The 72089-nt window shown below is 36.4% G+C and overlaps 2 protein-coding genes across 4 annotated transcripts in view; one reads left to right on the top strand and one right to left on the bottom strand.

Moving 5' to 3' along the window:
- Positions 1-23086: 23086 nt before the first annotated feature.
- On the bottom strand, positions 23087-40857 carry LOC112039356 (probable protein phosphatase 2C 8). 2 transcript variants are annotated; one of them, XM_065777198.1, is made up of 10 exons: positions 40336-40857; positions 39016-39124; positions 37292-37328; positions 37140-37184; positions 32778-32830; positions 31846-32007; positions 30202-30285; positions 29189-29278; positions 29030-29077; positions 23087-23555 (listed from the first exon to the last, which is right to left on the bottom strand). In XM_065777198.1, exons 1-10 carry the CDS (start codon positions 40572-40574, stop codon positions 23481-23483), a joined length of 942 nt encoding a protein of 313 aa, XP_065633270.1. In that variant the 5' UTR covers positions 40575-40857; the 3' UTR covers positions 23087-23480. The 2 variants fall into 2 exon arrangements, with proteins under 2 accessions (XP_065633270.1, XP_023927999.2); XM_024072231.2 differs by having other exon boundaries at positions 23087-23536; positions 40336-40852.
- Positions 40858-65275: 24418 nt separating this feature from the next.
- Positions 65276-72089, top strand: part of LOC111987273 (2-oxoglutarate and iron-dependent oxygenase domain-containing protein CP2) — a 15968-nt gene continuing 9154 nt past the window's right edge. Inside the window, exons 1-6 of one of the 2 annotated variants that reach the window (XM_065777197.1) lie at positions 65276-65807; positions 67078-67125; positions 67550-67726; positions 67846-67996; positions 68104-68190; positions 68568-68692. In XM_065777197.1, coding sequence (XP_065633269.1) covers positions 65481-65807; positions 67078-67125; positions 67550-67726; positions 67846-67996; positions 68104-68190; positions 68568-68692 — 915 coding nt within the window. In that variant the 5' untranslated portion in view covers positions 65276-65480. The remainder of the gene's footprint in view (positions 65808-67077; positions 67126-67549; positions 67727-67845; positions 67997-68103; positions 68191-68567; positions 68693-72089) is intronic. The other variant, XM_024019004.2, reaches the window with a different exon arrangement.

Genomic DNA, 72089 nt, shown 5'->3' with positions numbered 1-72089 from the left:
GGCCTGACATATACAATCTCTTCAGTCTCGATGTCAACAAGAAGTAACGCAATACCTTATGAGGAATCATCTTACCTTGGGCACGTGTATCCTTGTATCTAGGCGCTTCACACATCGGACATTTATCAAGGTTTTCATTTTCCTTCCAAAATAGTGCCCAATCATTTTTGCATGCATCTATATGCTCGTATGATATACCCAAGTCACGTAATATCTTCTATGCTTCATAAGTTGACCTTGGAACCAAGTTACCTTTCAGTAAAACCTTTGTTAGCAATTCTAGCATCATATCAAGTCCTTTATTACTCAAGTTGGTCATTACCTTTACATTCAATATCTCAATAACAAACTTCAAGATACTATAATCAGTGCAACCCGGATACAACTCATGTTTTGCATCTTCCTCAAGTTTGTCAAAATGACACACCTCCTCATCTTCAGCTGCATTTCTTGATTCCCCTTTAATTCGATCACCTACCAAGGCATCGATACCATCCATATGATCACCATCCGACATTTCATTATCATGAATGTTCTTGTTCAATACATGAGGTTCTCCACGATTATACCAATTAATGTAAGATTGCATAATCCCACGATGAAGCAAATGAATACGCATAGTACTAGAAGATTGTCGATCGCAATTCCCATAATGAATACATGGGCACGGAATATTACCACTCAAGTCCATGACTACTTTTGCAAAATTAATAAATGCATTGACCCCTTCAATATATGGATGACTTAATCTGCCATCGGGTGTCTTACCCATTGTCATCCAACTTTTATCCATGTTTGACTACAATTACAAGACGAATGCTACTTTAGTAATATAAGGACAACTCATGCATAATGTATGATAACATCTAAGTCTATAAGCTACTTAGATAAAGTTCTATCCTATTCATGAATGCACAAGTCTATATTAATACTTAAATAAATATACATTGCACATACAAATATACACTCCCAATATGAATTTAAACGACCTTATAATGCTTACAAGTATTGAAATTAAATAAAGGAACACATAATTGCTACTAATCAACAAGTTTCATTCACATTTGTAAGAAATTAAAAACACTCCCAATAAGAATTTAAACCACCTTATAACACCATGCAAGCCACCCGCTTTCTCCAACACAATAACCCACCACAAAACAAATTTCCAACATCACAAGTATAATGCTTACAAGCATTGAAATTAAATAAAGAAACACAATTGCTACTAATCAACAAATTTCATTTACATTTGTAAGAAATTAAAAACACTCCCAATATGAATTTAAATCATCTTATAACACCATGCAAGCCACCCGCTTGATCCAACACAACAACCCACCACAAAATAAATTTCCAACATCACAAGTATAATGCTTACAAGCATTGAAATTGAATAAAGAAACACATTTGCTACTAATCAACAAGTTTCATTCACATTTGCAAGAAATTAAAAACACTCCCAATATGAATTTAAATCACTTTATAACACCATGCAAGCCACCTGCTTGCTCCAACACAACAACCCACTACAAAACAAATTTCTAACATCACAAGTATATATAGAGTTTTATAAGTTTTTAACTAGAATATACTTACTTTGCTCAAGCTAAGTTTACAAATTTCAAAAAAAATCCAAAGTTAACTTGTGTTCCTCACCTTGTTCCTTACAATTTCTTCAGTCACCAAAGAGATAGAGAGCTGGAGATAAAAGAAAGATAACTTTTAGTGAACCAAATAACTAACTAAACCATAAAACAGAGACAAACCAAAAAATAAATAACTAACTAAACCACAAAATTTGAGCTAGACCTCATTGGAAAATCATGCTCCTTCGTCAACAAATGTTTTTAAGTTTTTAACATCAAGTGGAGCAAAGCATTTATCTTCAAATGCAAAAAAAGCAGTGTGATAGAGTTGTACTCCTAATGCATGTAATGTGCAATCAATAAGCGAATTCACTCATGACGGCACATGCCAGGCCAAAAGGATTTCATGACCCATCTTGGTATAAGTTACATATAACAAAAAAGCCTATAAATTCAACTCCATTAACTCTAACTATAGTTATATCTTATATTAAATCTTTCTATTCTAGTCTATTCTCAAATTGAAACATGTCATCATACATCCAAACAAAACAAATAAATAAACAAACAAATTAGACTAGTGAAATAGGTCATAGATCGAAAAGTCATATTAGACCAGTTCCCCTTATCCATCCAAACAAATAAACAAATAAATATTAGTAGGAACTTCTAGCATAATCAACTATAGATCTAGAATCAGCACAAAAAATATTTAAAATTTGATTATCATCATCAAGTTGTATAGAATAAAAATAAGATAGATATTCTAATTGCATCTTTCTAAAGTGATCCATCACAGCATGACCATCTCCTCTCTTTAAAGCCTCTCTCCTCTTGGAATTTACATGATTTTTATAGTCAACATTCAAAAACCCAAGATTTTCATAACCACCAACTTGCGTGCTCAACAAATCTATAGTTTATTTTATTGATACCCCAGATTTTTCTGCATCATCCGCAAAAGCTTGTTGGGCAGGTGTAATTTTCCTATTTGATCTTAACATATGTTTCATTGGAGAAGGAGCAAACTCATGATTATGTTGTTCGTGAAAAGAAGCAAATTCTAACATACCATCCTTTTGAAGTTGACAAGTCATTTGTGCTAAACAACCATTTCGTGAAATTGGGTGATGAAAAGATACCTATTCATGACGTTTGTCAATAGCTCGTTCACCTTCTTTTGAACAACAAAATGTTCTCCTCTTAACATGTCCAGCACTTCCTCGCCTAACATACTGTTTCCTTACACTGAAGCCCATTCTATGAGCATATTGTTTGTAAAATTCATACGCACTATCATCACAATCAAATTTCATTCCAATCATTGGTGCCTTAATTTCCTTATTGTTTTTACTGGGGGTGTTTGGACTGCCATCAATAGGTTTTACTTGAGCTTCTTCGTAAATCCAAAAACCAATAAAAAGCAATAGTGTTAAGAATATTCAATATGAAAAATAATATTCAATTTTTTTAATAAACCCAGCAAAAAAAAACCGTAGTTGCTTATAGTCTTACAAACAGTCACAATCAACAACAACAAAAATGCCACCAACAATAAATATCCATTCAAAACCAACAAAACCATAAGCTCTTAAGCTATAGAACTCAGCTATGTCCATAATCATAAGGACAAATATTCAAACTTCAAATATAATGCAATTTGAGGAAATAATTATCTTTAAAAAAAAAAAACAATGTTATTTAAAAAAAAAAATCAGACCTGAACAAATTGAGAACCATTGCATTTGTCACTGTTAGGAAAAATGCCGAGACACGATGGAGCGGTAGGAGCAGTGGGAGCGTTGGTCCTTGGTGGCGAATTTATGGGAGCGGCATTAACTGAGTGAGAAACTAAATGGGGCGGAATCAACAAAGGGGGAAGTGGGTGAAGAGGAGGAATGGAGATATGGTCCGGTGAGATTGGCAGCTGCTGCATGTGGCCGCCATCCATTCTGCCTCAAAAGCTCTTGCCAGACAGAACCTCAGAACCTCAGGTTGAGATGCGGGTTTGAGGAGTTTGAGGAAAGAGAGAGAGAGAGGGGTTGTCTAGTTTTCTGGTGAGATCGGCGGCTATTGCACGTGGCCATCGTCGATTCTACCTCACAAGATCTTGCCGGTCTGAGTTTGCTCAAAAAACAAAGGTGGAGGAGATGAGAGAGAGGCGTGAGGCCGTGTGTGTTTGAGAAGAAAGTGAGGTTGTATGTTGTGTGGACCATAAACTAGTTTGTGGCTTTGTATTAACTACTGTGTAATTGCGGCTTTTAGTGTGGATTGGTCAGCTGTGTTTTAACTTTTTTTTTTTTTTTTTGGTTTTATCTATAAAGACATAAAGTGGGACCATTAGGATAGTAGGACGTGAGTATTGAACTGTAATTGTGAATTTGTGATAGACTTTGGTAAGTGACTTTTTTGTGAGACCAAAGTCTTTGGTTTGATTGTTTTGGTTTTATTAAAAACTTTTTGTCACTTTGTGTGATGTAGCTAATATTAGTAATATATATGAACTTGTGAATTTTGTCTTTGTCACTTTGTGTGATGTGGCTAATATTAGTAATATATATAAACTTGTGCTTGTCTGTTTGTGATTGTTTTGGTTTTAGATTTTTTTTTTTGGTTGAGAAGTCCCTTTTTTTAGTTGGTGTATAGTTGTTAGTTTTTATTTTCATAAAAAAAAAACAAAAAAAAAAATGTTTTAAGCTTTGGCACCCCCACCCCCATGTTCGAATCTTGGTTTCGTCCCTGGGTATGAAATTGAAAGTTACTAACTTCAGTTCATTCTAATGGAATGGATAGGAATAAAAACATAACTAAATTATAAAATAGTTAAATTATAAAAATAGCTATTACATTACTTTAAACTAATAAATATCATTTTGAACTTTATTTGGTTTGTCTATTGGAATGGAATACTTCGGTTTTAATGTATCGTTTCAAAATTATCGCTATATAAATGTATAAAAAATGACATCTAATTTATCAAATGTATACCATTTCTTTAAAAAAAAATATATATATATATATATATACCATATTATATTATATATATATATATATATATATCAATTAATAGAATATCTTATATATTTTACACTCAAAATATATTTAAATTATAGTGCTGGAGAGGAAAATGAATGATAACTTGGTAAGTTCTTAAGCTTTTAATTTTTTAGAGAAAGAAAAAAACAAATATAAAAAATAGAACATTACTACGTACGAGAGAGAGAGAGAGAGAGAGTAAAATATCTTATATATTTTACACTCAAAATATATTTTAAAATAAAATAATATAATACAATAAATTATAGTGCTAAATAGGAAAATGAATGATGACCTGATAAGTTCTTAAGCTTTTAATTTTTTTAGAGAGAGAATAAAACAAATATAAAAAAAAAATAGAACATTGCTACAAGAGAGAGAGAGAGAGAGAGAGAGAGAGAGAGAGAGAGAAGCAAAGAAAATGCAATAAAAAGAGAGGAAGAAAAGTAAAACTAGTGGTACCTGCATGTGCATGGGCAAGGGAGAAACAAGTAAAAGTAAAAACAAAGTTTTTTTTTTTTTTCTTTTTGAGAATGAAGTGAAAACAAAGTTAAAAAAGTAAATTGGCAGCAAAATATTGTTCTGTCCGAAATTCAAGTTTAGGCCAAAATTGGCTGAAACGGTCTAGAATGGCTAGAATGTACCAAAATCCATTAGAATTGAAGCCAAGGTGGAACAAGGGTGTTTGGTGTGCCGGACCTGCCAGTTTCATGGTTGAAATGGAATATTCTGGCCATTCCGGCAGGAATATAATGGAATTCACAACAATATTACGGTGCTTATTATAGATTATCAAACATATGGTCTAGAATGGCTAGAATGTACCAAAATTCATTAGAATTGAAGCCAAGGTGGAACAAGGGTGTTTGGTGTGCCGGACCTGTTAGTTTCATGACTAAAATGGAATATTCTAGCCGTTCCGACAGGAATATAACGGAATTCACAACAATATTACAGTGCTTATTATAGATTATCAAACACATGGTACAGAATGGCTAGAATGTACCGAAATTCATTAGAATTGAAGCCAAGGTGAAACAAGGGTGTTTGGTGTGCCGGACCTACCAATTTCATGACTAAAATGGAATATTCTGGCCATTCCGGCAGGAATATAACGGAATTCACAACAATATTACGATGCTTATTATAGATTATCAAACATACGGTCTAGAATGGCTAGAATGTACCGAAATTCATTAGAATTGAAGCCAAGGTGGAACAAGGGTGTTTGGTGTGCTAGACCTACCAATTTCATGACTGAAATGGAATATTCTAGCCATTCCAGCAGGAATATAATGGAATTCACAACAATATTACGGTGCTTATTATAGATTATCAAACATACGGCCCATAATGGCTAGAATGTACCAAAATTCATTAGAATTGAAGCCAAGGTGGAACAAGGATGTTTGGGCCAGACCTACCAGTTTCATGACTGAAATGGAATATTCTGGCCGTTCCGGCAGGAATATAAGGAAATTCACAACAATATTACGGTGCTTATTATAGATTATCAAACATACCTTTAGGGTATGTTTGTTACATGTTGGAGCATTATAATATTAAATAATTAAAATGAATAAATGTTACAACATAAATGTAAAGAACTAAAGATATGGGAGTGAATATAGAAGATAAGGAGTTAGTGAAAATGTTTAATCCCAAAGGGAGAAAGACTATTTTATTCTTATCTTTTGAATTGTCTTGCTAATCATTTCTATGATTATTATGATACAACTTATAATTCTACTAAGAAAATTTGAGGAGGCAGGTGCAAAGAAGTATGCTGCTAGTAGATTTTTCCGTTACCAAATGGTGGATGGAAAATCAATGGTGGATCAAGCACAAAACTTCCAAATGATTGTGGCAGAATTGAGATCCGAAGGCATAAAAATTAGAGACAATTTAGTGGTAGCTAGCATAATTGACAAACTATCACAATCTTGGAGGGAGTTCCAAAAGACTTTGCAGCACAAACAAAAGAAGACATCCTTGGAGACTTTGATTACACGCATCAGTGTGGAGGAGGAGGCTAGAGGACAAGATGCACTCATGACACAAGAGAGCAATAGTAATTCCACCACAAAGGTAAATCTTATTTCATCCAATAATAATATGCCCAAAAATCATTTTCCTAGAAATGGTCAATTGAAGCCTAAAAAGAGAGCCTTTAAAAATAATAATAGACCTCAAGGAAGGGGAAACTTGAATAAAAATTACAAGAACCAAGGACTCCCTTCTCAAGCTCAATTTAATAAATCCTATTTGTCTGTGACAAGAGTAGGCATATTGCTCAATTTTGCAAATTTCGGAAACGTGAATCTGTCATGCAGACTAACGTAACCGAAGAGCCTATAGTGGCTATGATTACAGACATCAATATAGTGCAATATGTTAAAAGATGGTGGGTAGATTTTGGTACTAATAGGCACGTCTGCTATGACAAAAATTAGTTCAAGTTGTACACTCCTTTTGAAGAAAAAAAAATTGTTATGCTTGGTGACTCTAGCAAAACCAAGGTTCTTGGGAGTGGTAAGGTTAAATTGAAATTCACTTCTGAACATGTGCTAACATTGAAAGATGTAATTTACAATCCGTCCATGAGGAAGAATTTGATGTCAAGTTTTTTGCTTAACAAGGCTGGCTTCAAGCAAACTATGAAATCTAATAATTATGTAATCACTAAAAAATGATTATTTGTGGGCAAGGGTTATGCTTGATGGAATTTGTAAATTGAATTTTGATAATAACAAAGCATCTACCAGTTCAGTTTATACGCTTTCTTCTATTAATTTTTGGCATGCTTGTTTGTGTCTTATAAATAGTAGATATGTGGGAATCATAAGTAGTTTAGGATTCATTCCAAGACTATCAAAAGATTTTGAAAAATATGAAACTTGTAGTCAAGCTAAAATTACAAAAAAGCCTCATAAAAGTTGGTAAGAAATACCGAATTTCTTGAGTTAATTCACTCCGATTTATGTGAATTTGTGGGAATTTTAACTCGTGGAGGAAATAGATATATTATCACTTTTATTGATGATTTCTCAAAATATACAACTATTTATTTGTTGAAAAATAAAAGTGATGCTTTTGAAAAATTTCAAGATTTTTTAAAAGAAGTTGAAAATCAATTCAGTAAAAAAATAAAAAGAATAAGAAGTGATAAAGGCCATGAGTATGAATCAGGTGCATTTAACTCATTTGTTCAGTCTTTGGGAATTATCCATAAAACTACTGCATCATATTCTCCTACTTCTAATGGTGTGGTTGAAAGAAAAAATAGAACTTTAATTGAGTTAATAAATGCCATGTTAATCGAATTTGGTGCACCTTTACATTTTTGGGATGAAGTTATTTTAACTACATGTCATGTTTTGAATAGGGTGCCACATAAAAAGTCACACACCACACATTTTGAGATGTGGAAAGGACATAAGCCAAATTTGGGATATTTGAAAGTATGGGGTTGTATTGCTTATATAAGGCTTACTGACCCTAAAATGCCTAAATTGGGTATAAGAGCTACTACATGTGCTTTTCTTGGTTATGTGATTAATAGTGCAGCCTATAGATTTTTTTATCTTGAAAACAAAACAATTTTTGAATTTGGTAATGCAATTTTTTATGATGAAAAATTTCCTCTTAAATTGAAAAGTAGTGGGGGTGAAGAAAATATTTTGTCACAACCTAGTTCTTCTACTTCACATTTACAAAATTAAGAAAATTTTGAAATGAAACCTAGAAGGAGTAAAAGAACTAAAGTTGAAAAGGATTTGGTTCTGATTATTATGTTTTTAACATTGAGGAAAATCCCCAAAATTTAAAAGAGGCTTTAACGTCACTTGATTCTATATTTTGGAAAGAGGCTGTAAATGATGAGATGGAATCTCTAATTTCTAATAGAACTTGGAAATTGGTAGATCTTCCACCGGGTTGTAAGACTATACGCTATAAATGGGTCCTTAGAAAAAAGTTGAAACCGGATGGATTAATAGATAAGTTTAAAGCTAGACTTGTTACAAAAGGCTTTAAACAAAAAGCTGATCTTGATTTCTTTGATACATTTTCTCCGGTAACAAGAATTACATCTATTAGATTGTCAATTGCTATTGCTGCAATTTTTTATTTAAAAATTCATCAAATGGATGTAAAAACTGCTTTTCTAAATGGGGACCTAGAGAAAGAGATTTATATGAATCAACCCGAAGGCTTTGTAGAGCCTGGACAAGAAAGCAAGGTATGTAAACTAACTAAATCCCTATATGGCTTAAAACAAGCACTTAAACAGTGGCATGAAAAGTTTGATTCCTGCATGATTGAGAATGGTTATAAATCAAATGAATGTGATAAATATATTTATTCTAAATCATGGAATAATTTACATGTTATTATTAGCCTCTATGTGGATGATATGTTGATTTTTGGCTCAAATATGCATGTTATAAATGAGACAAAAAAATATGCTTAAAAGCCATTTTGATATGAAAGATCTTGGTGAGGCTAATTTTATTTTGAGCATGAAAATTACAAAAAACATGTGATGGAATATTTCTTGATCAATCACATTATGTGAGAAAATATAATTTTCATGATCACAAAAGTGTAGCTACTCCTTTTGATTCTAGTATTCATTTATTTCCTGTGAATAATGATAATGAGATTTTTAATCAAAAGGATTATGCTAGTATCATTGTTAGTTTGCATTATGCTACTTATTGTACTAGACTTGACATTGTATATGTAGTAGAAGTGCTTAGCAAATTTACTAACAAGCCTAGTAAAGATCATTGGCTAGCTATTGAGCGAGTCATGAGATATTTAATTGGTACCAAAAGCTATGACTTATTTTATAAAAAGTACCCTGCTGTGATTGAAGCTTTTAGTGATGCCAATTAGAATATTTTGTCAGGTGATTCTCTTTCTACCACTGGTTATATTTTTACCTTAGGTAGTTGTGCTATTTTTTGGAAATCTAAAAAGCAAACAATAATTGCTAATTCAACAATGGAAGCTGAATTAATAGCATTAGCTTTAACTAGTGAAAAGGCAAATTAGCTTAGAGATTTGTTATATGAAATTCCACTTTGGGAAAATCCAATTCCACCTATATTAATTCATTGTGATAGCACTGCCACAATTGGTAGAGTTAAAAACTATTACTACAACGATAAATCTAGACCTATAAGAAGAAAACACAGTACCATGCGATCTTACTTGAGTAGTGGCATCATAACTGTGGATTATATTAAATCTAATGATAATCTTGCAGATTCATTTACCAAGGCCTTGGCGAAAGATAGAGTCTGGAATACATCGAGAGGGATGGTGATGTAGAACAGACAGCACATGCCTTCCTTGAACAGCAGGGGCGCAGGAAGTCACAACGCAAGATCAAAGGGGGGTGCCAGTAGGGGGCATCGGGGTAACAGTGTCGGAATTGCATGAAATTTGGCAGGTTGAAGAGAAACGACGTTCTGATCCAGATTCATGACACCATGAACGTCGCCAAAATTTAGGCGAATTCCTTCATTAAGGCCCCGATAACAGTGTTTTTGCTATTTATAGTAATATTTGTTTTTCCTTAATAACTTTTAGTTTAAAAGTCAGAATAAGGTCCCGTCTGTTTTGGGACGACCCTTAAGGTCAGTAGTTTATGATTCTGCAGTTAACTCAATTTTGCCATTTTTGGTAAAATTCGGTAATTTTGTCCCATAATCGCTTAATTAGCGCGAATTAGGGTTTTAAACGTTTTTTTCTTAGTATTTATATGTTTTGTAGCCGTCAGAGGCAAATTAGACTATTATCAATAAACACAGACTTTTGTCAAATTTTCTTCTGGTGGATTCCAGTTTTATCTCCTTGTGGATTCAGGGAAACCCCTCTGGATTCGAGGTTTACTACCAGAAACTAACAGTTTAGTTTCTGTTCCATCAAGAGAGCATCGTGTGTGTTTCTCTTCAGGCTTCCGCGACATCAGTTGGTATCAGAGCCTTGACTTACCCTGGTCTGATGGCTAACCGGCGAGACGGTAACCACCACAACAATGACGGCGGTGACGACGTCAACAACCCAGTCCTCACTAGGGCTGAGTTCCTTGATTTTCGTGATGAAAATCAACAATTTCGTGATGAACATCAACAATTTCGTGATTCCACCCAGCAAACTCTGGACCAGATTCAAGAAGCACTTGCCACCTTGCTTAACCGAAACCCTAATCGCGATAACGGAGAGCGACGTGATAACCGAGCGCGTGGTCCTCCCTATCGTGGTCCAAACCGGAACAGGCAGCAGGACTACTACGAAGAAAATAGTGAAGACGAGGAGTATGCAGAGAGAGTCCTTGGAAATCATCGTGGTCCCGCAAGGGATAATGGCCGAGATTATCAGGAGCAGAGGGACTATCGAATGAAAGTAGAATTACCATCCTTTAATGGTAATGTCTCCATTGAAGAGTATCTGGATTGGGTCAGTGAAGTGGAAAAGTTTTTCGATTATATGGGTACAGCAGATGAATAACAGGTGTGTTTGGTGGCCTACAAATTGAAGGGAGGAGCNTGATAAGATCATACGTTCAGAATGAGTTATACACCTGTGGACGACGCATGGACAAGGGGGGCAACTGATGGTGCCAGAAAACATCAAGTCCAAACACTCGTCCGTATGGTCGTCCACCTCAATGCTCAGCTGTGCTTAATACCCTCGTCCCTCCGTTACCACCAATGCCCGTTTAAGCTCGTCCAGTGTAGGACGAGCGGGCTGCATATCTCGTCCTTCAGTAATGACGGACGAGATGGATAATAGAGAGCTAGACCTCGTCCATCATTAATGACGGACGAGGTCAATTCACAGACGGACTAAGCACCCTTTCAGCCAAAAGCTGCATCGCTTAAGTCTCAACACAGTTTCTGAAGAGGTAACCCTTGTGGCAGTTATGGAAGTTATACACTGAATCCTCCAAACTCTACAACGATTGGTAAAGGTAACTGATTTCTACTGCTATATAAAGGCCTGTCTCTGCAAAGGTAAGGGATCTTCTTCTTGGCTATGATAGCGTCCTCTGCATTCATGAAGTTCTGGGCCGAATGAACTAGCTCGGCCATAGTTTGAGGTGCTTGCTCATACAACTTATGTATAAATAGATCAGAATGAACGCCATTATAAAATGCTGCCAGGAGAAGTTTGTCATCCACCTCGTCCACCGCCAAGGCATCCCTGTTGAAACGCGTGATGAAAGACCGCAAACTCTCATTCTCCCCTTGTTCTATGGTCAGCAAACTGGACGAAGAACGTTTGTGCCTTTGCCCTCCAATGAAATTGTTAACAAACAATTTGCTCAGCTCCTCAAAGGACGCCACTGTATTAGGAGGTATTTTGCTAAACCACACCCGCGCTGGTCCTTTCAAAGTAGTAGGAAAAGCTCTGCACATTATTTCGTCTGGAACTCCTTGGAGATGCATAGTAGTTTTAAAGGTGGCAATATGGTCAAAAGGATCTCTTGTCCCATCATAAGAATCTAAAGGAGGCATCTTGAACTTGAGCGGTAAGGATGGGCATTGACGGACGCCACGAAGGGGAATCAGTTCTGTGGACCAAGTCTTCCACAGGGTTGGTTTTCCTCATGTTTTCCCTCATTTCGTCCATTACCCTTCTCAGTTGATCCATTTCTTTTTCCAAGTCGTCATGAACAAAAGCAATGCTTGAATCATGGATTTATACAATACTATGTACATTCCACAAATATTGTTCACAATACATTATTTACAGACGAGACATGTTCCATGAAACTAATGCCTGCCTTGAAGAAAAAACAAACACAAACCAAACCATAGACTAAACCATAAATTGTCTTTAATCATAACAACAAGACAAAATAAATAAACAGCCTTTTATGTAGAATAGTTTGTAGTATTTAGACGCGTTCGAAGTCATGTTCATCTTCGCTTGCGTTTTATTGATAGTACTTCCTCAGGTGCTCCACATTCCAAGGATGCTCTAACTTCCTCCCATCCAGTGCTTCCAAGTAGTAGGTCCCCTGTCTTTTGCAGTTGACGACTCTGTAGGGGCCTTCCCAATTTGGTCCCAACTTTCCATGAGCCGGGTTCTTTGTTGCCAAGGAGACTCTTTTCAGAACGAGATCTCCAACGTTGAAACGCCTAGGCTTCACCATTGCATCATACTGTCTAGCCATGAGGTTCTTGTACCTTGCCACCCTTTGTTCAGCATCCATCCTTATCTCGTCTATGAGATCAAGATTCAAACGGAGTTGTTCCTCGTTGTCTTTGTCTTGATACGCTGCCACTCTATGATTAGCCATGTGAACTTCTGCTGGTATAACTGCTTCTGTTCCGTAGGCTAATTTGAAAGGAGTCTCCCCTGTAGGAGTTCTTGCTGTCGTCCTGTACGCCCACAAAACACCTGGTAACTCATCTGGCCATGCCCCCTTAGCCCCCTCAAGCCGAGTCTTGATTAACTTTAGCAAGGATCGGTTGGCAACCTCTGCTTGGCCATTAGCTTGTGGGTGGGCTGGTGAGGAATAGTGGTTTCGAATTCCGAAATGCAGACAAAAATCTCTAAAAAGTGAGTTATCAAATTGTCGTCCATTGTCTGATATCAGCACCCTGGGCACTCCAAACCTGCATATAATATTCTTCCACACAAAGTTTTTGACATTCTGTTGTGTAATGTTAGCCAAGGATTCTGCCTCTACCCACTTGGTAAAATAGTCAATACCAACCACGAGGAACTTCATTTGTCTCACGCCTAGTGGGAATGGTCCCAGAATATCCAATCCCCATTGTGCAAATGGCCAGGGGGCCGTCATTGGAGTTAAATATTCTGATGGTTGTCTAGGGACATTGCTGAATCTTTGGCATTGGTCGCAAACTTTGACGTAGGCCTTAGCATCAGCTTGCATGCTAGGCCAGTAATATCCTGCACGGACGATCTGGTCGTCCACCTCAATGCTCAGCTGTGCTTAATACCTCGTCCCTCCGTTACCACCAATGCCCGTTTAAGCTCGTCCAGTGTAGGACGAGCGGGCTGCATATCTCGTCCTTCAGTAATGACGGACGAGATGGATAATAGAGAGCTAGACCTCGTCCATCATTAATGACGGACGAGGTCAATTCACAGACGGACTAAGCACCCTTTCAGCCAAAAGCTGCATCGCTTAAGTCTCAACACAGTTTCTGAAGAGGTAACCCTTGTGGCAGTTATGGAAGTTATACACTGAATCCTCCAAACTCTACAACGATTGGTAAAGGTAACTGATTTCTACTGCTATATAAAGGCCTGTCTCTGCAAAGGTAAGGGGATCTTCTTCTTTTCTATTCTTTCTCCGGAAAGAACTTGAGAAACATAAAAACACAGTTTTCCTATCCTCCAGTTTTCTAACTTTACCATCGGAGAATCAAAGGCCGGCCACAACCGGTCTTCTCTGCTGACTTTCTTTGTTTTCTCAGGACTCATCTTACTAGATCAAGAACATCCGAAGACATTCCAGCCCACTGACTCCTTAGAATTCCTTTAAATCTATCAGAATTTCTGGAAGTATCAGTTGAAAACATCAGTATTATTGGCCACAACTCAAGAGGGATGTTGGAAATCATGTGAGGAAGTGTCCAATCTGCCAAACTGCTAAAGGTCAATCTCAGAATACTGGTTTATACATGCCTTTGCCAGTTCCACAAGCCCCATGGGAGGATCTGTCTATGGACTTTATACTGGGTCTTCCTCGAACCCAGCGAGGTATGGATTCTGTTTTTGTTGTGGTTGACAGGTACTCGAAGATGTCCCATTTCATAGCATGCAAAAAAACTTCAAATGCTACTCGAGTGGCCAATCTTGTCTTTAAAGAAGTTGTGCGTTTGCATGGAGTGCCAAAGTCCATCACCTCTGACCGGGATACCAAGTTCATTAGTCACTTCTGGCGGACTTTGTGGAAGCGTTTTGACACTTCCTTGAATTACAGCAGCACCAGTCATCCACAGACTGATGGCCAGACAGAAGTGGTTAATCGCACTTTGGGGAATCTGATCCGGTGTATCTCAGGCGAGAAGCCCAAGCAGTGGGATCTTGCATTGTCCCAAGCAGAGTTTGCATATAATAGCTCAGTCAGTAGAAGCACTGGTAAGTCTCCATTTGCCATCGTCTACTGCGTGCCCCCAAAACACGCTTTGGACTTGGTACCTTTACCTAAGCTTCCAGGAGTGAGTCAAGCAGCAGAAAATATGGCTAATCGTATTCAAGCCATGCAAGAGGAGGTGAGGCAGAAACTTGAAGCTACAAATGCCAAGTACAAGGAAGCTGCTGATAAGAAGAGGCGCGAGAAGATCTTCAATGTTGGGGATTTAGTGCTGGTCTATCTCAAAAAGGAGAGATTTCCTGTTGGTACTTACAACAAATTGAAGGACAAGAAGTATGGACCATTTCAGATTACTAAGAAGATCAACAACAATGCTTATGTGGTTGCTCTTCCTCCAGACATGAGCATTTCTTCTACCTTCAATGTTGCAGACTTGTATGATTATCATCCTCCTGATGAACCAGATAGTGGGAACTCGGGGTCGAGTTCTTTTCAAGTGGGGGGGACTGATGTAGAACAGACAGCACATGCCTTCCTTGAACAGCAGGGGCGCAGGAAGTCACAACGCAAGATCAAAGGGGGGTGCCAGTAGGGGGCATCGGGGTAACAGTGTCGGAATTGCATGAAATTTGGCAGGTTGAAGGGAAACGACGTTCTGATCCAGATTCATGACACCATGAACGTCGCCAAAATTTAGGCGAATTCCTTCATTAAGGCCCCGATAACAGTGTTTTTGCTATTTATAGTAATATTTGTTTTTCCTTAATAACTTTTAGTTTAAAAGTCAGAATAAGGTCCCGTCTGTTTTGGGACGACCCTTAAGGTCAGTAGTTTATGATTCTGCAGTTAACTCAATTTTGCCATTTTTGGTAAAATTCGGTAATTTTGTCCCATAATCGCTTAATTAGCGCGAATTAGGGTTTTAAACGTTTTTTCTTAGTATTTATATGTTTTGTAGCCGTCAGAGGCAAATTAGACTATTATCAATAAACACAGACTTTTGTCAAATTTTCTTCTGGTGGATTCCAGTTTTATCTCCTTGTGGATTCAGGGAAACCCCTCATGGATTCGAGGTTTACTACCAGAAACTAACAGTTTAGTTTCTGTTCCATCAAGAGAGCATCGTGTGTGTTTCTCTTCAGGCTTCCGCGACATCAGATGAGACTAAAATTCATAGAATCATGAGCCATGTATGAGGATATCCAACCCAAGGACCAGAGATCTTGAGAATTGGTTCAATAGGAAAAACGAATCATACGATGGTCGTAAGAAATGCACTATTTATTTTTTTTAATTATTTATTTTGTAAATAATTTTTTAATTGTTCATCCCTATGATGTCAATGCATTTATCCTGTAATGTGGAGAGGTTGAGTAAAAAATTCTTAGTGAAATTTGTAGCTCTTATGAGTGGCGTGTCAGAATTACAGGAGCACCCTTGACAAAATTTCACCTATGTGAGTGTAGGGGTAGGGCCGCTCCCTATGAGATTTGGACTTAATCTCAAATACACTCACGAAACTGGGATCAGCACACGGCCGTAAAGTTCTAGCTATAAAAGTTCATGTCAACACCCAGGTTGTTATGTGTAAGCAACGACGCTTAATTTCCCTATAGCAGCCCTAGTTCAAGTCAGAGACCACTACGACTCTGGAGTTGAGATCGCTGTTTTACTAAGTGAAGGTTCAATGCAGAGCAGACCTTCATGATGCATAGTGACCCGTCTTTGCCTGGTAATCTCTCTTTAACTAAAAAATTTAATATTAAAATGAGTGGGGATTGTTGGAGCATTTTAATATTAAATAATTAAAATGAATAAATGTTATAATATAAATGTAAAGATATGGGAGTGAATATAGAAAATGAGGAGTTAGTGAAAATGTTTAATCCCACATTGAAAAGGAGAGAGACTGTTTTATTCTTTTTAATTGAGGTGATTAATAGGCTGACATGGATAATCTTAGATATTAGGTTAGATACGTGTGCAAGGGGGAGGTGAAGAGTGGAGGTATCAACAATTAATTTTGTAACACCCACTACATCATAATAATGGACCTAATTAATCAGATCAATTTGGGTAGTAATTTCGTGAAACCCATCAAGCTTATAAATAGACTCATTCAGACCCAATCCAAGTTACTGTAAAATACACAAAAAAAAAATTTTAAAATAGAGAAGTTCTTAGCAAGGAAGGGTGTTCTTTCTGGTGGAGCTTTAGGCTTAAATACTTTGTACAGAAGTTGTTCTAGCCATACGACACTTGTTGGGTTGTTATATCATGGGGGAGACAAGTTAAAGACGGTCTGCATCGGTTACAAAGTTTAGCCAACCAAGGGCTTGAATCTCCTTAAAGAGAGCAAGTGTTGCGCCTCAGTCCAAATAGTGTTGTGTAATTTCTCTCTTTAAATTAATAAAATTCAGAAGTATTATTCAGTTTCTCTTTATGTTATTTCCATTATCATTGTGTTTGCACCAACATTACATTGAATGAGAATTGCAACAAAAATAGAAATCTCTATTACAGGGAATAAAATGTATCATAATTGAATAACTAAATATATTCATAAGTTTCTCTCAAAAAAAAAAAAAAACATATTCATAAGTTTAGTTGTGATTTTTAGTATTAGAATAAAACTTAAGATCTATATTCGGAAATATTTTACTCATACAATTATATTTCCTAAGAACTAATATATATTAAATTTGAAAGAGAGATGAGTTATATTTTGATGATTTTTATTTTCATAATTGTTATGTGCATATGGGGTTCGTTATTTATTTGGAAATATATTAATTTTAGAAATTATTACACTTAGAAAAGAATAATTATTGCAATTCTTTTAAAAAGAAATAGTTATTTCTCATTTTAAAGAATATCTATTCATAAGAAATGACTATTCCCTATAATAAACACATAACCAAACTACCAAATAGCTAAACCTTAAAAATAACTATTATATTACAGTGTTTATTACAATCTACCAAAGTGTTGTAAAATGTGATAAAAATTTTGGTTTATCCACACCCAAAAAAAAAAAAAAATCTTCTTCTCCCACTAGTAGATTACAGTAACTTGTGTTTGAGTTATATTTTTAGATATTGTCATATTCTATTCAAAACACCCTTTTTTTTTATATACTTGAGTCTGTGTTTTTTTTTTTTTTTTTTGAGAAACACTTTTTTTTTTTAGTAAACAGTAATGTTTATTAGAACACACACGAAAATAGTAATAATAGTGTTTTAAACCGGATTTATAATACATTACATAACTAGAGTATAACTACAAAAGGGTCTAACCTTTGTAGTTGTAGACTTGAGTCTTAGTTTGGGTGTCTATAATTGTATTTAAGTGGTATCAATAAAAGACACAAAAAAACTGCTCAAGAACTACTAAATTTGCCACCTCAATACCAGGCTTGACTACAAGTTGACCGATCAAGTTTTATTAAATCTTGAAACCCACCTCAATACCTCCCAATCTATCAAGATTCAGAATTTTAGAATTTGGCAAAAAAAAAAATGTTTTATTTTAAATGATTGTAATCTTCGTTTGTTTCCACTTAACATTTTCAAGAAAATAAATTATTTTATAAAAGTTTTTTTTTTTTTTTCGAAAACTAGCTCACTTTTTAGTGTTTGATAGGAACATAGAAAATGAGTTAAAAAATATTTTTTTGTGTTTGGTATGCGTAAAAAAATATTAACATCTTTTGTATAATTTGAAACATCTATAATATGTATATCGTGAAAATCAACTAATATAATAAATTTAAATTTAAAAACCAAGTATAAATTTGGTTTTGAAACTAAAATTTTAGAAAGAAAAAAAAAATACAAGGCTTTTCATTTTAATGATGTAATCATTTGTAATAGTTTTTTTTTTTTTTTTTGTTATATATAAATCATATCATATCATATACTATATAATAAAAGTTGGGTTTAAAAGTCGTTGTTGAGCCAAGTGGTTTTACTAAATTACAGCAATTTTTTCTAAACTATGGTTGTCCCAAGTGGCTACACTTATTAGTTCTTATCAATTTCTTTAGATAAAATGACAATAACTCAATAAATGTTATAACAAAACATTCAACATACATCTATGTTTTAGTTAATAGAGATAACAATTTATTTGTTCTTATCAATTTCTTTAAACAGAACATGCAACATGCATCTAAGTTTCAACTTATAGAGACAACAACTTATTCTCTCTCTTTTTGTAAGAATAGACAACAAATTAATTGTTCTTATCAATATCTTTAGATAAAGTAACAATAAGTGTTTTAATAAAAGTATGCAACATGCATTTTAGATAAAACAACAATAAGTGTTTTAACAAAATATACAACATGCAACTAAATTTCAATTGATAAAGACAACAGCTTATTTATTCTTATCAATTTCTTTAAATAAAGTAACAATAAGTATTTTAACAAAACATGCAACATACATCTAAGTTTCAGTTGATAAAGACAACAACTTATTTATTCTTATCAATTTCTTTTAGATATAGTATCAATAAGTGTTTTAAGGATCTTTCTTTAAAATCTCTCTTACTACCACTTTTTTTTTTTTCGAGTTGCAACTTTCACATATATAGTAATTTGTATTGGAAGGATATATATGTTGTACAGATTCATAGGAGTTGATAAAGTTATATGATACTCTCTCTCTCTCTCAATTTTTTTTCCTAAAAAACAACTACTCTCATTAATTATTAAATTTTTTAAAATTAATCATTAGGACATATTTCCTCAAATTAAGAGATAATATTAAAAATAGTTTAATTTACGTAAAAAATTATCATTTAAATTCTATTGAAACTAAAAGTTTATTATGAATTTTTTTAACTTCCTTCCCTAAAAAAATAATAAATTAACAAATTTAAAACTGAACTTCGGAATCCCCCACACAACACCCAACGATTTTTTCCCCTTCAAGTTGCATCTTACGTTTTTATAGGGAGATGGTTTTCATGGGGCCCAAATAATACTAGGCCATGGGCAAAAATAAGCCCAATACAAGTTAGCCCGTTTTAAGGATGAGCCTCCCTAAAAGAACCTCAGACCAAGAATCAGACAATGCATCACTTTGGATCTGGGGTTTTTTAATAAAATAACTACAAAACCCAAACAATATTATTAGTTAGGCAACGTTTCAAACATATTGCATTTCTAACAATTCGACTTCAGAGGAGTCGATTTTACTGTTCATATGGCCTATTTTTTGGGCCACGTAGATAAAGAAATCGAGTCTTTTATAGTCATTTTTAATATATAGAAATCGACTTCAGAGGAGTCGGTTTCAGTTCAAAGAAAACGACTCCAGTGGAGTCGTTTTCTTCGTACTGAAAACGACTTCACTGAAGTCGATTTCAGTCTGTAGAATCCCAACAATCGGACCTTCAAATCTTCAAAGAATCAGACCTTCAAAGAATCAAACACGACGAACCCAAGCGTGTTGGTCAGAATCGGCGCCTGGATTCGTCGCGCCTCGCCGTCGGTGTTGCTGGGTTCGTCGCGCCTTGCCGTCGGTGTCAGGTTCGTCGCGCCTGGGTTCGTCGACGCCTGGGTTCGTCGCGCCTGGGTTCGTCGGCGCATGGGTTAGTCGCGCCTGGGTTCGTCGGCGCCTGGGTTCGTCGGCGCATGGGTTAGTCGGCGCGGCGCCTGCTTGCTTGTTTCGTTTGCTTCTTCTGTGTTGACAACTGGTGGTTCGTTTGACAACTGAAGCGTAGCTGGGTTTGTAGGCAAATCGTAGCTGGGTTTGTAGGCAACTCGTCGGCGCCTGTGATAACTGAAGCGTAGCTGGGTTTGTAGGCAAATCGACTTCAGAGAAGTCGATTTCATTGCAAAGAAAACGACTCCAGTGGAGTCGTTTTCTTTGCAATGAAACCGACTTCTCTGAAGTCGATTTCTATGTATAAAATGTGAGTATAAAAGACTCGATTTCTCTATCTACGTGGCCCAAAAAATAGGCCATATGAACAGTAAAATCGACTCTTCTGAAATCGAATTGTTAAAAATGCAATATGTTTGAAACGTTGTCTAACTAATAATATTGTTTGGATTTTGTAGTTATTTTATTAAAAAACCCTTGGATCTGAGGATAAACTCACCAAGGACTCCATCTAAAGACAAGATCCATGCCAAGCTGACATGGACAAAATATCTACCGAGCTTACGAGGAAGGATCCTAGAATGAATGGGATTGTCCGAGGAAGCTTGCTAAAGCTTCCTAATGAATCTACAATCTCCTCCGCATTAATAAGGCTCAACTGCCTGGCATAGTCGCATTTATTACTAAATGACTGGCCTAAACAGGTGCAAAGAGTCCCAAAAGTCTCCATTTATCATGAAAGTAAGAAAGAGCTTGATGGGACAAAAAAATCTCTAGCTGTATAAGGATAGCACATCCTTGAGCTAGAAGTAGGGCGAATATAAGAGAAAGAAGAAAAAGGGGGGTGGGGGGGAAGACAGAAAAACGGATACAGACTTAGAGAGAGAATTGTAGAGAGAAAAAGAGAGTTCCTAGAACACTTGAGAAAGTTTGTTCATGAGAATGAGTTATGTAATATTGTTTTTAACGCTTGACACTTGAATAATATACCTTTTTATGTAGTTTTTACGTAGACACTTGTTCCTATTCAAATTTCCTACCATAGATTATTATTAGGCCATAATACAGATTAGTTAGTGACCCAAACTAGGAATTTCTCCCAATTTTGGCACGCACAGTTTTATTAATTATTTTTAAAAAATTATTTTATTAAATGTTAGGATATATTTCCTCAAATCAAGAGATAAGATTTATTTATAATTTAATTTAGCTAATAGGCATCTTAGTTTCAAAAATTTAAATCGTACTCCAACTAAAAATCTATTGTCAAATTTTCAAAACTTATATGTAGGGGTGTTCGTAGTGCGGTACGGTGTGGTTTTGGGCCATTTTTAGCACTGCACTTTGCAGTGCGATTTAGCCAAAACCATAATTGTATCGCACCTTAGTTTTGTCGTCACATGTGCGATGCTATGCAGTTTAGAGTTTAGCCAAAACCATAACCGTAGCGCATCTCATTTTTGCAGTCACATGTGCAATGTAGTATATAAAATGTAGTTTAAACGATTTAAATTCAGTATAATTTTCAAATTTTAGGCTTTTCCTACCCAGCCCAAAACTAATTTTTCCCTTTATTTTTCACCAAGTTTTAAACTATTGAGCTAATTTTTCTTTATTTTGGGCTGGCTTTCTTAGTCAACACTTGCTAGAGTTATCAAACCTTTTTTTTTTTTTTTGAAAACTAAGGTTATTAAACCATTAATAATATATTTAACATTAAAATTAAATAAATATATTAATATATAGAAAGGGTGCAGGGCGGTACAGTTTGTGCAGTTTTCTCATTATAAAACTGCAAACCACACTGCACAATATGGTGCGGTGCACTATTACTTGCAGTGCAATGCAATTATGCTATTTTGTAGGTAGTTTTGGTGCGATTTGTGCAGTTTGGTGAACACCTCTACTTATATGTATTTAGCAATGATTTTTCCATAGAATCCTTCTTGGACCCCATGTTTTTGTTTCAAGCTGCAACTTACGCATATGCATTTGTATATATAATAGTTTTAATTTTAATTAAATAAATTCATCTTACTTCATTATTCCGAAATGCACATAATTATGAAAATTACCAAGTGAGCCATTAGTACTCATTTTTTAAACTTAATAAACTTATAGCAGTCACTTGAAACTTTATGGACAAAAAGTGCTCATTATTTATACTTTAAAAAACCAATAACACTCAACTAAAACTTCAAAGACTAAAAGTGTTCAACTAGTAAGCTTTAGGAACCAATAATATATTTCAATATGTTAAATTTATATTTTAATTAATAATTATATCATTTCAATTTGACCGTGAGCAAACCCTGATCAAACTTCAAAACCTTGAATCTCTTTCTATTTCATTTCTTTCAAAAGTTCAGTTTTTAAAACTATGCATAAAACCGACCATCAATACAAAATGAAAAGGAAGTAAATAAACTCAAAAAATTTCTTATGAACGTTATCCCCTTTGGAAAAATTATTGGTTATTCCTAGAGCCAACAATACGGTACTCCTTTTCCTCTTACATGAATGGTGAAACTCACCATAAACGTAATTTATGAGAGCCTATTATTATGTTGTGGGTGAAGTACCACATTGTACTTGTGAAGTATTGAATATTACTTCTCACCTTACAATCCCATAAATAAGCAATCGCTTTCCTAGGAAAATAAAGAATTATATTATTTCTCTCCCCTGGAAAGAGAAGGTTGTGCCTGTGATGACTTGGAAATTGAGAATTATGCCATGCGTTATCCACTTATCCAGCAAAATTTTGCACATAGGAAGAAAGGCATATTAGATACCAACATTCAGGATACCATGTTTAGAGCAACAAATTCTTAGAAGACATTGCAATTGTTATACAACCACAAACCCATTTAAACTGATACACACCCAATGCATATTTCAACTTGTGAATAGTCAGGTGTTGGCTTCACAACAGCGTCCAGAGTCTAATTCTACCAACTTGGCATGCAAAACTGAGCAACTCATCAAAATATTTGACAATATGACAATACATGAGAAAACTACGGAGCTTAACAACTTAACAAAACCTCAATGTGATCCAATAGTGAAATACTTCTAGAACGAAGTTGGTGCCCTTGCAATTACTTGTGCCTGAAAGCGATGACAATTGCAGTGCAGTTGTCTTTACAGCGCCGCTCACGAACAGCTTCCTTCACAAGACGACGGCTCACAGTGGTGACAGGTAAACCCTCCTATTAAACACGTGTAAGCCTTAACATAAAGAACATGTAGAAGTAAAGGTTACCAAAGTGAATTATAAATATGAAACAACCTACAGAAGGCAGTCCTGGTAACACTTTTTCAATCCCTCCACCAAAGAAAAGATATAAATAATATGGCTCCTAGTTTCATTATACTGATAGTGAAATAAACTTATGGTGAGCCAGATCCTTTGTGGGACAAACAATGCAAACACTAAACCACTTTCTAACAAAATGTAGTCCACTAGAATCATCGAAAACTGTGTACTATCATTTTTTTTTTTTTTGATAAGTTAGAATATTATATATACGAAAGGCTACTCCATGCATGAAAAACATAGAACAGACCTAGAAAATACAAGAAGAAGAAAACTAAAAAAACAAAAAAAGAAAACCAAACAACAGAATAATTACAAAAGAGAAAGAGAGCTAAGAAAAGAGGGGAGAGAATCACTAGTCGTGAGTCCCCATGCCCGAGACCAATCAAAGAGTCCCACTAAAAAAGGCAATCATCTGAACACCGAAACTATCCAAATCCTCAAAAGTCCTCCGATTCCGTTCCTTCCAAATACACCATAGAATGCACAACAGAACTAAGTTCCAAATCTGAGATGAATGCTTCCCTAACCAATTCCACCAGCCAAAAAGCAAATCTAGGATCGATCTAGGCATAACCCAAGACAAACCAAAAGTTATTAAGATAAAGCTCCACAACCGATAAGTCATCTCACAATGAAAAAGTAAGTGGTCTACCGTCTCTACACAATGCCGGCACATAATGCACCAATCTACATAATCCAATCCTCTCAATCTTCTCAAGTTATCACCCGTTAGGATCTTATTCCAAGCTGCACACCAAACAAAAAAAGAAACTCGCCTAGGGGCTTTGACTTTCCATATTCCTTTCCAAGGAAAGACAATTGAGAGAGAATCTCGCAATTTGTTATAATACGACCGGATGTCAAACTCCCCGTTAGGTTTCAACTTCCATCTCATCCGGTCTCTAACATCCATTGGAGGAGAATTAGCTCCCAATATACGAAGAAAATGCAGCCCTTCATCCATCTCTCAATCATTAAATTCTCGAATAAAACGAACATCTCAAAATCTTCTATCATCCGCCCCCTGCCTTGACAAAGAAGCTTCTACAGATGCCTCCTTATTAATGGCAATACCATACAACCTTGGGAAAGCCACTTGGAAAGGTTGATCCCCATACCACCCATCCTGCCAAAATGACAATTCTTGCTAAAATCCTCCCATCCCATGCGAATACCTCTCCACAAACCACACCCATGAACTCCCCTACCTAGCTTTGAGGTCCATCCCCCCCATTCTTCCCCATATTTAGACGCTACCACCCTCCTCCATAACCGACCCTCTTCCTTCCCAAACTGCCACAACCATTTCCCCAATAAAGCCCTATTGAAAGTAGTAATTTTCCTTATCCCCAACCCACCAGTAGCTATAGGCACACATACTTTATCCCATCCTACCAAATGAATCTTGCTATCACCCCATAAAAAGTCCCTTTGCAACTTTTCAATCTTATTAGCCACATAAGTAGGAATGGTGAAAAGAGATAGAAAATAGGTAGGAAGACTAGATAACGTACTCTTGAGTAGCATCAATCGACCCCCTTTAGACAAATACAACCTCTTCCACCCGGCTAATTTCCGCTCAATTTTTTTTAAAATAGGATTCCAAATTTAAGAGAAGTTATGTGAAGCCCCCAACGGCATGCCGAGGTAAGACATAGGCAAAGTTCCAACTCTACAGCCCAAAATTTCCGCCAGGGCATGCACATCACCAACCTCCCCTATAGGAACCATTTCACTCTTGTGTACATTTACCTTCAAACCTGTTACCGCCTGAAAACTAAGTAATAACAACCGAATATGAAGAATTTGCTCCACATCTGCATCACAAAATAGGATAGTATCGTCTGCAAACAAAAGATGTGAAACACATTCCCCACCACCCCTCCTACCCTCAACTTTAAAACCGTGGATCAAGCCAGCTCCCTCCACTCTTCTCAACATCCTACTAAACACCTCCATCAAAATCAAAAACAGCATAGGAGATAGCGGATCCCCTTGTCTTAAACCCCTTGAACTACCAAAAAAATCAGCTGGAGACCCGTTAATCAAAATAGAAAACTGAACTGTGGAAATACAAGTGCGGATCCACTTACACCACTTCACTCTAAAGCCCATTCTATTCAACAAATACAGCAAAGCCTCCTAATTCACATGATCGTAAACTTTCTCAATATCAAGTTTACAAATGACTCCAGGAACCCTACTCTTCCCTCGGTTATCCACACACTCATTCGCAATAAGAACCGAGTCAAGGATTTGTCTCCTACCCACAAAGCTATTCTGAGTCTCAAAGATCAATTGATCTAAAACTACTCTTAAACGATTTGCCAAAACCTTTGCCAAGATTTTATACACACTCCCTACCAAGCTAATAGGTCGGAAATCTCTAATATTAGAGGCGTCATTCTTTTTAGGAATCAAAGCAATGAAGGTAGCATTGAGAGACTTTTCAAACTTACAATGTTGAAAAAACTCATCAAAGACCACTAACACGTCTTTCTCAACTACTCTCCAACAAAGTTGATAAAACGCCATAGTAAACCCATCCGGACTTGGAGCTTTGTCCCCCTCCAAATCACTTACAACTTGAAGTATCTCCTCTCTCTCAAACTTCCTTTCAAGCCAAACGCTCTCCATATCCCCAATACGATCAAACTCCAAACCCTCCACAAAAAGCCTCCACCCCTCAGACTCCTTGTACAAATTTTTATAAAATTGGACTACCTGATTAGTAACCTCAGATTCCTCCTCAAAAACCACCCCATCTACCTCCAAGGTTCTCAGATGGAGAAGCATGCAAGAAACCACAAAAGACCAAGGTTGTCAAAATCGGGATCCTACGTAGGATCGTGAGAGGTAGGTAGGATCGTGGATCGTAAGATCGGATCGTGGATCGTAAGATCGAATCGTGGATCGTAAGATCCTACCTATTTTCATATTTTAAGCAAAAAACCTATTGATAGTGACTTAGTTGCACACACTACATCGTTCTTATGTCATTCTAATGAAATAAAATATATTTAACTTTTGACATAATGTATCTAAATAGTTCAGTACATGTTTAATTAGCAACTAAGTACCAAAATATTATCTACACATATGGAAAATGTTTTCCAAATTCTATGTTCCAAATCCAAAATAAGTTAGGCTAGTTAGTATATAAAAACTAGCTAACTACAAAGTTACAATATGTAATCCAAAAGAGATTTCTCAATCTAAGGTAAACTAGCAAATTACAAATATAAAATCCAAAAGAGAATTCTCATTTTAAGGTTCTTCTAATCTAATCACTGTCACTATCATATCCCATTTCATCATCTAAATATTTTAGCTTTTGTTTTTAAAAACGTTAAACTTAAGTACTATAGGTTTTTTTGAGATTTTATGTTGACATAAGGGTAAATTTGGGACTTCAATTCATTATTAGGCTTCTGATAACCCGTTAGACTTATGGGTTTAGGTAGATTATCTTACCCAAATGAATCCCACTTAAAATCTATATATATATATATATATCAAGCCAAATGGTAGGATCAGTAGGATCCCATACGATCCTACGATCCTATGCAATCCTACACGATCCTATATACGATCCTACAATTTTTGCGATTTTCCTACGATTTTAAACTTTTTGGTGAGATGGGATCGTAAAATCGCAATTTTACGATCCGGATCGCGATTTTGACAACCATGCAAAAGACATAAAAGGCATCCCAAAACAAACTCTGACACCCAAGTATTAATTTGGCACATGTTGGATGATACCAAGGCTATTTGGGAAGTTGGGAAGTTGAATAAGCTTTCTAGTAGATTATGAGTTTCATTTTTATTATATTTTTAGGCATTAAACAGCTCCATTCACAATTCATATACATTTATTTTTAAGTGTAAAGGGTAATTTTGAGGTTTATGGGGATGGATTTTTCTAATAGTTTATATTATATGATATATATATATATATATATATGTATGTATATATACATTGGAAAGAATTTTGGTTATATTTAAGTTTAGTTATTTAGCATGGACTCGCTAGTAAATGCCCAAGGAGTCCAATTCTTATTAGGGATCAAGACGTCCAAGTTTTATAAGGAATAGGTATTAGTCATCCAATTATATGGATAAAATGTTCTAGAAGAAGAATAAGTTTTCTTAATTTTCAGAATATAAAAATTTCTGTTTGAGGTTTGTGATCCTAGATGTGATGCTTAGAAAGCTATATTTTTTTGTTTATTGCTCATAGGTTTTCAGTAACTTGAAATCTATTAAGTACACATTTAATTGTCACCTTTAAAACCCTAAAATCTAAAACTTAAAACTCTAAACCACTCATCCATCAAATAGCCCCAAATAACCTTCAAACAGCCCAGTTACTATTCACATCCCTGGAACAGCAACCCAATTACCCAAACCTTGGTTTTTCCCTTCATTTTCACCATTAAAGACTATATTCTTTACTATTTTCCAATCTATTTTCCCACCAAACCCAAATCCTAATTCCCATTCCAAACTGTCCAGGAATTCCAGATCTGATTCAAAATCTATTCCCTTGACATCATCATAGTTTTAAAGATGAAGGGGTGGTCCACCAGTCAAAACCATATTATGCAATTTTGAGAAGGAGAAGCCTATGATGAAATTCACTATGGAGTTCCCACAAGATAAACTCGCATATATGCCTCAATTACTAATGCAGATTGAATTTACCCCATCTTCCCCTATAACATGGCAGTTGAAGAATAATTGTGTAACAAGAAGACAATGATGAGTGATTTGGCTGAAATTTGTATTTTATTTTATTTTTTTTACAAAAAGAGAGAAGATATCAAAAATATGGTGTTTCTAAAGCTTATCTAAAATTGGTGACGCTTTTAAAAATAAGAGTTAAACTCACACTTCCAACATCTGCAATTGCAAGTTCAATTCCTGATTTCAAGATAAAAAGACAACAGTGAATTTGAAATTGTGAGTTCATCCCATGAGTCACGACTGCAGCATTCAGCCTAAAATTGTGAATTCAATGTACAATTTCAAGTAAAATCATAAGTTGAACTCGCGATTTCAGATCTTAAATATCATGAGTTCAACTCACGTTTTTAGATGTGCAAAAGCTTTCAAATAATTTTCAGAAACAAACTATTTTCAATCTTTTTCATTGAATACAACTTTCAGCCAAATGACTCAGACAATGACTGACCATTTTTTTATTTGTTGGTAAAAAAGTTCAATAGACTAAATGAAGAAAGTAAATAGGAACTAACAAGCCATTAATTAAAACATGTCAACTCAATAATGGGAAACCAATTACACAACAAACTATTTCTAAGTCAAACGCCCCTCTGCCAATGACTTGTCAGAAAGAAAGTGAAAGATGTGATCTTACCTTCAATAATTTATGAACAAAATCAACAGCATCACTTGGTCCAAATACCTAAAACAATTGATAACATTATTTCTGTAATAACAATAGAATTCAAAGAAGATCCAGTTATTAATAGTGAAGGCATGTGTGCTGATGAAGAACTATAAAGGAAACACATACCCCCCAGAGGCCATCACAACCAAGAATGATGAAGTGCTCTCTATTTGTGAGGTCAAAAGAATGAATTTCTGGGGTTGCAACAACGCCCACCTGCAATTCACATAGTTTTCAGGACAACAATTAACTGTACATTTTTAAGTGCATTCCTATGGAGTTTAGCGGAGAGAGATGGACTCAAATTTGCAAGAACTTATGTAATGCATGTTTCCTAGGCCCAAGGAAGAGAAATGGTAGGGAGTTGAAAGATTGGGCCAGAGAAAGAAGTATTTCAACTTATGAAGAACCTAAAGGAAAAAATTCCGTTCAAATCCATGACCAAGGTGTCTGGACAGGCATTTATTGCTCTTCCATATTGTGACCCCCACCACTCCCCCCCCAACCACCCCCCCTCCCCCCCCAACAAAAAAAAAAATAGATAAATAAATGTGTGTGTGTGTATTGTCATCCATTTGATATATGTAAACAACAATCTACGTGCAGTAGATTATTTTAATAAGAATATTTTGATTCGCGGTGAAACTAAATTGAGGTGCACTTCAACATTTCTTCAGGCTTCAAAAAGTGTTGCCACTTCATCTTCAAATGTCCTTCGGTTTCTCTCTCGCCAAATGGTCCACATGATACAAAGAGGAGTTGCTTGCCACTTCTTTCCAAGGCAAGTTCTCATTCAACCTAGGTTCAGGGAATAACATCGCAAACCTACCTTTCCGAAAGAATGTATTCATGCTATCTTTTTACACCAATCTTTTGATACCAAGTAATGCTTCACTATATATAACCATGTGTAATCAGTTATATACCCTAAACATGGCGCAAATCATGACTATCAAGAGCAAAGGGAAGGGGGGAGGCAATGCCTATGTGCATCATTCATTGGAAAATTTTCAAAAAGAAACAATTGAGGAAGAAAAGACAAACCCTACATCTTAACAAGAGGAAGAAGTGTCAGGGCTTAAACCTTTTGCGGGACACGAAACTACAAAATAAATTGTCCAAAAAGAGAGATTAAAGACCTTTTTGAACTGGCGATCTCCAAAGGCCCGAGAAACTTCAAGGCGCCCTTGCAATCGTCCATTTGAACTTACTGTACCACCTGCCTGGAGTAGCAAAGCATAATTGTTATTGCAAGGAAAGAAGATAGGGGTTCAAAGTAGATTCATACATAAACAAATATATAAATATTTATCAAGTTCATAATGCAATGACCAGAACCAGCCATCTCTAGAAATACCATACTATCATCTGGACTGTTGAACTAGAAGATCTCCCTTTTGTCCACCAATATGAGTATATGACTAGAGCCACAAATATTTTCACAACTACCCTGGTGGCAAGCCGTGAATAGTAGATGATAAAGTGATATCAATGATGGACCTAGATGAGAACCAATAAAAACTGCGAACAACTAATGTGAAAATTGTTGTGTCTGTAACATTACTCTTTGGCTGTATTTGAGATGTGCTTATTTTCTTCAGCTTATTTGAGTTTTTAACTTCTTTTTGATACTATTCATGGGTCCCATTGTACTATTCAGTTAACTTTTAACTTTTTTTTCTACACTTTCAACCATAAGTATTCAGTTTTAGCTAAATAAGATGTTCCCAAAGGGACCCTTTGTTGTCAACTTTTGTTGGTCCTTTAGTATTTCATATTCCCCATATGACAGAAGAAAAGGAATAGTATATCATACACTGCCATAAGAAAGTCAAAAAATTTGTATGCCAATTTTTTCTTTTTTCTTTTTATAAGTGTATATGCCAATTTGTTTACTAACCAATAAATATAAAAGAATAAGTATGTGATCGACATGCAACAAATATTAGAGTGGCAATTAAGCAAGAATATCATATCCTTCCTTCATAATTAATTTTTATTAAATCCAGCTGCTTGGCTTGGGTTAAGCTTTTCATCCTTCACTAGTCATAGTATAACTGTAGTGGATCCATTCATAATAGCTGAAAAGCTTCTCCACTAGCCAAGCCAAGAAAACCTATAACTAATAAGAATAGTTCATTGATTGGTAAGTTACACACCCCCCACCCTCCAGCCATTCCTAGTTTCTAGGCCTGGCCAGGAACCGGACCCATCACCCATTCCTAGTTTCTAGCTCTGACCAGGAACCAGACCCATATGGTACTTTGATTTTTAATTCAAATGCTGAAAATATGATACTATGATAGTATATCTCATGTGAATGTTGGGGAAAAATGTCATGCTCATGCAACCAAAGTAGCAAAGAGTAAAGCATCCCTAACTCTATTATTACCTTCAATATTAGAGATAGGCATAAATTTGGAAAAGAATAGGAAAGAGGACATGGGGGAGGGGAGGACTGAAACTGAAAGTGTTGGATTTCGGAAAGCATTAAAACTACGTGTACAAACAGATATAAAAGCATTTTGCATCTAATTCATTGCAACTTTATTGCTAATGTTCTGCTGCTTGCTTCCAATTAGCCTATGCTGTGATGCCTTTTCCCCCCTTTATTGGCAATTATACACTCACCTTGAGGCCCTTGAACCCATTGCACACCCTCCAGCTCACTCTTATGAGAGGAGGAGATACCATTTGAGCTAAATCTCATTGCCACCGTGATCCTAGTTTTTGGTAACAATAGTATATACATGTGCACATATATGTGCATGTGCAGTCCTGACCTTCTGAATGCGAGCACGCTCCTGTGGATAGATGGCTTTGTGTTCCCTAGTCAAAACAATGGCCTTCAGCTGACTTTCTCCATCTGACTGATTCTGCAATCCATCAACAGTAGATGATCGTGCGACCACCGCTTTTGCATCCCCAACATTAGCAACAAAAACCTAGAAAATATCCAGTAGAATCAATTAGAAGTTCATGGCATACACAAGGAAAACAATACAAATAATAATCAAAAGCAAAATTAGCACAAATTACAGTGGGGATAAAGTATGTCATGGGCAGTGTTGACCACTTCCCTCTTTTTTTTGATAGATATTGTTCACCACTTCCCTCTTGGAAAACCCTCTGGTAAAATATGAAAGTGAATCCATTTGCAAGAAGCTGTGGGCATTTATATCCAAATCATCCTCTGCGCAAAAAACTGGCTAGGTTTGTAGGACCTCTATGAAATCAGCATAAATTTTTTGCATTACATGTGCCTTGATACACATATTTACAAATTTTTTTATCGTCTTCATTTAGGAGATCTTTATGATAGAGATTGGACCTTGATGCAATGGTAAGTGCCCTCTGAAGCAATGTGACACAGATTTGAGGCCAAAAATCAGCCTTTCAAAATTGGGTGTAAGACCAAAGTAGTGAATTTTAGAACTATAACAAACAGTATGGCCGAAAAATTACATACTGGTCACCAACCGATACAGGTAAATCCCCTAAAATGTACCAGTTTTAATTCTAGCCTGTTTTGGCCTGTACCCGCATTTTCTGTCTGTTTCAACCATTTCGGCTGGTAAATTTAATTTACCAATTCTCAAAGGACTTATCTTACAAAAATAAAGACAACTTGCTAAGCACCTTCTGAATGAAGTTTTGATATTTAAATAATTAAATTATAGGAACATGGTAAAAAAGATAACAATTGCACACTTACTGTTTCTCCTAATACCCAAACACACACAGCAGTTGCACCATCCTGCCATCCCCCTGATAAAAATGTTCAACATGCAAGAAATAAAAATAAATTATTAAGTAAATCAAGTTTAAGAAAATTTTGAGCCCTTATCGCTGTGTTTGTTTTAACTTTCAACAGAAAACATTGTCTGAAAAAGCAAAGTCAAAAGAAAATTGGGAGCTTGATCAACGGAAAAGTGAGTGTTTTCAGAGGAAAATGTTTTCCATTTTTTATCAATAAGGAAATACACACGTTTCAAAGGTTTATTTTAAAAATAAAAAATAAAAATTTTCACCACAACCCCCAACTATCTTGACCTCCCCCACCCCCCCAAATCTTGCACCCTCTCTCTCACCAGCAACTCCTCCCCCTCAGGATCTCGTCATCCCTTGCCAGCAACATCTTCTTCCCAATCTCTCTCATTCCCTCAACATTGGGTCTCATCATCGGCTTCCTCAACCCTCTCTCTCTCTCTCTCTCTCTCTCCTACACAGACAGGTTTTTCTTTTGGGATCAATTCATAATAAAGTGACTAAATTTTACACTACCTGTCAACCAATTGCAATCCTCCTTGTTTTGGCTCTGATCTAATTTTTGTTCATAGATATGTGAATATTTTTATTCTGTTTGTTGAATTCAGTTAAGTATGGGTTTTTTTTTTCCAGTTTGTAAACAGGCAGGGGCAAGAGGGTTTTAGTCAGATGATGGACTGTAGAACTATGTAAAATTGGTTGTTGTGGAGGGAGCTGGTTGTTGCTCAGTGATAGGTAGCATCATTTTTAAAATGTACCACTTGAAATGAAATTTTGAGACAGTTATAATTATTGTTTCATATATGTGATACATCCATGAAAGCCTTTGGCTTGTTTGTGATAATGTTGCTGCGTGGTTAATGATTCCCCTTTGAAGTTTTTTAGTAGCTTGATGGTTTTAAGGCAGGGGATCCTCTAACTCCGTCACTATTCATTCTAGTAATGGATATATTAAGTTCTATGCTGGTAAGGACGATTGAGGGTGGGATGGTGAATGGGGGCTCCCCAAAAGAGATATCTCCCCATTTTCTATTTGCGGATGATAATATATTATTTTGTGAGGCCTCTATGGAAATGTGTTACATATCCGCCTTGTTCTTATGTGCTTGGCAGCAGTGACAAATATTAGAGAGAACCTAAGTAAGAGTAATTTAATTCTGGCAGGAGCAATGGAAAATATCACATATTTGGCAGAATTGCTTTGTTGCAAGGTGGGGTCCTTCCCTATGGTGGATGCCTCAGAAGTCTTCGTGCAAATCCACCGCAGTTTGGAAAGTTGTGTTGGAAAGATTAGAGTAACAGTTGGCTGGATGGAAGATGTATCTAATCAGGGGTTGTGAGGTAAGTGGTAATGGAGATTTGGAGCGAAACAAAGATAATTTTGGTGTGAGGTCATTAAGACAAAATATGAGGTGTGGGTTGAATAGTCTACAGTTGTAGTGCAAGGACCTCATGGGATCTTCTTTGACGGATATGTACCCAGATTTATATTTGATTGCGGCAAAAAAGGATGCTTTAGTGCAATCCTTGAACTCCCATAGAAGGGACACAAGAAGTTTGTGTTGGAATCTCAGATTCCTAAGGGGCCTTCATGATTGGGAAGTGGAAGGGGTGAACAAATTAATGGATTTGATTTATTCCAGGCACCCCTATAGAAGAAATTGAGGATGCCTAATATGGAATTCAGATGGGAAAGTGCTGTTTAGTGTAAAATCCTATTGAGTTTTCGATATGTGTGCCACATCTTTGTTCACTTGGAAAGGTGTTTTGGGTAGCAAGGTACCACCGCTACCACGTAAGGTGGCTCATTTTGTTTGGGCAGCAGCTTTGAAAGCTAACCTTGGAATCCACCTTACGCTTCTTGAAAGTATGTTGTCCGGTTCACCCACTTGTCTTTGTTCACTATTCCTTCTACTGTGGCTAACTGGAATGAGAGAATTCAACACAATTTCTTGTGGGGAGAGATGGTTGGTATGGTTAAATTTTATTTAGTGAGTTGGATAAGGTATGTTGTCTCATAAGTTATGGAGAATTAGGGGGTTCAAAAGGTTCCCACTGTTAATCAGGCGTTGTGAGCAGTGTTGTTGAAAGCGCACTTAAGCTCAAAACTCGAAGCCCCAAGGCTCCAGTGCTTTTTGCCTCAAAAGCTAGGCTCATTCAAAGAAGCGCACTTTAGGCACGCTTTTTCAAAAAGCTCAAGTGTGCTTTTTGGAGCTTTTTTATATTTTTCAAAAAAATAAACCAAAACTGAATTAAAACTATAAGATCTTGACATTATTGATATAAACCATTGATTTTGCATATTTTTATTGTAACTTACTTACCAAAAAAAAAATTTATTTTGAGTATAACTTGTCCTAAAACCCAACCCTCAACCTCCCAATTCTTCTCTATTTTTATTTTTTCTCCTTGAAACAGTAACCCACCTAGCTCCTTGGTACCAATTACCATGTCACAATGTCCTCATTTCTTAGCTCATTCATGAAAAACAAAAAAAAACAAACAAACAAACGTATGATATAATATATGTGGTAATTGTTTAGCTACTTTAGTGGTTGATGTTGAACATAGCAAACTAATTCTTATAGAGTTAAATTCATTAAGTGATTAAATTATTAACTAATATTACTAATTAGTCATAGGGCATTATGGATATAGGAGATTTAAGAAAGGATATTACATGGAAGTACTCATATCTAGCTTATCCAAAAAAATAAAATGACTTGACTTGTAATTTTTGTGTTAAAATTGCAAAAGCAAGGCATATCTAAATGTTATATGAATTAAATAAATATTTTTATTTCAATTTATATGATAATTTGATCATTTGATTGTTGCATTTCTCATTAATAATAATTTTTAAATTTTTTAAATTATTTTTTAAAAATGTGCACTTCACTTCATACAAGTGCGTGCTTGTGCTTTGCGCTTTGCACCTAGGCTCCAAGAGGCCTTTAAGCTTAAGTGCACCCCTCACTTTTACCAACACTGCCTTGGATATCCTCATTAAAAGGAAATAGGTGATTGTCAATGGATGTATCATGAGCAAGTGCAGTGGTGAATCATAAAGCACCTGCTTCTTCATTGCCCTATGACCCAAGAATGGTGATCCTTTGCACTTATAGCTTTTGGTGTGGTGTGGGTGATGCCAAGGCAGGTGATGGATTTGATGCTTTCATAGAAGGGAGTGTTTTGGCATCGTCTTCATAATCGGGTAATGTGGCAGGATACTCATTGCATCATGTGGACCATTTGGAGAGAGTGAAATTGGAAGACTTAAGAAGGTGAAGAGCAGTCGGCACAGGATATCAAGAACAATTTTGTGAGAACTCTATGAATATTGTACTACAATTGGGGGAATTTCTTGTTTCTCTATAGTTGAACTTTTGGATCATATGGATGTTCATTTGTAATTCTTTAGCAAGATCACCATACTGAGCTCTCCTTATTTTGAATAAAATACCTTATCTATCAAAAAATATAACGTTGTTGCATGGTTTCTTGTTAGACTGGATATTGTCCCTTATATTAGCTGGGATTTTTTTAATGGTTGCAAATTATTTTTAGTTTATTTTGTATTTGTTCAAAATTATATTTACGTTATAAATTAAAATTTTGATTCATACAACTATCTGGAATTACTTGAAATATTACTAATTTTACATGCCTGTCAAACACAAGAAAATATTTTTCCAACTCATGTTCAAGGTCATAACCAAACACATAAAAAAGAGTCACTTTTCCAAAACTCTAGTCACTTATCATTGAAGCAAATAGTGCGTAAGTTATCTAAGAGACTAGAAATGATATATGACTTAAAAGAAATGCAGCCTTTAATACCATCCATAGTAGTGGGCAGGGCAATCAAGACAAAAGAAAAGAATCCCATAGTGTTGAAGGCATTATTTAACCAAATGGATTTAGCTAATATGAAATGAAAAGATAAAAGAGTGTAGCTATTGAAACTTTTAGACACAACTCCAGGCAAAAATGCTATAAAGGTTGTCCAACATTAATTTACACCAGATTCTATACTTCATAGCCACTTGAATTTAAAGGGTACTAGCTAGGCCCCTTGCCTTTTGAAAATACTACTGTTTCTATGTATCATTCAGAGACTGAAATGCAATATAGATATAGCAAGCTAAATCTAATCGTGCAAAATTCTCACTTCAACTTCTTTCTCAAAACCCTTTCAATTTAAGGACAAATTGATTCAAAAGAATTAAAATGGTATAATGTACAGATTTATTTCATGCATCCAAAGAAAGAAAATTTAAGTGCTTAACTTTAAAGCAAATATCTGTACCTACAGCACTTTCTTGAAGAAGATATTCATCAGTTTTCCGAAAACCTAAATCAGGGGAAAATCCAATTAAAACCCCTAATAACAGACAAGGAATTTCAAAGATTTTACTGAGAGATTGTTGATCAAAAAGAGATGAGCAAATGATTTCATACCATCAAGTATAGCTCTTTTTGCTGCTTTTACATCCAACTGCAATACCACAGAATGCAGAGATATGAATCAAAGAGTAAAGAGTACAAAAAATTCAAATGCAAATACAGTTAGGTAAGGTAAATCAAACATCTAGGAATATTATTAGGATGCAAATAGAGAAGATAATTACATAGCATATCTTTTCTTATCTTCCTATTTCCTTTCTTTCTTTCTTTATATATATATATATATATTAATTAAATACACAAGAATCAGGGGTGTGCATGGGTCAAGTTGGATCAGGTTAAGGAGTTTTTTCAACCTAACCCACTATGATGGGTTAAAAAAAAAAAGCCACCCAACCCAACCTATCACAGGGGTCCAACCCAATCCACATGGATTGGGTTGGGTCAGGTTGGACCTATGGATTGGACAATTTTTTTTAAATTACTATTATTATTATTAAATTGAGCATTAGAACAACACCACCACAAATAAATGCAAATTCATAACCAAATAATCATGATTTTTGAGCATAACTCTAAACAAAAACAAACTAAATGAGGAGAACTTAGGCCCTGTTTGGATTGGGGGGGAAAGAGGGGGAATGGAGGAGAGTAGAGTAAAGTTGGCTAAAAATAAGCTAATTTTGGGTCAAATATACTCTACTCTATTCTACTCCCCCTTCCTCCCCTCAATCCAAACAGACCATTATGGTTTGGGTTTTATTTAGGAAAATGGGCAAAAAAACAGTAAATAATAAAATTGTATAATATATTTTTAAAATTTTAAATATATATTAAATATAGGTGAGTCGGGTCGAGTTAGACAGATTTGTGAATCTTATGACCTGAACCCAACTCGACCCATTGTTGAAAAAAATTTATAACCCAATCCAACCCACCAACCCTTAAAAAACGACCCAACCCAGCAATTGGGTTGGATCAAGTCGATTTTGGTAGGTTCGTTACACACTCCTCGATAAAATAGCCATGAAAAAGTGATAAAATCATAAGCAATTGCAGGATATTATTGCCATATAGGCATATACTTCAAAATTCCTTTTTTTTGTGTAACAAGTTACTTCAAAAATTCTTGTTGGCAAAATATTCAGAAATCCAACAAAATAAGTAAAGTCCTGAAATGTCTCCATATAATAAACTTTTTAGTTTATAAAAATAAATAATCATATTTAAGCTCATGTATAAGTGAAAGAAAGCACTTTTTTTGGATAAGTAAATAAAATTCAATAAAAAAATGGAAAAGAAAAGAATGATGCGCAAGTATACGGGCTGCATACAAGAGGCAACACAGACAAAATGAACAAAAAAAATGACAGCTAATCAGCTAATGAGAACTGAGAACACATGGAATCCAGAAAATCAAGAAACCCAGCAGCAGAAAACAAGGAGGTTGGTGAAGTCCACTCGTACAAAGTCTTCAAGAAGACAATTTTCAACTAAACCACACTGAGCTCATCTCCCTCAAAACACTTATAAAAGACTCAAAGTAAATTAAAGACGGTGAGGGCAAAGTGCAGACAAAGATTTCATAATAAATCCTGAACATAAAATATGAAAAACCAAATTTTCAGCATCACCATAGTAGTAGTAGTAGTAGTAGTAGTATCCGCTTGAGATACGTGAATGAATGCCAACAAAATCAATCAACTGTAATATATATCAACTATTCTCTAATTGCCTCACTAAACAAAAATCTATGAAATCAGACCAAGCTAACACACCAACTCACGTGGTAAGCCAGCCGAAAGAACATTTGCATGTAAATGCCTTTGAGCATACTCTGCAGCTAATCGACCTCCATGTCCATCATAGATTGCAAAATGTGCACACCTGTCCCCCAAAAAATAGAAAACCCATATATCAAACTAACAAACTTCTTTTGAAACTTCATATAAACAATTTATTTCTCTGTAATTTTTTTGGCAATTCAATAGTTTGGGGTGGGGAAATTTGAACCCTAGTCATTTCCATTGGAAACACTAGGAGTTGCCAATTGAGCAACAAAGCTCTTAACTTTTTGAAACTTCATACAAAAATATAATAACAACAGCAACAGGGCCTTAGACCCAAATTATTTGGGGTTGGCTATGGATCCTGAACATCAACATATAAGTCAAGGCCAGCAACATGTATTCTTTTCCTACATTCTATTTTATCTAAAGTCATACTCTCTGTAACTTCCTTAATTGACATGTCCTTTTTGACTACCTCTACTACTGCTATTTTTTGTTTTCCTTTACCCTTTTTGGTTCTCTCAACTCATTAGCATCTCTTGACCATCGAGTTTTACCACACCTCTGTTTCTAATTTTACTAAACTAACATTTTACGTACTCTAGTTTAGTCCTGCTTAATTGAAAGCCTTTATATTATAGAGCGTCTTCCCAAATTTCTAACTTAATATTAACTCCACTTCTAGTTAAATCCACCAACACTATATTATCTGCAAAAAGCATCATCTGCAGAGAGCATACAGCAAGGGACTTCCTCTTGTATTGCTTTAATGAGCTCATGCATCACTAGTACAAAGAGAGATATGGACTTCGTGCTGATCCTTGATGCAAACCTATAGTGATACGAAAGTCACTTTTGATGCCTTCCACGTGTTCTGACACTAGTCACAGATCCTTAATATACTCTAGAGGAACGTTTTCCTTTTTCAAAACCCACCACATTACCTCTATAGGGACCTATCATGCGCTTTCTCTAGATCTTTACAGGCCTCTCTATATGGTGCATTTTTCCTTAATCAAACAAATGATCACGAAGGCCTCAGAACAATCTTCACTAGTCGTCGCATAAACCATAAATCCATATACAACTAATAGCTCAAAGAAGACCATAAGCAAATTACTGAGACTAAAATTGAATCATGAGCAAAAGTAGCTCGGTGACAACGCAACTCAAAAGTACTTACACACAGTCAAAAATTAAACTTTGAAGTGATTTTAATCAACAACAACTATATATTTATTAAGCTCCAAATTCAAACTACAGACACAAATCAGAAACCGAACACAGCGAATGTAAGAAGGGATGGACCTCAAGTTCGAAGGAGAATCGGCGGCGGCGTCCAGAAGCACAACCGAAGTATCCTCCATGGTGTGCCTCGAGCCCTTGTCCTCCGCCGCATCAGCTTCGATCTCGAAAAATCGCTCTGTTTTCAACTTTTTCACAACGCCGCCGCCATCGGTCTGGTCCTCGGAAGAATTGCTTCCGCGCTTGTGGTTAGGGTTAGAGTTAGCGCTAGGCTCAGCCTTGGGACTCTCGGTCTCACTCATTGCGTTTGGTTACAGAGAAAATTGAATTTTTTTTTTTTTTTGGTTTTGTGTAATTTGAAGGTTTAGACTTTAAAGAGAAGAAGAAGAAGATAGTCTCCAGGAGTGAGAGAAGGGAGCGCGGGAACACTGAGCAGCGTTAATTGTATGAAGAAATGAGTGTCTGAAGAATGAACATAATCTTGTAATCTGAAATCAGATATTTCTTCCCATCCCTGTTTTTCTTTTTTCTCTAGGATAATTATGCTTTGCCCGCTCTGGATTGCCCCTAATTCTATGCGGACGCCGGTGGTTTAAATTTTGACATTTTGTTCGCCTGTGTGATTTTGTGTATTTCATAACTCATCTCAATATTTTTCATTACTCTAACACCAAATAAGTAAAAAATACATTCCAAAATGGATCAAAACTCACTCTCACTCCCAAAACTCACTCACTCCCACTCGCTTGAGACAATTGAGGTAGATCCGAGCCGAGGAAGAAAGACACAATTGCTCCTCTGTTCAGCTGTGGCAAATCCTACAATCGGCTTCGATTCGTGCATGCTCCTGGTTTTGATTGTGCATGCTTCTAGGTTTTGATTGTGGGTATTGAACCTAGGTTACTATAATATATATAGCAGAATTTTTTAATGTAATGGCCATTTCGCAAAATTTTTTCTCAGCGGCCAAACAAGAACCAAAGGAAAATAGATTATGAAACCCCTATTCCTAGATAAACAAATCTGAATCTAATAGAACAAGCACGATTAATCATATCTTTCAAAAAATAGTTTTCTAAATCTGTACTCGGTGCAATTTGAGTTAGTTGGTTGAGACATAGAAAACAATTTTGCATTTTGTTTTTTTAGGAACAACAAACAGGCCCTAAACTAAAATCTAAGCGCTAATTTGAAACTTGCCGAGATTGACTACCACGCGGAAGCCCGGCAAGGGGAGATGGCTGATCTCCATCGTCTCAAAGGCTCTTCCGATGGGTTCTTGTGCTCTACTTCGAAGAGTTTCAGTAAGACAGTAACCCCTCCATTTTTTTGAGTGAGTTTTGGGAGTGAGAATGAGTTTTGATTCGTTTTGGGATGTGTTTTTTACTTATTTGGTGTTAGAGTAACGGAAAACATTGAGGTAGGTTACAGAGCACTCACGGTCAGAATCACAGGTGGGCAAAGTGTCAAAATTTAAACCATGGGTGAGCACATAGAATTAAAGACAAACCACAGGTGGGCAAAGTGTAATTATCCTTTTTTTCTTTTTATGCTAAATTCCAAATTAAACTCTTACTTTTGCCTAAATTTTAATTAAGTAATCTAACTTCGCTTTCATTCGATTTAGGTTTGATTCAAGAAATTAAATGGAACGGGAAGAAATTATCATAAAAAAATAAAAAATAAAAAATTGAATGGAATGGAACATATTTAAAAGAAATGAATGGAAAAAAAATTGAATTAAGTAATTTTGTTTTGATGTTTTAAAATAAAGAAATAGAAAATAATGGAATGATATTCTTTTTTATAGAATTTCAACCTATGGTGTTCACTTATGATGATTGTGCTTTTTCTCATCAAACCAAGATACTATTTAGTTTTTTGTGTAAGCCAGGATTGAACTTAAATTTCTTATTCAACTATCGAAAACTTTACTAGTTTAGCTAAATGGAACTTACAAAATTAATAGAATGTAAGTAACATTGTTTGGAAGTAAACATTAAAAGGAATAGAATGAAATTATTTTATAGTCATATTTTTATTACTATACCCCTCATTATTATAGAACATAAAAAAACTGGTTCTAGTTTATACTCCATGTGAACAATATTGTGTTCATCCAAAAAAAAAAAAAATGTGAACAATATTGTTGCTTGTTATTTTTTATTTTAGAGAAAGGATCGTGTAGAATATTATTAATGCAGAATAGCTATATCAACTTGAAGTATATGGGAAACTTGTGGTGAAACATTCTCCATCCACTCAACAATACAGTCCAAAAAATTGATTGTCAATCTAGCTAAACTGTGAGCAACTTTATTGTAATCTCTTCTAGTGTGAAAGTAATAATAGTAAACTACATGGGAAACTTATTGCTTGTTATTTGCTTTCAAAATTTTAAGAAACAATGTGGGTTCCACCTAGCTTAACTGGTAAATTTTCCGATAGTTGAATAAAAGATCTGGAGTTCAATCCCCGCCTACACCAAAAACTGATTAGTGTCTTGGTTTGATGATAGAGAGTTATCATCAGGAGCGGACGTCACACTGCAACAGTATAAAGCCACTACTTTGGACTTGTTATTTGCAAAAGGCACTAGATAATAGCTGTAGGGACAAGGGCCCAAAATTGTATATTGTTTGTTCTAGGAGGTTGACTGGTTCGAGGACCAATAAATAGTAGTGAGAATGTCAAGTTCAGAATCTCATGAGTAAGATGTAAACGAAGAGAATGGAAAAGGTAGTTCGAGGAGGCTCACCTCCTCGAATGAGTAAAGTACAGATCAAATATATGTCCTATCATTCAAGGTGACTTTCCAGATGTTCTACTAACAGGGACGTGTATTGTGAACACACAAGAGGGATGGAAGCTCAAAAATATCTAAGGAAAAACTACTGTCACTGCATTAAATGTTTTGCAGCTAACTTTCTGGCCGCATTTATGTGGAGAAGACCCCTGAACAGTGCTGTCTTGGCTATCCTAACTCACAAAGAGCTAGAGAGGGTGTCCGATGAGACAAGCACTCGAGTAGTGGCTTAGATGATCAACAAATGGAGGGCCAAGATCATTAAGAGGGAGATATATAATGTAAGAGACCCCTGGAGGGAAGAGGATCGAAAAAATCAAGAAAGAACATTGTAGCAATCAGGAACCAAATTTGTAATCAAACTTAAGAGAAGTATATAAGAATCAGTCTCCCCGAACTCTACCGAGGACGTTTTTATTCAGTTTAAACTTGTCTGGTTTCAATCTTTTGTCATCAAGACCTGTTTTACTTGTTATCTGACTAACTAAAGTCCAATTTTCCAAACCCACTCTCTACAAATTCATTGTTTTGGACTTTTTGGGTCTAGGTCCATCCACATTTTGGGCTAAGGAATTCAAATTTGGTCCTTACAATTAGCGTCGTCTGTGGGAATTACTAGTGTTATAGTGAATCCAACTTTCAACAATGGTAGGTTTAAGTCCACACTAGGCAAAATCTATGGGGTCTCAATGCCAAGATCACTTCTGTGATCTTGAACGGAGAAGGAACCAGGAGAGAAATGTACATACTATCCATACCAGTAAGAGCCAATCTCAGGGTAAAAGCCACTTCTCTCATGAGGAGAATGCCAGAGCCATGCAGAAGGAGATTGATCACTTGAAAAGAAGCTTGCGCCATGAACAGCGAAAGTGAGCTCCATCCAATTCTGACTTTTCTTCTGATGGTGAAGAGGATGATAGCTATAGGCGTAGATTAAGGACTCCTCCTAGCGAGTCTTTCTCAGATGATGAGGACTATCATCATGAGCGCAAAAACAGAAATTCGCCCTCACTAGGCCTGGGAAACGACGCCATGAGTAAAGCACTCAACCAAATTTCCAGGTCACCTTTCACGCGCTGGATTAAGGGAAGGAGACTCCTTTGGCAGTTTACACAACCCACATTCACCATGTACAATGGTAGAACAGACCCTGTGGAGCATGTTAGCCACTTCAATAAAAAGATGGTCGTACACTCCAAGAACGAGGCCTTGATGTGCAAGATATTCCCATCCAATTTGGGGCCTGTGGCGATGAGATGGTTTGATGGTCTGAGGACAGATTCCATTGATTCCTTCAAGGAACTCACTCAAGCATTTGGATCTTACTTTATTACATGTAACAGGGTTCCTCGGTCTTTAGCTTCCTTGTTGTCTTTGTCCATGAGAGAAAGAGAAACCATGAAAACATATTTGGACAGATATTGGGAGATGTTCAACGAAATAGATGATGATTTTGACGATGTAGCTACCAACACTTTCAAGCTCAGCCTACTTGTCAAGCAAGGCTTAAGGAAGTCTTTGACTGGCAAACCTATTGCCAGTATACACTAGCTCATGGATCGGATTGACAAGTATAAGAGGGTTGAAGAGGACCAGCAACAAGACAAGGGAAAGGGCAAGGTTATCCTTCAAGAGATGAGAGATTTCAAGTCGGACCGCTACAATAACAACAAACCCCAAAAGGATTTTGCTGGGCAGTCTGAGCCTATAGCTCCTCAAGTGGTTAACACTATGTTTAGAGAAACGATGCATCAAGTTTTAGAGAAGATAAAAAATGAACCATGCTTCAAATGACCGAATAAGATGAGTGAAGACCCTTTGAGGTGCAACCAAAACCTTCATTGCTAGTACCACCAAAAGCGGGAACATATCACCAAGAACTGCAGAACACTGTGGAACCATCTAGAGCAACTGGTCAAAGAGGGGAGGTTGCAATAATTTCTATACCAACCCAATGGACAATGGAACCAGTCAAGGTCAGGGGCTTAGGGGAGTGCTCCTTCAAGGCCTCCGATAGGCACAATCAATGTCATCTTTACTGCACTCGAGAGAACCGGTTCTTACCCTTCCATGGTGATGTATGTAGCTAGGCAATCAGCTAAAGACTCTACCTCTGAGCCAAAGAAAGCTAGAGTGGAGGTCCGACCATCGCTGAGTTTCTCGAACGAAGACAATATTGGAACCATCCAACCATATGATGACGCTTTGGTGGTTACCATCAGAATATGGGGGTATGATGTAAAGAGAGTAATGGTAGACTAGGGCAGTTGTGTAGAGATCATGTACCCTGATTTGTAAAGAGAGTTGAACTTAGAGCCTGAAGATTTGACAGCCTATGATTCACCTTTAGTAAATTTTGATGGGAAAGTTGTCATCCCAAAGGGTCAGATTAGGTTGCCTATACAGGTAGGATCAGAGGTAGTTGAAATAGATTTCATTCTGGTGGATGTGTACTCCCCCTGCACGGCCATTGTGGCCAGACCCTAGCTTTACACCCTAAGGGCTGTTTCTTCAACATTGCATTAGAAGGTGAAGTGTCCGTCGAGGAATTGGATTGAGGAGTTGATTGGGAGCCAATCCATAGCTAGGCAATGCCTCGTGTCTGCAATTTTACATCAGCTTGTAGCTGAGTCCTCGGCCTCTGCTGAGGGAGGATTATAGCAATCAAAGTCCCCGGTATTACCTGTAAAAGGGCCAGCCGAGGAGGTTAAATGTGAAGATTTAGAGAGGTTCGTTGTAGGTGATGATTTGGATAAATTTTTTTAAGTTAGAGCCCAGCTATCATCTCAGGAGAAGGAAGAGTTAGTGGAATTTCTCAGGAGGAACATTGATGTATTCGCCTGGAATGCTTACAAAGCTCTGGGAGTGGATCCGAGCTTCATTTGCCATCATTTGAATGTCAATCCATCTGTCATCCTTAGGAAGTAACCACATTAGCGATCATCTAAAGATCATTCTGACGCTGTCAAGGATGAGGTAATGAAGTTTAAGCAGGTTGGAGCTATTAAGGAAGTGTTCTACCTTGAATGGTTGGTCAACACTGTGGTTATGAAGAAGAAAAATAGAAAGTGGCGAGTATGTGTAAGCTTCACAGATCTGAATAAAGCATGCCCAAAGGACCCTTTCTCCATGCCTCAGATCGACCAGCTAGTGGATGCCACGATAGGTTATCCTTAGATGAGCTTTTTGGACCTTTTTCAAGGCTACCACCAGATACCTTTGGCTTTAGACAATCAAGAGAGGACAGCTTTTGTTACTCCTATCGAGAATTACCATTATAAGATGATGCCCTTTGGTTTAAAGAACATAGGGGCTACCTACTAGAGGATGATGACTAGGATGTTTAAGCCACAGTTAAGGAAAAGCATTGAAATCTATATAGATAACATGGTGGTCAAGAGTAAGTTGGAATTCAAACACGTTAATGACCTTGGGAATATCTTCAAAATCTTGAAAAGACACAAGCTGCGACTTAATGCTGTCAAGTGTTATTTTGGTGTTGGATCAAGGAAGTTCTTAGGCTACATGGTCACACACCGCAGAATTGAAGTTAACCTTGGCCAGATCAAGGCAATCAATAATTTATAGCCACCTCAAAATCACAAAAGAGTTCCAAAAGCTAACAGGGATGACTGCTGCCTTAAACCGATTCATCTCTCAGTCAACAGACCAGTGCAGGCCTCTCTTTCTGTTGTTGAATAAGTGGAAGGAATTTGAGTGGATCAAAGAGTTTGTCTTGGCCTTCCAGCAGTTGAAAGAATATCTTTCTCGGCCACCCATCATATCCAAACTTGAGGTGGATGAGGTTTTGTTTGCCTACATTGCAGTGGCCTCCTACACGGTGAGCTTAGTTCTGATACGGGTTGATGGTGGCATACAGATGCCAGTTTATTATGTGAGCAAGTCATTGCACGAGGCAAAAGTTCGTTATCTACCATTGGAGAATGCCATTTTGGTAGTAGTACTACCCGTAGACTCCCCTACTACTTCCAGTCCCATACTGTTGATGTTTTAACCCAATTCTCGCTTTGATCATTACTTCGGAGTGCTGACTTCACTGGGAGGATTGCCAAATGGGGTACAATTCTAGGAGCTTTTAACATAAAGTATATGCCTTGCACCTTTGTCAAGGGTCAAATCCTCACAGATTTGGTGGCCAAGTTCGCTGAATTCCTAGAAGGAGATGAGGAAAAGAGGCAGAGTATGGATGGAAAATCGGTTGGCACAATCTCCTTGCAAGAGTCTTCATTCTGTAAGGTATACGTTGATGGTGCAGTGAACTAAAGGGGATCTGGAGTGGAGCTTGTCTTGGTATCACTTGAAATAATCACCATTGAGAAATCGTTAATGTTGGGCTTCTCAGCCACAAATAACGAAGTTGAATATAAGGTTCTACTGATGGGAATGACCATGGTTCAAAGAAGAGGCGGAAATGCAGTAGAAATGTTGGCCAAGTGAAAGGAAAGTTAGAAGCAAGAGATGAAAAAATGTAAGGGTACTTGAGTCAAGTTAGGCATTTGCAATCAGGGTTTGAATCTTTCAATCTATCACATATCCCTAGAAGTGGGAACACACATGCTGATTCCTTAGCCACACTTGCAACCTCCTCAGTGCAGAGCTTGCCTCGGGTCATCCTTATAGAGGACTTGTACCGGCCCATAGAGGTAAAGAGAGAGGCAGTCCATGTTCACTAAGTTAGAATAAGGCCTAGCTGGATGGACCCCATCGTACTATTCTTGAAGGAGGATATCCTGCCCAAGGAGAAATTAGAAACTGACAAAGTACGAAGGAAGGCTCATTGGTTCTAGCTGTCCGATGACCAAAAGTTATATAAACGCTTATTTTCTGGGCTATACTTGCTATGCATACACCCCGAGGCAACGGAATTACTCCTTGAGGAGTTACATGAGAGAATTTGTGGAAGCCACACCGGAGGCAGATCTTTGTTGCATAGAGCCCAAAATTGTATATTGGGCCTTTGAGAGGCAGTCCATGTTCACTAAGTTAGAATAAGGCCTAGCTGGATGGACCCCATCGTACTATTCTTGAAGGAGGATATCCTGCCCAAGGAGAAATTAGAAACTGACAAAGTACGAAGGAAGGCTCATTGGTTCTAGCTGTCCGATGACCAAAAGTTATATAAACGCTTATTTTCTGGGCTATACTTGCTATGCATACACCCCGAGGCAACGGAATTACTCCTTGAGGAGTTACATGAGAGAATTTGTGGAAGCCACACCGGAGGCAGATCTTTGTTGCATAGAGCCCAAAATTGTATATTGGGCCTTAGGTTTTGTCCGAGGAGGTTGACTGGTCCGAGGACCGATAAACAGTAATGAGAATATCAAGTTTAGAATCCCATGAGTAAGATACAAATGGAGAGAATGGGAAAGGTAGTCCGAGAAGGCTCACCTCTTCGGATGAGCAAAGCACAAATCAAATACATGTTTTATCATTCAAGGTAACCTTCCAAAATGTTCAACTGACAGTGACGTGTATTGTGAATGCACAAGAGGGATGGAAGCTTAGAAATATCTAAGAAAAAGTTACTATCACTGCATTAAATGTTCTGCAATTAACTTTTTGGTCACATTTATGTAGAGAAGACCCCTAAACAATGCTGTCTTGGCTATCCCAACTCACAGAGAGTTAGAGAGGGTGTCTGATGAGACAAATACTCGAGTAGTAGTTTGAATGATCAACAAATGGAGGGTCAAGATTATTTAGAGGGATATATATAATGTAAGAGACCCCTAGAGGGAAGAAGATAGAAAAAATCAAGAAAGAACATTGTAGCAATCATGAATCAAATTGTAATCAAACTTAAGAGTAGTATATAAGAATCAGTCTCTTCGGACTTTGTCGATGACCTTTTTATTCAATTAAAACTTGTATGGCTTCAATCTTTTGTCATCAAGACCTGTTATTCTTGTTATCTGACTAACTAAAGCCCAGTTTTCCAAACTCACTCTATACAAATTCATTATTTTGGGCTTTTGGGGCCTAAGTTCATCCACCTTTTGGACTAAGGAATTCAAATCTGGTCCTTACAATAGCATTTGAAGGTCATATATTTTATTGTCTGTTGGAATTTTTTTTTTTAAACGTTAATCATTAACAGGAGTCCCATCATAATACTTTGGAGTGATGCAATTTTGGGGCACACAGATTGTTGTAAAGCAATTCATGTTTCACATATTTATCGTTAACAAAATAAACATTTGTCTAAAAAGGCAAACAAATATTTTTTAAAGGTCCATGCATGGCATAAAAAAAGCTCTAATAAATCTTGCCAAAACAAACAAAATAACAAAATAAAACAAATCTAAAGATGGCTAAGAAATCCCACACTTATTAATTCTTAGACCTAGACATCAGTGTCAATAGGACACCTTTGTGCTCAAGATTGGGGCAACCAAAGAACATTTTCTTATACATTGGATTTTCTATTAAAAATATTTAGGCCTCAGTCTTTGAAATTGGATTCAAGTCCAATACGCCCAAAGCTATGTGAACTTTTGCTCTATATGACTTTGCAAAGCACTTTGCCATAAAGTCAATCGCCTATCAATTGTCATTAATACACTATCAAATGATTAGGAACTTACATTCCCAAGTATATCATCTTCTACCACTCTTCTTTTCTTGCTTTTAGAAGGCAATGCATCTTGTGATGACACTTAAGAACGTATAACATTATTTTCTAATGACCTCATTTGATCACCTTCGACTTCAAAGTTCTTCAAAGAAACTTGATTTTGGGATACCATAATATCAACCTCATCAATAGTGATCGATGCAACATACCTAGTACTTTATCTTTAGCCCAAAGTTGTGCCATTTTAGAATAGTTGGGCATAGGTGTTGTCATCCACTTCTTGGCCACAGGTTTAGACTATTACAAACTAAGAAAAATGGTAATGCAACAAATATATAATTATGTAATACAAAATTAAACTAACAAAAAATTGTAATTTACCACTACGAGTGTCTCCTAAACTTTTGGTTTAGCTGTCCATATATGTGAAGAATCATTCCATCCAAAGCCACTCAAATCTATCTTTAAATATGTCATGGCATTCATGAAAATTCTTTTTTAGTGTCTTTTGTCAATTTTTCACCTTATCCTTGTTAATCTCTATGTGAAATTTGCCAATCAACTCTTTCACTATGTTATCATATGCCTCAGGGATAAAAGTTAGAATATTGATACATAATTAATGGAATGCTTATAATATCCCCTTATCCACCTTGCCGATAAAAGTATCTTATCACATTGGTAGAAATGATCTTTCCCTTGTGTTCAGCTATAGTGAGAGCCCCTAAATCTAGAGCCACTTAGCGTTCCAACCCAATTCCACATTAGCTCTACAACCTATGATCAGTTGATGTAAAAAAAAGCATCCACTAAAGCATCATTCATAACACTAGTCTGTTGTACTTCTTTGCTTGGATCTCCACCATTCTTCTTTGATATCTTGCTTGTGCTATAATTGATAGGACAAAAAACACATAAAATAATGTGTAGATATTACTCTCTATCTATATTAAATTGGAAAGAGAATTTTGTACAACATTTATGTCTAAGTGATTGAAACATAACATAATCTTAAACAACATGACAACAATAAACCCAAAAGTTATCACATTTAGACATAGCTATGCCACATGGCTAATGCTATAGAATCTCTTATAATATCTTGCCAAGCATCATCATCATCTTTTCTTAGAGTATGGATCACATTTTCATGAAGGGAATGTAACAACCTCTTCATCAACTTCAACAACAAGACTTTCATCAAGATCGACACCCATTAAATAATTTTGATGTGTGCAATGTGATAAAATGGTTTCGTTCTATGTGCCAACACAATAAGTAGGTTTTGTAATACTTGCCAACACAATATGTGGTTATGCAAATGTTTAGTGCCATGATTTGATCCCTATACTAACAATTTCAAACAATAATTGCACTCAGTTTTGTCTTTTCCATCAACTTTCCTTCTCTTAAAATGATTCCAAAAAATTGATTTGCACTTCCCATCTTCTTCAATTATCTCATTATTAGACTAGACATCTCTTGGCCTATCCAACAGAGGTAATAATGGGTTTTTTTTTTCCTGATATTAATTTAGCAACTTAGTAATGGACAAACTATGTATCTCAAACAAAGATAATATAAAATAATGGAAAAGAAAAAAAAAATCACATGAATAAAATGAACTAATGAGTTTTAAACTTTCAAGCCGAATATTTGAGGCAATGAATGTTCAAAGCAATATCACACTCAAATTTTAGTTGAAATGAAATCTATCTTACTGGGTACTTAGACCACCTAACACACAACAATAAAATTTTATATCTTTTTTTCTTTGCTATTGTCAACATGATATATTCATATGAACATTAAGTCTATTTCAAAAGACAATAATAACCGCACAGCCACATAGAATTATAAATGGAAAGCACATAATTCTGTTCATGAAAAAATCTATGATGACAAGTACATTGATTTTGAATGGAATCAATAATTTAATAGTATACAAATTTGTTTCTAATAAAAACAAAAGAAAATGTTAAAAAATCAAAGGTTAGTAATGTATAAGAGTTCAAGATTGGTACCTTATTTCCAACCTTACTAGAGAGAAAAGAGAGGTAAAGAGTCATGTTGGGTAGAAAAAAATAAACTAATATTGATTTGTTTGTTTAAATAGTAAGGTTTTGGGATATGAAAAATTTACAATTATAACCCTTATCAATGTAGGGCAGTGTGGGTTGGATCTAAAAAGTCTAAACCTATCCCCATCCAGCCCCGTGTTGTGTGGCTAAAATCTCACTCCACCACCTTTGCGGGGTGGGAAAAACTTGTACGGTGGTACAGGGTTAAGCGGAGAGGGGCGAGTTAAGTAGGGTAGGGCAAAATTGTCATTCATGACAAAACACTTAATTTTCATAAATATGGACTTTTTCTCCATAAATACAAAATTAAATACATGCATTTATTTCATTTCATATTTAAACTCCTTATCACATGGCATACACAGGCTCATAAAGTTTGATGTGGAAACAATTATTGACTTGCCATGTGGTGTTGGTTATGAGTACATTGTGGAAATCATCACATGTTAAAGCTTGAAAAATAGAAAATTTAAATGTGCAAATAAATAAATTCATTTATTTAGCATTATTAATGGATGTATGAACTAAGCAATCTGGTTAGTGCATATAAACACCAATATTCTGCAAAAGTAAAAACAACATAAAATACAAAACACACAAGATGACAACTCAGGGAAAACTAATGGAATAACTTGTCCTAAAGTAAATATCACTAACGGAAAATTTTTCCAAATGAAGCAAATCCACTATAGCAAGAGAAGTTTTACAATGGTTTAAATATCACTACACTAGAATGTCTAGACTCTTCAACTATAAAGATTGCCTTCATGGATGATGCATATGTGATCGCGATCGGAAACACCACCGACCTCAAGAACCTGTTGAAGGTTTTATTCACAAAAACAAATATGTGGTTGGAGTTATGACTTCAGCTTGTTCACCAACTAATGTTCATATCTACGTGAAACTTTTCTAGAATGGTGAATTTGAGATAATCTTGGTTACATAACCATAGCCACACAAACATAGTGTTTTATTCCTCCCTCTAAAAATTCTTTATAGGGGATACCTTATAATATCCCTTTTATAATGCAACAAACAGGGCCCATATAAGGATTGAAATGGACAAGTTATAGGCTTTTTTACGTTGCTGATTTTTGTCAATGTATGCAATCTTAATAGATCAAGAGGGAGTCAGGTAGGAGTCGAAGGGGGTCAAAAGGAGTTGAGATTGGAGTCAGTGTTCGATAGATCAAGATTGAATCAAGCCTGGATTTAAGGAGACAAAAAGTGTACCATTCAAGGCTAGATTGATTAAGAAGAATTGAGACTGGAGTTGAGCCTATAGGAACTCTACTTTTCTTAAGCTATTCTTGAGCAGTTTTTTATGTCTTCATTGACCATCAATTACCATTTTAAGACACAATAAAATACATAATTTGACTCAAAAAATTCTTAGGTACTCCTATAGCATGGAGAAATGATGCTCCCCCCTCTCACATTCATGGTGTTTGACTTGCCATGTGGTGTTGGTTATGAGTACATTGTGGAAATCATCACATGTTAAAGCTTGAAAAATAGAAAATTTAAATGTGCAAATAAATAAATTCATTTATTTAGCATTATTAATGGATGTATGAACTAAGCAATCTGGTTAGTGCATATAAACACCAATATTCTGCAAAAGTAAAAACAACATAAAATACAAAACACACAAGATGACAACTCAGGGAAAACTAATGGAATAACTTGTCCTAAAGTAAATATCACTAACGGAAAATTTTTCCCAATGAAGCAAATCCACTATAGCAAGAGAAGTTTTACAATGGTTTAAATATCACTACACTAGAATGTCTAGACTCTTCAACTATAAAGATTGCCTTCATGGATGATGCATATGTGATCGCGATCGGAAACACCACCGACTTCAAGAACCTGTTGAAGGTTTTATTCACAAAAACAAATATGTGGTTGGAGTTATGACTTCAGCTTGTTCACCAACTAATGTTCATATCTACGTGAAACTTTTCTAGAATGGTGAATTTGAGATAATCTTGGTTACATAACCATAGCCACACAAACATAGTGTTTTATTCCTCCCTCTAAAAATTCTTTATAGGGGATACCTTATAATATCCCTTTTATAATGCAACAAACAGGGCCCATATAAGGATTGAAATGGACAAGTTATAGGCTTTTTTACGTTGCTGATTTTTGTCAATGTATGCAATCTTAATAGATCAAGAGGGAGTCAGGTAGGAGTCGAAGGGGGTCAAAAGGAGTTGAGATTGGAGTCAATGTTCGATAGATCAAGATTGAATCAAGCCTGGATTTAAGGAGACAAAAAGTGTACCATTCAAGGCTGGATTGATTGAGAAGAATTGAGACTGGAGTTGAGCCTATAGGAACTCTACTTTTCTTAAGCTATTCTTGAGCAGTTTTTTATGTCTTCATTGACCATCAATTACCATTTTAAGACACAATAAAATACATAATTTGACTCAAAAAATTCTTAGGTACTCCTATAGCATGGAGAAATGATGCTCCCCCCTCTCACATTCATGGTGAACCCCATTATAAATTTAATGAGTGTACCCCACCATGAATGTGAGAGGAGAGAACACCATTCTCTGTGCTCCAAGAGTACCTAAGAAATACTTACAAATTGATACTGTGGGTACTTGACTCCACACAAAGGATTTTGTTCGCTTTGGAGAGCCAGACCCTTACGAATTTGTCCTCTTCGACCGAATATGGGCGTTCACCCCTTGAGGCAACTTAGTCCCACATCGGAAGGAGAACCCTCCCACTAGTGCTTTATATGCTTCTGGAGCTTGCACTAGAAATTGAAATTTCTCAGAAGAAAACAGTTCAAAGGAAAAACCTCAAAGGTCTGTTTTGTATGCAGACGGCCAGGCCACTTTGCAATACCTTGGAGGATTTCCCAGAGGGTTCTCCAAGGAGGTCAACTTCTGGATCTCCTGCTTCATATCTTTCTTTGAGTTTTTGCTGGGAAATTTGACTATTATGTTCTGGTGAACCACATATCCTACTAGAAAAGTATAAAAGCTCACAAGTGCTAAGCAAATACAACAGTTCCTCGGAATTGTGTCCATCACAAGGAAAGGGACCGGCTCTCCTGTAATCCTTGCAACAAACTTAGCAATGATCTGAGACACAGTGGCGTTTGGTGCTTGGAGTTCTGCTATGAAATTCTGGAGGCTATAGGAAGCCCCTTTCTCCCGTGGAAAGTTAATGCCAGCCTGTCTCAGATCATTGCTAACCTATTTGCAGTAGATTTGCAAAGGGAAAGATCAAAGGCAGAACTAGTTGTATCAGATCTTGGTCTAGAGGAAGTGTTCATGACTAACACAGAACCAAAGGTAGAAGAAGAAGATGATGTTCTTCGACCCAAACAGCCCCCTCCGTTTTATTGTATGTTGTTCTGAGTCTTAATCCTTATATCCATACTATCTTTTATACTTTTCTAGTAGGATATGTGGTTCACCAGTTTCTATAACGCCTCTGTTCCATAATCTTCTTACACTCCCTGTTGTTTATTCCGTGTCTCTTCCGTTTTGTCTACATAGTTGGTATCAGAGCCATACAACCAGTTTCTCACTCCTTTGATTAGTATACTTTGATTATTGTCCTGATTAGTATGCTCTGTGAATTACAGTTGCCATAACACGTGGATCCTCTGTATCATTCACATCAGAACACTGGATTTGATAATCAAGTAGAACACAAAGGGGTTTGTTCTTAGAAGTCTCAAAGAATTTTATTTTCCATAGTAACCTTGTGGACGCTTAAGCCTGAGTTGGTGTCTAGTCCTGTTAGGCCTTGGAAAATAGTTCTTTCTCAAAGAAACTCTCATGGCAAAAGCATCTTCTGATATCACTGATACAACTAGTTCTGCCTTTGATCTTTCCCTTCGCAAATCTACTGCAAATAGGTTAGACTATCTGTACGAAATTTCTCATGTTCCTGAAGATAGCAAAATCCCTATTACTGATTTCCCTATTGTAAATCCTTATACTGTATTTGATAAACCTCAAACCTCTTTTAGACAATCTATAAAAAAGTTGCTAGGCCCTTCTCGTCCTTCTACTATAAAAGAATATGTCCAAGCCTCTAAGTTTGATCAGTTTAATATCCCAGCAAGTGAAACAGAAAATTTCATCACCCTTGCTCTCCCCAGAGAATTTGTGATTCCATGGCAAAAACAAGGATACACTCATCTTCATTTTGGTGCAGTAAGGCTAGCATTAACTTTCCACGGGAGAAAGGGGCTTCCTATAGCCTCCAGAATTTCACTTCTTGATTCTAGATTTCTAGAATACCAGAATGCAATCATTGGAACTGTTCAAACCACTCTCAATGCAGGAACAGTTTTTGTCACCCTTTTTCCCAACTTCAACATGTCTCTTAAGGATCCTCATCTTTGTGATGCTTTTAAAGTACAAGTTCAGATTACAGGAGCTTCTCAGGTACAAGATACATTTGCAGCCACACTTCATTATCAGTTGGCATACAGACTCCAGAATCATGCTTTTGATATGGCCGTTCCAGATCTAGCTCAGTCCAATGATGCCTTACTGATTCAAGTTGATCCAGGGATGACACCAATGTGTACATTTGTTCCTAGACAACTAAACAGGGAACAAATGACTTCTATTTTTCCAGAATCATGGATTACAAGATATGAGATGCTTCATCAAGCAACCAAGCCAATCCAGTCAAATGAGCCTTTCTTTATTAGAAAAGCAAACGGTGAAGTGGAGACAAGATTCATAACGGACTCCCCAGCAAAGAAAGATGTGACTGTCTTCCCGACTCAAATGGCAATGCTCCAGCCAGTTTCATATGTTGGTGAAAATGGTCTTAAAATAAAGGCATTTGGCAAAGATGGAGAGCCTTGTTATGAGAGAAAATCACCCTCTGGCCACATATGGTGGGATGTTTGCCATTGTACTGACTGCCAAGAAGATGAAGACCTTGAAGAAGATAATTCAAGAAAAAAGAAGAAAACTTCCCAGCAAAAACTCAAAGAAAGATATGAAGCAGGAGATCCAGAAGTTGACCTCCTTGGAGAACCCTCTGGGAAATTTGACTATTATGTTCTGTATTCAACAAAGAAACAACCTCTTCCTTCTCCTTCTCCATGTAAAGAAAAGCATAACCAAAACCAGAAACCTCCATTGATCCCATATTACCAAAAGATCCTTCCCCAGATACCAAAATATCAACCTCTCCCTATGGCTCAAAATTATACACAAAAATCTTTACCATGTTGCATGTTTGATCAGGCTTCACCGTCCTATTCACAGAATTTCCCTCCATTAGAAAGCTTTGATCATCCTCATGCCAATACCAAACATGTGTGAAAAATTAAAAACCCTGTTGGAGTTAATCCAGATGGAACCAAGAAGCAGGTTTCCTTAGCCGAAGCTGCTTTAAATTGGCAGATAGAAAATGCTGTGGCCCAAAACCAAGTTCTTTCAAAAATTCTGGATAATCAACAAAAGATGGCTGAGGTCGTCACCCACACCTTTTCATCCTCAAACTCCCTTATTGAGGACCTGAAAAAGAAAATCCAAGCAATTGATCAAGAATTGGCAACCATCACAACTACAGTCAGAGATCTGTCTGTCTCTTTTCCTCTCATTGGACAGAAAGAAAAAGAAAAAAGGCAGTTGTTGCTGCAACTTCAATCCATGGACGGATCACAGAAAGAAACACCTCAGACTCCTCCTATACATGTCTATATGCCCCTTCAGCCTTGCCAATCGTTATATAAAGACCTGACCGTACCATTGACCTCTCCTTTTTCCCCAATCTCTCCTTACCAAAATCTTCAACCATTAGCCATAACACATCCAGACTATAATCCTTTCAAGCCAAGCGGAATTTTCCCTACCATAACCTACAATATTCCACCTCAATCTGAACCTCAAAACAAACCATAAACTGTACCAGGTCTGACCAAGAAAGACAAAGAACCTTTGTATCAACCTCCTGATCCAACTGTTGGTGCTTCTTCAAAACTTCCAGATATGAACATGTTAGCAATAGACCCTGATCCCCCAAACCCAATTTCATCATTCCTCAGAACCTTCACCCTTGCTGATTCAAAAGAACCCTTTCTGCTCCCTGTAATTGAGGATTCTGAATTAGACCTATCAGATCTTGGTCTAGAGGAAGTGTTCATGACTAACACAAAACCAAAGGTAGAAGAAGAAGATGATGTTCTTTGACCCAAACAGCCCCCTCCTTCACCACCAATATTTCCCCCACCACCTATTATCCCAGATTACCAAACCAGATTGACTTATTCACCAACCACTGACTCCAAACATCTGTTCACCCTTGATAATATTCCCCCTTCTAAATGGCATGAAGAATTTTTCAACATGTACTCTTGGTGTATAGCAGAACTCCAAGCACTAAACGCCACTATGTCTCAGATCATTGCTAAGTTTGTTGCAAGGATTACAGGAAGATTAAGAGAATGGTGGATTAATCTAGGAGAGTACAGACAAAGACAGGCTGCTCAATGCAATACCTTGGAGGATTTTTTCACAATAATCCATAATGAGTTTCTTGGATCAGTGACTCACTACACTGATGTAGCAAGAGAAGAATTTCTATTGATGAAATGTTGTTCATTTGAAAGAAAAGATTTGGAGAAACATTTTGACAGAATGTCAAGAAGATACTATTCTTTCAATGGAATGGATGATGTCAATGCCAAATATACTTTCCTCAATTCTCTTCCACAACCACTGGGAGATGAAACTCTTCGCATGATGAATCTCCAAAAAATAACATTGCAGCAAGCTTCTTTGGGAGAAATTTACCAACATGTGCTCATTGCCTTAGAGAAACTCTGCAACCAGAGAAAATTTCTTTCAGAAATCAGCAAGATCCATGGCAAACTCAAGGATAATTGTAAAAAGAAAGATTTGCAAATTAAGTGCTATGACAAAGATTGTACCTGTCCAACAAAAAGGGGAGATTATTTCAAAAAATATTCCTGGAAGAAAAAGCATCATACAAGTCACAAGAAGAAATCTTTTCGCAAGAAGAAATGGAAATTTCTCAGAAGAAAACAGTTCAAAGGAAAAACCTCAAAGGTCTGTTTTATATGCAGACGGCCAGGCCACTTTGAAAAAATTGTCCAAAACGAGAGAAATCAGCAAAACTCTTGGAACAGGCACAGATACATGCAGATGATACTCCTTTTTCAGATGTGGAGTCCTTATTTTCATTGGATGATGAATACTCCCCTCAAGCCTTAGCAATCATGGCTTATTCTACCTCTGAGGAAGAATCGGATTATGAAGAAGATTCAGACCCCGAAATTCAAGCTATCTTTACATCTCAGCCCATTATAGCTCCCCTAACCAGTCCTACACCTATAGCCCAAGTAAACATCCTCCTTGATACCTATGCCAGACCCATCCCAGTAATAGCATTTTTGATACAGGAGCAGCGACAACAATCCTTCATCCTAAGATATTACCCAAAGAATGCTGGTTATCTCATCATCAGATGTTCAAAGCAGCAAATGGAGAAACATTTTTGATTACCCTGAAAAGTAAGCCCATCTTCATCAGAATCTTCCCAACACTCACTATCAGACACCAAGTCCTTGGCTCCCCTCTTACAGGAAGAGATCTTCTTATAGGATTTGACCTTCTTCATCAAATACCTAGCCTCAGATGGTCTTCAAAAGGACTTATGCATAAACAATACCTTCTCACTTGGACTCAAGTTCCCCATTTATTCACAGTTGATCCTTTTGATCCTATAAGACTCCAGATTATCAATGATTGCTGTGCAAACAGTCACTCTGAATTTCTCCTTAAAAATCCAAACCCTTTGTGGAAAAACCCAAATTTCTTCATTAGCCTACCCTTCAAAAAGAATGAAGATATCAACCCCACAAAAGCCAGTCACAGAGGTATGGACCCAGAACATTTGACTTTAGCCAAGCAAGAGCTATCTACCCTCCTTTCTGAAGGACTTATTGAGCCCACAACTTCTCCATGGGCATGTGAAGCCTTCTATGTTAACAAACATGCTGAGCAAGTGCGTGGAAAACTCAAATTGGTGATCAATTATCAGGATCTCAACCATTTCCTTGCAGATGACAAATTTCCCTTGCCAAACAAGAGTGCTCTGTTCCAGCATCTTTCAAATGCTAGGATATTCTCAAAGTTTGATCTTAAAGCAGGCTTTTGGCAATTAGGAATTCATCCAGAAGAAAGATACAAGACAGCATTCTGCATTCCAGACCATCATTATCAATGGACAGTCATGCCTTTTGGCCTCAAAAATGCTCCATTCCAATTTCAAAAAGCAATGGTAACTCTGTTCCAGCCCCTCTTGACAAATGCACTAATTTATGTAGATGATATCCTTTTGTTCTCAGAAGACGAAGAGTCTCATGAAAAGTTGCTCACTAAATTCTACAATTTGGTAAGATCACAAGGAGTAATGCTTTCAGAAAAGAAAATGGTCATAGGACAGTCTTCCATAGACTTTTTGGGAGTAAATATTTCAGAAGGGAAGTATACTTTACAGCCTCATATAGCCGTCTCTCTTAGTGAATTTCCAGATAAGCTCACAAGTGCTAAGCAAATACAACAGTTCCTCGGAATTGTAAATTATATGTCAGATTTCATCCCAAAGATTTCTAAGTACAGGAATTGTTTGGTTCAGCTCTTGAAGAAATCATCTCCAGAATGGAATTCTGTTCATACAGAAGCAGTCCAACAATTGAAGAAATTAGCAGAAAAGCTTCCTCCTTTGCAGATTCCAGGTTCAGGCAAAAGGATTTTGCAGACAGATGCTAGTGATGAATATTGGGCAGCAGCCCTTTTTGAGGAACTTAATGGCAAAAGAAACATTTGTGGATATAAAAGTGGTGCATTTAAGCTTTCAGAACTTCATTACCACTCCACTTTCAAAGAGATTCTAGCAGTCAAACATGGGATTGAAAAATTCCAGTTCCATCTTATTGGGCATAATTTTCTAGTAGAAATGGACATGTCCTCTTTCCCCAAAATGCTCCAGTTCAAAAGGAAAATGCTCCCACACCCTCAGTTACTCAGATGGTCAAATTGGTTCTCACAATGGTCCTTTCAAGTAAAACACATCAAAGGTAAAGATAATCTCATCACTGATTATCTTTCTAGAAAGCCTCCTGCCCTTAACACCACCATTATTCCTCCACCCTTGTGCGTATATCCTATTACTGATCCATCTACATCCTCAAACCCTCCTATTGCAGAACCTAATGATATCCTTACCATGATAGACACCCTCCCTCCAGAAATAAAGGACCAGATAAAAACTTTGACCCTTCAAGCCAGATCCAAAAGAATCATTAGAACCCTTCATGAATACCTTAAAAAACACCAGTGTCACTTTCTAGCTGTTTTTCCTGATGTAGACCAACCATGGAAAACCCCTTTTGCCTTTTGGGTAACTAATTGGAATGTTGCACATTACCTTTACATGTGGTACTTACTCAATGAGTATTACCTATGTCTTCATTTTGAACCAGAATTCTACAGATACATTTTTCCCCATGGAAATAAATATTTTCACAAATTCTGGTCTGAAATCCTGAAAAATGATGTCCATAATGGTGAATGGACAAGGTATCCAAAAACAGAACATCCAAGATTTGGTCACAAAGTTACCTCAGCATGTTTGGTAGCCAAGTTGAATTCTAAAAATGATATCCGAGCAGATGGAATCCTTCACCCTTCAGAGATGCATTGGGTTACTAATTCAGATGGTACTCTCCACACACATTCAGATGTTCATTAGGTATCTTGTTATCATGCACTCACCATGGCTGAATCTCTTAACAAAGGAATCCTTCCTGAAATAGTACCAACTGATCCAGACATCTGTAGGCAACAATGGCCACATGAAGATCATTGGGAGATGCCTAATCCTCTCATAGGATATGATGACCCTTACTATCACAACCATGATCCAGATGAAGTTGATGAAGAATGGTTCCAAGGAAGGGATGGATGGGATTAAAATAGCATTATTAAAATATCGTTTGCTTTATTGTTAAAAAAAAAAAAAAAAAAAAAAAGCAATACAAAGTCCTAGATCTTTCACCCGTTACTGTTCATTATCTACTTGTCAGAAACATATCTCTGAAGAAATCCAATCCTGTACACAGCATGACACTTGTTGACAAGCTTCACTTCTTCAGACTCATATGAAGACAAAAAGACGGCAGATCTTTATCTCCCAGAAGATTCTTTAGAGCCGGTCCCTACCCTTGTGATGGNCTAGGAGTCTGATGTAAAAAAGTTTTAAATCTAATAATATCGTTTGCTTTATTGTATGTTGTTCTGAGTCTTAATCCTTATATCCATACTATCTTTTATACTTTTCTAGTAGGATATGTAGTTCACCAGTTTCTATAACGCCTCTGTTCCATAATCTTCTTACACTCCCTGATGTTCTTCGACCCAAACAGCCCCTCCTCCACCACCAATATTTTCCCTCCTATACATGTCCATATGACTCCTCCTATACATGTCCATAAGCATATAAAGCATTAGTGGGAGGGTTCTCCTTCCGATGTGGGACTAAGTTGCCTCAAGCCTGGCTCCCCAAAGCGAACAAAATCCTTTGTGTGGAGTCAAGTACCCACAGATACATTTGTTATAATTTGCCAACACTAAAACATATGGACTTAACAAGCATCATACTTATGTCCAAGTTTAAATTTTAATTTGCATTAATTTTCCCATCAAATCCTATTTGAGCAATTATATTATATTGTTATATATATATTATATATATTTTTTTTTAATACTTTGTTAAAGAAGTCATGATGTCTCTGTTTTATTGGCAAACTAGATAATGTCTTGTGTAATGAATGAATACTTTGCAATTTCATTTGAAATAATTTTTAAGTTTTTTTTAAGACTTATATATAACACATTTTGTTGTATAATATTTGCCTTTTTCCCACAATGTTTTTTTTTTAATACTTAAGCTTGATTTTTTTAATTCATATTTATAATTTTATTTCCTAGTATTGGTTTCTGAATATTGAGTGGAATTGCTTTACTAATCTAAATTTGTAAGCGTGTTGTTTTTCAACATTTCTAGGAAACTATAATAGGGGTGGCAAAATACGACATGATACAACACGACACAAGGTTAGCAGGTTAAGAGTTGAGGTTTAACGAGTTCGTGTCATATTCAGGTTGACACGATTGATCGGTTTAATAAGCATGTCGTTTTCGTGTCCAACCCACATAATCTATTTGACCTGTTATTTGACCAATATACCTTTCAAAAATATAAACTTATTAGTTGTTATGATTTATTTTGTTTGACATATTGTGATTGATTATTTGTGATATTGATATATGCTTTAATTTTGAATGATTGTTTGTAATGCAATTATCGTTAGTTTTGAGTTTTATATTAAAAAATATTTGTTTAATTTTTCATAGTTTAGATCAATTGGGTTAAAACTTGTTTTTTTTTTTTTTTTTTGCTTTGATAAAATCTAATAAATGGGTTGACACAACTGACTCGTTTAATAAATATGTCATATTAGGGTTGAAGAATTTTGACCCGTTTAATGAATGTGTTGGGTTAGGCTTAACCCATATAGTTGAATATTCATGAGTTGACACGACACAACACGAACTCGACATGCAAACACGAATTGCCACCCCAAAGCTATAAACATATTATAATATTTTCTCTTTAAGAGTAGACTTTATTTTTTAAACTGATTAAATGATTTTGACATCTATAAATAAGAATTTAAAGTATACAATACTTTTATATCCTATAGTTACAATTTTAAGTAACCTCCCAAACACTCCCTCAATTACTCTATTCTCACAACCAAATTTCAAGACCCCTCTTTTAAAAAAAATTTCAAGGCCCCAATCTCAAAAACCATTTCATTATCTCATCGAAAGGAAATTAAACCATTTCATTTGACTTGTTTATTTTGCTACTTCTTAGTTTATGTACCCCTTATAAGATGTAACTTTTCCAACCGTTCGAAACTCCCATTCCATCACTAAGAGCCTTGTAGTATAATGGTTAGCACGATTTGAAAATCTCCATCTTCCAACTATTGAATTATAAAAAAATTATCTTGCATCTCATTGCAACTATCGAAATTATAAAAAATAGGAAAAATTACACTTTACCACCTTAAACTATATCCCATATTACACTTTGCACGATAAACTTTCTGAATGCATGTTATGCACTCTAAACTATAATCCATGTTACACTTTGCATTATGATGTTAAATTTGCCGTTAATTTGAATAGAAATTCAAAGTTTAGGGTGCAAAGTGTAATCAAGAGTGATGATGCACATAATTGTTAGTGAGTCAATCGTTCAGATGTGTAATGACAGGGGTACCTAAAGAATAAAAGGTGAAGAACTTATAGAGAGCATTGGTAGAGTGCCGGCTAAAGACCCTCTGAAGGTTAAGTTAGCGAATAAATGATCTCCAATAACTCGAGTATGAGAGTTAGGAAATTTTACGTACCTTGGAGAAGAGGGGGATTGGTGCTTTATATAGTGATGTAAAGTTGACCAACATCCTATGGGTGTAGGTTATTTCCTTATAGGGGAGATATGGAGTTAATGCTCCGTGATATTCGGGCTTAACTTCCCATGTTTAGAGGATACGACTATGTAGAAGGATTTTTGGGCATGGTGTGCAAGTTCTTTCCATATAAAGATACTTGAGCGGAGAATATGCAAGGTGGCTACTAAGGCCAAGTACAACCCATCATCAATCACTAGGTGCTCGTTTGTCACCCTAGGGCACATGAAGAGTAGATGTAGGCTGAACTCAATTAAAGGTCGTCTAACTTATGGGGTCCTAAAGAGTCTTTGTCTACCTGACGACTCCTATGTTCCTAAATAACCTGTGAGGACTTGGTGATGCAGATGTGTTAGCCAAATTTCGTAGTGGTTAAAATATTAATTCCCTATCAGAGAGTATAGTTTAGGGTGGTAAAGTGCAATTTTTCTTTTGTCTTTTAAAGAAATTGAGAAGAGGGCAATTATGTATTTTTACGTGGTGTTATACTTTTTCATTCAAGTTAACGGCAAACTTAACGTCAGGATACAAAGTGTGAGTTTGGATAGCGTAAACAGCCCTGACATTTGCGTTTGTGTTTCATTTCTGTGGGTTCTGTGCACTATTCATGAGACCTGTAAGTATGGAATGCAGCAAAATCAACTTTAAAACTGGGTCTCACAGCACTATTCACACATTTAAAAATTATTTTGTTACTGTGTTTTTAATTTTCAGTAATAAGTGGTATTCAAATAGACCTAAAGTGTAATAAGAGTTGTAGTTTAAAGTATAAAATGTATATTTAAAAAGTTTTGAATACAAAGTGTAACCTGGAATATAGTTTGAATGACAAAGTGCAATTTTCTTTACAATTTTTAAGTAAAAATAAAAACGGTAGCAAGTAGGTAAAAAATCAGTTTTCCCGTTAAGCCGAGTCAGCCCTAAAATGGCCTAACTTTAAGTAATCAGTACACTACACGTCTTCTCAAACTTGCCAACGTTGCCATTCAAAAACCCTAATTTTTTTTTACAACGGCAATGAAATGAACCACACCACAAGTCACTCTTTCACGTCCTCCTCCACATCGAAACCCTAATTCTCCTTAAAAAAAAAAATCCCAATGCTCCTCCATTAGCGTTTTTCAATTTTCTTTCTCTTCTTCGCAAACCATGTCGCTCCCCGGCGCCGATCGCCGGGAAGTTCAAGGTCCTTCGCCGGTATCGGGAGGCGGAAATGGCGTTGCAGTGGCTTCCGACTTGAACCGCTTGGCGATTGTGGCGTCGAACCAGAGCACGAGCCAGAGGCTAAGGTTGAATCCGAACAAGGACCACAAGCCCGATAGCTACGAGGACTTGCAATTGGATTTCAGTCCCTCAATCTTCAGCTCGTTGGAGCGGTACTTGCCTCCTACGATGCTAGCCTTGCCTCGAGACGATAAGGTCAAGTTCATGAAGGACATTCTGCTCAAGTACTTGCCTCATGGAGAGCGAAACAGAGTATGTTTATGTGTTTACGTTTTTTCTCTCTCTTTCTTCTTGTATTTCTCTGTGGTTTGTATGGAAGAGAAAGGAAATTTCAGTTCACTCTAATCTAGGGTTTTGTAACGGGCAAGTGTTTTGTACGTGAAATGACTGAAATGCCCTTACGTTCTTCAATTGGTGATTACTGAGTGAGAAATGTTACACTGGTTTGTGAGTGAGCTGTGGCATTTTTTGCATTGTAATCTTTTGAGAGAGGTTTACAATTGGGATAGATATATGAATGTTCAATGCTCGGTTATGATTGATGATGATGCATCACTTGAATTTTAAAGTGGTTGTAATGAATCTGGGAAGTTTGAGTTGAGCTAATTTTAGTATATCTGTTTCATGGTATTGAGAAAATTCAGTTGGTTTTGTTTTTTTGTTTTTTTTAATTTCTAATCAAGCAAAAAGGAAAAAAAGATTGGAGCTTTGTGTGCGTGTGTGGGGGAAGAGGTCGTTGTAATTACCTGGTGTGTGTGAGAAGGGGGGGAACTACACACATCCGAGGGAATAATTAGGTGGTCAAAAAGCTCTCGACATTCACATTAGAAAATAGGAAAAAGTGTTTTTATTATTATTATATATTTTTAAATGAAGTCATTCTTGCTAATGGATCTTTGGGCAGTAGTAGACAGACTGCCATGCAGTATTTAATTGGTGCTGCTGTTTATTTAGGAAAAAGTTTACTTCCCAAATTGGTTTGGAGGAATTTTCCTCCAACCAACTATGTGGTGATTCATAAAACTATTCATTTGTGTTTTTAGTCACATGACCTATTTATCCAGTCATGTGACTTGTTTGAATAATACAGGTGGACGGTTTAATGATTTGCCACATACTGGGTTGGGGGAGATTCCTCCAAACTGGTTTGATGGAAAACTTTGTCCTTTCATTTATATCAATGAGGTCATGGTGACATATATCAGTTTTAGATAAATGCAAATCTTGGTAAAATAATTCCAAGCTATTTTTCCTTGGGAAAGAAAATTTATGCTTTGGATTCAGGCTTTTAAAAATTTCTCTTGGTGAAGTGCAAAAAGTTTGTAAAGCAACTTTCACATTGTATACTGGACATTGAAAGCATTGTAATTCATATGATTTGTGAATTTACTTAATTTTTGATTAACTCATTTCCTGAGACTTATTCCCCCTTCCCAAAAAAAGAGGACAAGATCTTTACTTGAATAGATCACCTTAATCATCAGAAAAAGCTTTATTATGGTTTTTCTTTTGCCATGACCAGGTTCAGAAACATAGGGAATACAGGCAGAAGATAATTTCAAATTATCAGGTATCAAGCATAATTCTTATTTACGTATTTGTTTATTTGTTTTGTGACTTAATGTTAACTCTCAATTGGTTGGTCTAGTTTTAAGAATAATTGGGAGTGTGAGGTTTATGATTTTTTTTTTTTTTTTATATTGAAATTTTGTGCTACAGAATATATGTATGAGTGTTTGACAGTGTTCACTTGTTATAGTTTCCTAATAAATACTTTCTGTAGAATAGAAGAACCAATTATATTCTTTAGCATTTATACATATTGGGTTATTGCTCTCACAGGTGTATATGGCTTTCCAAAGAATGAATGTTGGATTTTTTATCTTTAAATTTGCTGAAGTAAAATGACAATTTGGTGCAAAATCTTCCTTGCTCTCCAATTATTGTCCTTTTGAAGGAATGGAGACTTACTATCGCTAACTGTACTTATGCAGCCTTTACATAGAGAGATATACACAATGCACCCTCAAACGTTCTTTGTTCCATCATTTCTGAAAGCAATCAATGATAATTCAGAGGAAAGCTTTAGAAGTATAATGTCTGAACCCTCACCCGGGGTGTTTACGTTTGAAATGATTCAGCCACGCTTCTGTGAATTATTGTTATCTGAGGTATTTTCTATCATTTTCTTGGTCATCTGCTGTGGTATATCTTACCTATTCTAATTTATATATATATATATATATATTTATTTTTTAAAACTCTTTAGTGTTGTGTTTTGATTACCTAGGTGGAGAATTTTGAAAAGTGGGTTAATGAAGCAAAATTCCGAATCATGCGACCAAATACAATGAATAAGTATGGTGCTGTTCTAGATGATTTTGGTCTTGAAACCATGCTTGACAAGCTTATGGAGGGGTATATCCGTCCTATATCTAAAGGTGATGAACGCTTGCTCATAGTGAAGATGCCAATTTCATTAATTCACTGGATGACCAGTAAAGCTGTGGCTAACTTTTTATTTATTTATTATACTTGATGAATGCAGTGTTCTTTCAAGAAGTTGGTGGATCAACTTTGGATTCTCATCATGGATTTGTTGTTGAATATGGTAAAGATAGGGATGTTGACTTGGGTAGGTGCTATGCTGATGCATTTCTTTGACATTAATGCTTCTGCAGATGTATATTTATGTTACCAGTTTTTATACCCTCAAGCAATATGTGTAATAGCTTATAGGACCATAATACTAGAGTCTTTAAGCACAGCTTCAGCAAGGATATGCTAGTGTCATACAGCTTTCTTTAATGTTTAATAATGAGATTTCAAACTCTGTGCTGATGTTGGTTGTGCACGAATCATCCATGTAAAGAATTTCAACATACTTTTAAAATGTCAATTGAACAATGCTAGAATAGTATGTATCCAATAGCATTGAAGCACTTCTTTTCCTTGATTTCATTTTTTGTTGAAACAAATGGAATCTAAATATAAATAATGTCACATTTGTAGGCTTTCATGTTGATGACTCAGAAGTAACTTTGAATGTGTGCTTGGGTAAGCAATTTTCTGGGGGAGAATTGTTTTTTCGGGGCACCCGATGTGATAAGCATGTAAACACTGGAAGTCAATCAGAGGTATGTTAGTCTTTAAGATGGATTAATATCAATTGAATTTCTTGTGAGGCAGAGCTAACTCCCTAGTTTGTTAATTTATCAATTTTAGGGCAAAAGCTTCTCTCTCCCTCTGTTATAACCATGAATCTTATTATTAAGATACATATTGGATTTGGGTCATATAAACATTGTGCCAATAGTCAACATCCCAACAATATTCTTTTCAAAATTTTTTTTTTTTTGATAGATAACGAAAAATTTTATAAGAAAAGTAGCCAACCCGAGTACATTGGTGTGGGGGCAAAAATCAAGAATCAAAATTACAATGATCAAATAAAACAGGAATGGAAAAACAAGTAAAATGCGATAAAGCCCCACACTCCAAGCAAGGAGAGTGTGACAAAAAAAAGATTTAATCTTTAGCAAGGAGCGTTCACATCCCTCAAAACATCTAGCATTCCTTTCACTCCAACTGCACCACATCAAACAATGCGGCACTAGTCTCCAAAGGCCTATATTGTGGTGATGCCCAAACTTACCTTGCCAAGATTCAAACACCTCAATTACCTTATGTGGCATAACCCAGTGAATTCCAAACAAACAAAACACCAAAGACCACAACTCAAAAGCTATGGGGCAATGAAGAAGAAGATGATCCACCGACTCCCCACACCTCTTACACATATAACACCAATCAAGAACAATAATACGCCTTTTGCGAAGGTTATCTGTTGTAAGAATTTTACCTAAGGAAGCAGACCATGAGAAAAAAACTACCCTTGGAGGAACCTTCGATTGCCACACAATTCTCCAAGGGAAAGAAGTAAAAGATTAGGAGGGTAGAAAGAAAAATAAAATCCTTTAACCTCAAAACCTCTACTCCTAGCTGGTTTCCAACAAACTTTGTCAGGGCCAACCCCCTTCACAGTCGTAGAGTAGACAATGCCCACAAATTGATCAAAAGATTCTTGCTCCCAATCCTGAGGTGCACGACGAAATCTAACATCCCAATGAATCCTCCCACCAGGCCAACCCATCACCTTTGCCACCAAAGCATCTCTTGCCCTACTAAGACAGTAAAGTTTTGGAAAAGCCTCTTTGAGGGTACAATTCCCACACCACACATGCTTCCAAAACTTCACTCTAATACCATCCCCCACCTCAAACCGTAGGAGTTTAGAAAAGATCAACCAGCCACTTCTAATATACCTCCGAAGGCTAACACCAAACACACTTGTCACATTTTTCGTGCTCCAACCACCCCAACCACCCCAAACATTCCCATATTTCGCCTCTATAACCTTCCTCCATAAAGCATCTGTCTCTATACCATACCTCCATAACCACTTGCCTAACAAGGTAGAGTTAAAACTTCTCAATCGTCTTATACCGAGCCCCCCAACCTGCACAGGCCTACAAACCTTAGCCCATTTCACCAGGTGTAATTTAGAATCACCACTAATACCACTCCAAAGAAAATCTCTTTGTAGTTTCTCTATGCGATTAGCCACCTTCTCAAGAATAGGAAGAATGGAAAGAAAATAAGTAAGTAAGGAGGATAGAGTACTTTTAATAAGAGTTATCCTACCCCCTTTAGATAAATAAAGCCTCTTCCAACCTGCTAGTCTCTGCTCCATCTTCTCTAAAATAGGATTCTATACTGAGAGCTCCTTGAATTTTGCACCTAAAGGAAGGCCCAAATATTTCAAATGAAGGGAATAATGCCTACACCCTAATAATCCCACCATATCATCCAGATTGTGCACGTCTCCAACTAGAACCAACTCTGATTTCCCCAAATTAATTCTTAAACCTGAAACCTCCTCAAATCTAGTCAGAATCTCCCTCAAAGTAACTAACTGATTAGGGTCAGCATCACAGAAAATAAGGGTGTCATCTGCGAATAAGAGGTGAGTCACCATCATCGAAATACCAGCCGTATTGCCTACATAAAATTCCGACAATTGTCCAGTATTTGCAGCCACATCCAACATACGGCTCAAAGCCTCCATTACAACATCAAATAGCAATGGGGATAAAGGATCCCCTTGCCGAATCCGCCTAGAGCTGCCAAAGAAATCCGAAGGACTACCATTAAGCAGAATGGAAAATTTAATTGTAGAAATGCAACACATTATCCATTTTCTCCACTTCTCTGAAAACCCACACCGCTGGAGCATATACATTAGAAAACCCCAATTCACATGGTTATACGCCTTCTCCACATCCAAGTTTACACAACACCCCTGGAATCCCTGTCTTTAGTCTACTATCAATACATTCAGCAGCAATAAGGATGGAATCCAAAATTTGTTGACCTTTCACGAAAGCATTCTGCGAATCTGAAATAAGCCCTTGAAATAAGCATTCTTTTCAAGTTATTTTTTTGTAAATATGTTGCTTTTAGCTGTAGATTTTCTTTGTCACTTGTTTTCTAATGTATAATTTACTGAAATCCTTGAATTCTGGTGTGGATAATGAATGAAGTTATTGGCACATATTTAGCAGGTGCTACGACATTAAATGGGAATTAAATTGTTGATTTTTTTTAAAAAAATATTTAAATGTATCAGCCACTCAGCCAAATTGAAGAAATAGGCAACTACCTTGCGGCTGTACTAACTCTGATGCTATTTATCTATAAATGTTGGTTTTTACTAAATTCCTTGAATTCTAGTCTGGATGATGTATAGTTATTGGCATGATAACAGGTGCTTCAATGTTGAATGGAAATGAGATTGTTGATTGCTTTTTGTGGTTTTGTATCATCCACTCAGCCAAATTGAAGAAATAGGCAGCTACCTTACCTTGCGTCAATTCTAACTCAGATGCCTTTGTTTATAAATGTTGGTTATATTCATATGTTATTTCTACCTAATGCCTCAATACGTTAATGCAATTCTAGATTTTATAGAAGTAAAAATAAAATAAAAGTGCTTTAAAGCAATTAAACCCTTTTGTTGTAATCAAGAACAGAATGGAAAGGGAAGAAAGTAAGGGATAATGTGCCTTTTTTTTTTTTTTTTCCTAGTTCCCTAGTAATCATGAGTAGAGTCCAGTCAATTTTAATAAGCGTGGTTGTTCCGTTTCCAAGTTTGTGGTGTCATGATTTTCAAGGTGAACCCATTTCTATGGATGGAGTTATACACCACCTTTTCAGGTAGTTGGTGCAAGACATCTTAGAGCTCTCAAACTTAGGGCATGTTCGGTATGCAGTAATAGATCCCATAATGGAATGGTTATTCATGTGTAATAACTATTTGGTTATTTGGTTGCATCGTTATTGAAGTGGATAATTATTCTTTGTAATAGCTATTCTTTAAATTGAGGTATAGCTATTCCTCTCTTAAGGGGCTGTAATAGTCATTCCTTAGTAGGTATATCAACTTTTGAAATTAGTATATTTCCAAAAATACAA

This window comes from Quercus suber, unplaced genomic scaffold (genome assembly GCF_002906115.3).
Source record: "Quercus suber isolate HL8 unplaced genomic scaffold, Cork oak 2.0 scaffold_150, whole genome shotgun sequence".
NCBI lineage: Eukaryota > Viridiplantae > Streptophyta > Magnoliopsida > Fagales > Fagaceae > Quercus > Quercus suber.
This window is presented reverse-complemented; position numbering and strand designations above follow the sequence as displayed.

Excerpts from the sequence above, each read along its gene's own strand:
- LOC112039356 (XM_024072231.2), bottom strand. The coding sequence starts at position 40,574 with ATGAGTGAGACCGAGAGTCCCAAGGCTGAGCCTAGCGCTAACTCTAAC. Across the intron at positions 37,329-39,015 it reads CTGGCTTACCACGTGAGTTG|TTGGATGTAAAAGCAGCAAA; the intron begins GTGTGTTAGCTT and ends GTGGTATTGCAG. Across the intron at positions 32,831-37,139 it reads TCTTCAAGAAAGTGCTGTAG|GGGGATGGCAGGATGGTGCA; the intron begins GTACAGATATTT and ends CATTTTTATCAG.